This window comes from Lampetra fluviatilis, chromosome 5, assembly GCF_964198595.1.
Source record: "Lampetra fluviatilis chromosome 5, kcLamFluv1.1, whole genome shotgun sequence".
Taxonomy (NCBI): Eukaryota; Metazoa; Chordata; class Hyperoartia; order Petromyzontiformes; family Petromyzontidae; genus Lampetra; species Lampetra fluviatilis.
Genome location: NC_136279.1, coordinates 6,802,457 through 6,874,545, shown reverse-complemented (window position 1 = coordinate 6,874,545; position 72,089 = coordinate 6,802,457). Strand labels below are relative to the sequence as shown.

Sequence of the window (72,089 nt, the reverse complement as noted above, 5' to 3'; positions counted from 1 at the left end):
GCTTATTTTATATTTGGCCCTCTTGGATGTTACCGTCGTATTTTAATCGAATGTATTGTTTTATCGTGTTCACCTTTTGACGTTCGCTGGTCTGACACTCGTGAGACTAGACCATATAAAGAAGGCTGTCTCTGGTGTATGCCAATCAGTTGCACACACAATGGATACACTATTATTATAATTGTCAGAGCATGTTTGTTTGCATGTTCACCACAAGTACCGCGTGTCGTTATTTCAGGCTTTATTCCTCACAAAAGGGGTTCATTCCATATTCTTAGGTTTTTTCGGTAAAGTGACGTAGGTAAAAAAAATAAAATTAATTAAAGTAAAATAAAAAATAAAATAAAAATCACGACGTTTCAGAGGCAACACAAGCTTCCGTCTTCAGGTGGAACAGTTCATTCCAGCCCAATCCATTCGGGTCGGTGACCCAGGAAATATTAATGCACCCATCACACCATATTCCATGTACACATCTGGCTATGGCCGTGACTACTCGTCACAAAATCACTCTATTGTACCGGCGACACTGAAAATATGCATTGAAATCAAACCGTCTCCGTGTGAATTCGACTGCATGGAATTGCTCATATCTCCATTGGGCGCTATGCATTGGTTTCCTCCAGGCTCATTGCCACACCACAGCCTTTTCTCACAATGAAAAGAAATTGGCCAAACATCAAAATGCATGACCCTCCTGCAAAAGAGCAATGAGAAGCAGCATCGGGTTCCTGGATAACTCATCAACATCATTATCGCCCATGGTCGATCCACTGCTGGATGAAAGCCTCTCGAAGTCGTTGCCATCTTTCGTGGCTCTACGGTGTAAATCCACCTGGCGCCAGCGTACGAGCTAATTTCATCACTCCATCTCCTCGGACGCGTTCCATTCCTGCGGTGTACCCATTTATACAGCTGGCTGGACAGAGGTTGCGGCGGTGGGGGGGGGGGCGGGGGGGGGGCGGGGATTACAAATAAAAACTCGCCCGTTATTTAACTGCTGTGCCTGGAGATGGAATCAACTGGGGGCAACTGCATTTCACCACAGCAGCATCCTTAAAGTGAGTCGAGCACAATGACGCGTCTATCGCCCAACTGCGGTCTCTCTTGGGGTGCGTCTTCAACTCTCCGGCCGTAAAGGGAGTGCTCAGGAAGCTTTTCATCCAACAGCTTCAAGGCTCTTCTTCTTCTCTGGGGCGACTCCTCCGCACGCGAGCGCAAGTCCGACGCCGGAGCCGCGTTCACGCGCAGGCCACGCCGGCCAGGAGGAGGGTGGCAGGAGCAGCGCCGTGATGGATGTTCCGGCTTCCTGTCTCCCGCGTGATCGATGCGTCTGTGATGCTATCGGAAAGAGCCGGGTCCCTTTGGTGGCTCGGCTGCGGCGACTGCATTTTGCCGACACTTTTCTAATTCCGGGCCGCATTTCAAAAGCGGGTATTGCCGTACTGGTGGCCGTATTTTGCAAAATATATTTAATTCATCGCTCGTGCCCGTCGATTCCAAGTGTTCCCCATGCTCGAATGAGCAGGAAACGGTGGTCATCTTTCTTGCCGGGTTAGCAACCACCAGCAGTTATTCCACATTTATAGCGTGATGCCCATTCAATATAGTGCTTTTCTTTTTTTACTCCTGGATATTTTCCCAGTTGAATTGAATTGTTATACACAGCATTAAAACGCATTCACTCACTCAGAAATGCCTCGGTGGGTCAGAAGAGCCCTGTTTCAGATGTCTGGTTAATTTCTCAAAGAGTATGATTTGTGTGTAGGAGGAGGAAAAGCAGTATGATCAATTAACAATTTAACCCGTGTAAACTCTTCGCTGAGGGTTGATTCTTGCCCCATCGTTTGGATGCGGCTGGTGTTGGACCAGTGGCGGAACGTGGCTGGCGTGGGCCATGGTACAAGGAATGAAATGGGCCCCTCCACTGGTCAAATTTACACCCCTCCCCCACCCCTTAGTGGTCTGGTGCTTGGGCCCCTCTGGCTAGTGGGCCCAGGCGCAGTTGCACCGCCTGCACACGTGATTGCTACGTCACTGCATGGTAACTGACTTTTGCTACAAAACTGCACCTCAGATAATTATCACTTGCATCAATGTATATTTTTAAAACTAGCACATTGTAATATTCGGCGAGTACAAATATAACCTGAAACGCGCGCTCAAATCAAAGGAAGCAGTTAATGGAATATTGTATGGAAAATGTGGGAGCTTTTTTTTTTACTTCTGTGACTTTTTTCCTGTTCCCCAGCGATGAGCGAAGCGGGCGTGCGAACACGCAGGCAGATAGCATCACAGCTCGGTCATCCCTAATGTGGCCGAGCATCAAGGGAATCCGATCGCAGCCCCTTCCTAATACCCTTCCTCCTGCTGCTGCTGCTGCGCCGTGTAATTGTTTTTGCATAGCTCAGCAAAAAAAAACCCCACCAATGCATTTTAAGCAACTGTCAAACGCAAAAAATAGAGAAAAATCTCTAAAAATGGAAACAGTTTAGTGGCTTGCCATGCCAGGGTTGGATGAGATTGGCCGACCGGTCACAGCAAAGACCCCTTGTGAAGTTCCGTTGGCCAAAACATCACCTCCCGTTCCGCCCCAATTGTCCAGCATCGTTTGTTGTTGCTGCCACTGTTGCCTGGTGAACCCAGACCAGTGGGCCGCTGGCCACCGCATCATTCAAGCCGAGGGTTTTTTTGTCTCCCCCCCCCCCTCCCCAACCGCCCGGCGCTCCTGCCTGCCTGCCTGCCTTTCAACAAGAGATTTTCCATTTAAAAAGAAACGTCTGATCTCCCGTCAGGCGTGCAAATCTGCTGCTCCGCGGTCGTTGACCAGCGGAGGATTTTGGGGAAGGCTTGGGGAGGAGGAAGGAGGGGGTGAGTGGCACCTCTGGCAATGGCATGGAGACCACAGCTGGGTATTGCACGCAGGTGGCCACTCCTTTTCTGTGGACAGTGGTGGTGCTTGATCTAAGTGCACCAACAAAACACGTATGGCGCCAAGGACCTCAAGGGGCCCATATTTATAATATATATAATCTGGGGTGCATTAAATATCAGCTTAAATTCTGTGTCCTACAAACCATAGCAAACTAATTGATGTAAAACCGTCAATTCATCTATCTTGCTCTTTTCTCCGCCCTGGCTGAGATACGTGTCATGCACAAGGCGTGTTCGGCAGAGTGAAGCAATATTGTCAAAATCAATGTGCTGTCTCACCAGATTGGGGATAGTAAATATGTAGCGATGTTTACAAATATAATCACACAGGTATGATTGTATCACTGTCACAAATAATTTGTCCCCGTTGGCTGTTGTTTAATAAGACGAAAGATTGCCAAAAAACGGTGGTTCAATGGCAAACTGAGCAGCTCTCAAACAGAAGGTAGCGGTCATTACATCCGCAAATTTGCGCCTGTTATAAATTGAACTAATATTATTATAGATATAATGAAAAACACTTGGGAGGAAGTCAGGGGTTTTCGTATGGATGCACTCACCCCCACCATAGGAATGTGGAATTTCTGGCACTGGCTTGGGGATGTAAATAGTTAAAGAGCAATGCCTCAATGCTCATTTCTGTAAAAAGTAACTGACTTTTTTATGCGGAGAGACATATGTGGAGGCATATTGCGCTGTTATTTAGTTTTTGTTCATTTTCTCCAAAATTACACTACTGATTATGTTGCACTAAATAAGTAAAGTACTGATATCAGCAACGAATCCTCACATCACACTGGTGGAAGGGAAGACGAAGGGCAACTTCTGATACAAGGACACGACTTCGGACATAAGCACAGCTGGTCATGCTCCAAATTATCACGGTTGGCTACGTACAGTGTGAAAGAAGATCAACGTATACACATAACAGTATATACAAGGGGTGTGCATATATATCCAGATTTCGCCGTAGCTTCAAAAGTCGGAGTGTAAGTAGGTGGTCACGTGACTCAGGAGTCAAGCACTGGGCTGCCACAGCCGAGATCCGTTGCGTGATTCTGGGTGGCAGTGTTCGATGAAGCTGGGTTTTCAAGTGGAACGTGTGGATGTGACCTTACAGCGGTCACCACTAACTGCACACGAATGAATCCGTCACAAGAAATGTGGTGTTTTATTTAAATTTGGATAAATTCCACCTCCAAGATTTGTTTTTATAAATATATTGACTTTCCATGCAATGAACATATCTCTGTAGAGAAGATGTGTGGAAAACTGTGCCCCTGTAGTTTGCAAACAAAGCAGGTCGATTGAACGGGATATCAAAAGTAGTTCTGAGATCGTTGCATCCGCTGGCTGTTATCATTGGCTGATGCAATACTCTGCGAGTTTTCCCAAATCTATTATCTCGCGACACGACGCCCGATAGCAGCGCGATAATTAAAATTGGGGGGAAAGGGTAAACGTTTTATGTTTGTTTAAAAGTCAAAATTCGTGGTTGGACAGTATTCATCTCTACTGGTGTCTCTGAACCAATGGTGAAAGTTTCACATTCCTATCTAGTGCGAAGGTCAGTTTACCCACAGAGCAACCCCATTGTTGTCTTCCCACAAAACGAGACTTATTTATGAATCCCGCAAAGTCAGGCTGACCCAAGAACGGGATTAGAATTTGACCACGTAGGTTTTTGCAGTTGGGCTGTTTGTGTCTTTACAAGTTGTCCTGCGTATTTAATTCACGCAAAAAAACTCAGCACGTGTTAGCGAAACGTCGGCCATCATGCCAAACAACACGTAGTACGACCCACAAAACACATCGGGGGGATTATCATTTATTGACACCGCCACATTTCCACGTTGGCCAGATACGCGAACGCACGAGGGAATTTCTTCACCTGCTCGCAATAGCACCTCCGTGCAACCCCGACAGCGCCTGGTAAATTTCTCCAAATCAGAATGAACACGTACGCACGTACAAACAAAAAGGCTACGGCAATAGGCCGTTTCACCTCCCAAAAATGTAAAATATGTGGAAGAGACCTTTAAAGGCTTTTAGTGCTTTGTCTCGGGTGTTGACCTAATGGGAACAGTGCGATGATGTTTTGGTGAGAATTGCAATCGACTTAACTTTCATCACAGCTGTAGGACGATGTTTGCTCGCCGCTCAATCACCGTGTTTGCGCAAAGGGCAGCCTGGCTCCAGGTCCCGTGAGTATTTGCCGTGTCGCCACGACTGGCTTTATCACGACAGCGCCGGGCTCGCCGTCGGTATGGGGAATTTCACCGACATGGCAGAGAAGGACTTAGGAATTTGCCGAAATTTCTGCCCCCCTCCACGCCCACCCCACCACCCCCAACGCCACCACGCAAGGTTCAGGTGAAGGTTTATTATTGCTAGGTGTCATGCTCGTGCGCACGTCATAAATAGAACAAACCACCACCCCACCGCCCCCCCCCCTGAAATTAACGACGGCAATTATTGGCGACGCCGCGTCTATCCAAGGCACGCGCGTGTGCAATACCGTGTGACCTTTAAAGCGAAACCTATTCTGGCGGCAGGGGGGCGGGAGGAAGAGGGGGGGAATAACAAAGAGTATTTTTGGCACTTAGCGATTTTTGTAAACATTTACATTTCGTTGTGATTAATTACACTGTAATGTAACGTGCCGTGCCAAAGTTAGTTCTTTTGCAGATTTCTATCGGCCGGGGCTCTTACAACACGGCTTCCTTTGAACTTCAAACTCATTCCACTTCAGATTTTATTTTGGCAAAAAAAAGCCAGCGACTGCAGAAGCTTAAAATGTAAAAAAACTAAAATAACAGCATTGGCCTCATTATTATTCCACTTTTTAAAAAATGCATTGCTACATTCACCGCATTGTTAAAATACAAAATAGTTTTTTTGCTGCCGCTTCGCCCCTTCGCATATTCAAGAATTATTGCGGTTAGGTGTTTTGCGAATTTATTCAAAAACAATATTTTTTTGACATCGTGGTAAATGTAGCGGACTGTCGTGGCTCGTAAGGTCACGTGAATCAATGACAAATGATTCAAATCGAACAGAAATCAAACGTTCGTTCTTACGCTAGCAGCCCTATGCGTGGATCGCGAGAGATAACAAAGTTAACATTCATCATCGATGATTCGATGCGTCATTCCACCCCCTCTACTGCTCATAAATTTGAGGAATGTTGGCATTGGAGAGGGAACCGCATCAATATTGGTTGGCGTGACATGCGTCTAATTTACCCACGCTTGTAACTTGAACCCAGGTTTGCGTTGCCGCCGCAGAGTTACGCTGCCGAGTTTAGTGAACCGGGCCCTGCTCACCTTTATCCCACAGACTAAATGCGTGCGATGTCAACCGCTCGGCAACGGAGCAGGAGGCTTGCAGAGTGGGCGCGCGCGCGCGCGCGAGACAAGGCAGGGATGGAGAAGAGATCAGCTTCAAGCTCGAATTTGTTCTCCACGGTAAATGCACAATGTCACACTGCCTGACCAACGGTACAGAAACACGCAAAACTTTAAAAAAAGGCAACAGCGCGCGGCTGTAAAGGCCATATCCGCCTGCCTGTGTTAAATATTAAATAATTTCACCTTCCACTCTTACATCTCTACACGAAAAAGTAAAATATATTTCAATCTGCCACCGGACTGGCCTTCCAAGACGTATGCTAACCAGCAGCATTTCTCGGCTCCGCGAACCGCTGCATTTCCATGGTCGTGAAGACACCAGACCCAAAGCATGGTTTTGGCACGGCACCACTCGACTCGTTTCTCACCCCAACGCTTCTGATCCGTGGGATCGATCTTTCCTCTCCATCCACTTAGCCCCCGCCACCTCCTCTTGCCTTCCCTCTCTCCGTAGTGGAAGGAAAACTGATGTGTTGTTTCTGTTTACTAATCGTGGTCATTTAACACAAGGAGTGTCCAAATGTGTTACATTGAGAGCAAAAATGACATTAACCTCTATTTTTTGTATTTTACCAGTTAAGCCCCACTGAGCTATGTAGCGCTTTTTCAGAAGCGACCTGGCCACAAATTATAGCTCAATTAAGTGGCTTATCATGTGGAAATATACAGCAGCAAATTACTCTAACATGTTGTGAATTGACAGCCACAGGCATACAATAACCATCAAAAAAGGTAGTGATAGGGTATATTCAAAAACGCTGTGAGAGATATCGGATACGCATACTCTTTGGTTCTTTCGGTAAAGTCACGTAGGTGAGAATAAAATAAAAATAAAAAATAGAAAATAACTAAATCACGACGTTTCGGATAAACACAAGCTTCCGTCATTCTGATGATTTTTTATTTTATTTTCACCTACGTGACTTTTCCGAAAGAACCAAAGAGTATGGATCCTTGCACTCACGAAAACTTCAAATCTAGAATTAAGATATAGGATAGGTAAGCTGTGTTCAGGGAAAGAGTCACCTAAGAAGTAAACAGAGCAGTGCATTCAGACCGTTGATTCGAGCGTCGTTTTTGCTACCTTGCCCAAGCTTGGAAATGTGTGTACTTATACAATTTTAACTGATATACTTAATCGATTTTACGTATTTATTTTTAGTGATTTGCTTTCCTTTCCTATACTTGGCATTCCGATCGTGTTTTGTGTTGTTTGTTGTCTTGAATTTCTGACCAGGCCCCGACTGGAGACCTGTGAAAATGAGCTTCACAGCGCTCATGACTCTTTATTAGGAAAGTCCTGCATTCGGATGTTTGGCCAGATTCTGTTACTTATTGTTTTGGATGCGGAGAGGAAAACAGACAACCCATATCAAAGACATGCACACACGGTTGGTAACACACAACGCTCTGCACAGACAGATTCCAGAATTCATCCAGGTACCAAACAGGCTTATCATCTCTGCATAACTTCCAAAATATGGTGCATTTCAGTGCGATTTGTTCATCAGGCATTTGGCCGTGCTTGGCTAGGAGTGTTGATGTGGACATGATCAGCTCTCTCTTAAATAGCTGTGATGAAACTCAAGCCAGGGAGGTGCATATCACACCGTGCCATATTTTTTTGCCATCGTGCCAAAACATCACAGCCGGGGGCAGTGTTGCCCAAATGCAAAATAAAAAAGAAAGCTCTTGCTCTGCGCACATGGCATTCCTGCTCATCATTGGAGTAGGGGATCAGGTTCAGCTACTCTGTCCCGGACTGGTGGCCGGAGTGGATCATGCCTGGATACCAGCAGCTTTGCTGCCAGGGTTTGTGGATCATGCAAAGATCGCCGAGTGCACAGAGAGAGAGAGAGACTCGCAAAAGCCGCTGGGCTGGCAATTGACCAAGCTATGGCGGTACCGATGATGTAAAAAAGTCAATCACTATGGGCTGTGGATAACAAACACTCTGTGTATCCACATAATCAAATATGTTTGAGTCCATCGGAATATTGGATTTTCAAAAGAAAATATGTTATTACCCATAATGCTCCACAACCAAAACGCATTATAAGTTCGGAGGCAATGTTGCGTTTTGCGCTCAACAGGATCCCGTGGTTTCAACAAAGTGCTCTTGCCAATAAAATCTGGTAACCCAGAAGCATGTATTTAACAAGCATTACCTGTGCTGATGAAACATAGAAGGTCGAAAACCGGCCAAGAGTTCGCTAGCTTTAAATAATTTCTGCTGGATAATGATCTGAACAGCTAACAGGCTGATGGAAGATAAATATTTTACAATTGATTAGTAAAATGGTCCGATTTGAATCCAGGAAAAGAGTTAAAATACAAGAAACCATGAAAATAGAGTAACGATCGAAGATCAAGAGTGCTTGCCTCGAGTAAACGCTCCCCATCGTTGCACATTACTGGTAATTTCAGAAAACGCATGATGTAATCATTGCTTGCCGTTCAGTCTTGTGCAAGCGAATTCCAATATCAATTTCACAAGGGTCTTTTTACAGATCACAAAATGTCGTGGCCCGCCCCAATTTGTGACCACAACGCCGTGGACACAAATGGGATGTTTAGAATGTATTCTTCATAAAGGGAGCCTGGGCCAAAACACACGAGACAATTACTGAACCCCATCTTTTTGGTGTGTAGCCATGCGTAGAGGGGACTTGGTGCCTTCCTTTCTCTCTTTCTCTCTCGATGCATTCGTGTAGAGTTCCAGATGCGATTCGCGAAAAGCCAAAATCTGAGAGAGCAATTTAGCGAATAACGAGGGACTATTCGACTGAAATTAAATTACCAAAAGGCAGGTAACTGTAATTATTAAGTTTTTTTATTCGTGTTCAGTGTGTAATCAGATTGCTGGCTGATTACTTTATTTTTCAAATTTCTATTCTCAAACGACTCTGCAAAAATAATTGGAGAAAATGCGTTTGGTTGTACACATTGGCTCTGCGGTCCCTCGCATTAAGATCACAGCAGAGCCAAGAACCATTGCTGGTGCTATCATTCTGGAGGTTATCAAACAATCACGTAGATGTAAATTGTCAAACAACAGTAAAAAAAACATGCATGCCCATGGCTGCTGTTACACTCCACAACACGGTGTTTGTCCGCAGATGTATTGAATTAGATGCGTTGAGTCTCGAGCGAGGAATTTACATGCAGCGCTGCCAAATGCGGCGTCACAAAATAACCTGACCGATTTGGTTTATGTTCTAATAGCAACACAACTTTTGCAACAAATTTGCGTACACGTCGAATCATCTTTGCGAGCGCGCTCTCCCTTCGCCCCGTTGCAGACGGACGGGCAGAGAAATACAGCTGATGCTCGAACGCGTTCAACCGTAGATGGAAAGCGTCAAAGAGCAATTACAAAAGTAATTAAGCAATCAAATTGCGGTACCATGAAAATACCAAACATGATATTACGTTACTTCTAAAGCACCGAGTAATCAGTAATCAGAGAATGATTACTTTTCAAAAGTTGCCCGTCCAGAACTGGGTGGGTGAGTGGGCGGGGGGGGGCGAGGCGTGCGTGTGGCTCTCTGGCATTAAAGCGACCCCCCCCCCACCTTCCCCTCGCACGCCTGGGCGCGACTGCAATTTGACGGTAATCCCATCTCTGACATTCTCGGCACCCGGAATAGTGCACAAGTTGATAAGTCCATGTTGCTGCAGATGTCAGGGCCGTGTGCAGCCTCAAGATTTATACTGGAGCGTCCATCACATTCAATGTGCGCGCCCCGCTCGCGATGTCGTTGTACGAGCTCCCCGTGCGTCAGACTCAACGGCGATCACTGTTGTTGGATGTTAAGAGTTCAACGCGAGAACACCTCCACGAGGTCGATCTTGAATTCCGGCGCTCAAATTCGAAGAGGGCATCGTGTTATTGCGATCGTGTTGTGGCCCAACTGGGCAGCGCTGCGGTTAAGAGTACTCAGGCACTCAATCGGAAGGGCGCGAGTTTGAATCCTCATCTGCAGTGGGGTTGACTTAGCCAATTATCTTTCTGGGGTTGGTAAAATGGGTACCAAAAGCTTAACAAAGTCAGCAGGGGTTTTTCTATGGATGGACTGCTGCCCCCCCCCCCCACCACTATCCAACTACCTGTGCCACAGCAATGTGGAATTTCCACCAGTTGGCTCAAAGCCACCACTGGAAATGAGCACCGACCCAATGCTCACTTGAGCTTTCTTAGACACGAGGAAATCCTAAATCACATTGGTAAATTATACTGCGAGCATGAATAATGCTGCAGTACACATTCCTAGAATAGTAAAATAGATTAAAACTATTAAACGGTTAGCCTGTATTTGATCTCCGGAAATGTTTTAATCATTAGACTTATTTAGTGTTTCTGTTTTTAACAAAGTCTCCTTTTAAAAATGTTGACATTCGCAAAAAAAAACATTTAAAGCAAAGTGTGTAAAATATGCCCGCTCGACAGATTGTTATCAACTTCCATGATAATAAACGGGCAGTAATTGCTGAAACGCTTGTTATTTCAGAAACAAATGAAACCCGTAGACATTTTCAGACAAGTTTTAGGGCTCCAATTTGTGAAAAGAATGCAATACAATGTTGAGTTTATATATGGCCTCCAAATGTCACCACATCAAGCCGCTGCAATTTCATTTTATTGTCACCTTACCACTTACAAGTAAAAAGGTCTCCCCGATCAGATGAACTCTCATCCTCATTCGCAGCCCAAAGTAACTGGTGGGAATTCCACATTCTTGGGGATTTTTCCAACGAACATTTTTTCTATTGTTTTTTTTTTATTCTGGCAAGAGCCCGGTACAGAGCACGAGCGATAAAAGGGAAGGGGACACAAAAAATATTTGGGCAAAAGCCCGAAACACAGTTTACCCACCCCTGCTGGCCATCTGTGAAAAAGAGCTTCATAGCTCATCGGATTCCTCCAGTATAAAATAAAGATTCCGATTCAGCACTCTCGAGTTGTGGGAGAGGGACTGCGAGCAGGAGTACGGACTTTTTAAAATATATATAAGGGATAAGGGGAAGGCAAGGCTAAGGAAAATGAACAGATATAAGGGGAAAAGTGTGGTGGGTAAAAATGTACAAAAACAAAATCTACCAAATAAAAGAACCGACGCGCGCCAAGGGAATTTATCATCGATATGAATACCGTACAGCAGCGATTACCTCTCATGTGTATCCATGGGGCGGTACCTCGAACGGCCATCTCCCCCACACCCCGACCTCCCACCATAGACACCTTCACGCCAAATTCATGAAGAATGGGGACCATCTGGCCTCGAACTCTCGCTCTCTGCCCTTGAGCTCATGGTTTAAATGCTCTGTTCCTGCAATGGCTAGGAGGGTTGTTTATACCACTGCTTCGAGGAGGGAGGTTCAATATCTTTCCAAATTTGCCAGGATGGTCTACCAAGCAGTAATATTTAAGGTTTGCAGTTAAACGCGTGCCGGAGTTTTTGATAAAAAGTTTGGTTTTAAACCCTACGGGGTTGGTTTCATTTGAGGGGGCTCTTATTCTCGTGCCACAGAACTTGTAAAAAAAAGAAGTCCGTGATATCCGAGAAAAATTTCAATTAATCCGTGCATGACCAAGAAACGCACAAAGCATCTCCCCGCTGCGTTGAGCGTCAACATTAACTGTGAAGTGGGGGGGGGGCTTTTCCTAGTACACTCTCTTCTCCTATAACGCAGTATGTGCTTTCCCAAAGAACACCGCGTTATGGAAGAACAATCGCGTTATAATAACTATTGATTCAATTGCAATTAAGGGGTTAAGGGGTAGCAGGTTTCGAAATCACCAACATGACTGACATTCGTCATGATAGTTTGTTATATTGTCGATGTTTGTGTTATTTAATAATTACTGCATTTTAGTTTGATGATATATTTAACTAATGAGTTAAAAATGAGTGACAAATGCATGTTACAGTGTTAGTCGCGAAGCGATACAAATTGTAGCCATGGTAGAGGGTGAATAGAGAGGAGGGTGAAGAGAGAAAACGATGAAGGGTGTGAAGTGACTCGCTGAACAGCTTTTAAATGACACAAATCTTTTGCAATTAAATCATTTTTAACCATACCAACGACAATCACCCAGGAATGTCATTAACGCTCGTGACGTCACTCCACATCGACCAGCCCCCCTCATTAATATTCATGAGCAGGTGACGTCCCCAAGATGGACACCCCTCTACCTCTCCTCATTAATAATCATGAGCGGGTGACGTCACTCCACATCGACCAGCCCCCCTCATTAATAATCATGAGCAGGTGACGTCCTCCAATGGACACCCCCGCCATTATTATTACCTACTATGAGCCGAGAATGCCTGTGTGCATCGCTCGTTACGTCACTCTACGTCCACCAGCCCTCCTCATTAATAATCATAATCAGGTGACGTCTTCCAAATGGACCCCCCCCCCCTCCATTCATAATAATTAGCGGCTGACGTCACTCCACACGGGGGGCCGAGGTGCCTCCTCCCCCCTCCTCGGCGTCAACTTACAACCCTCACTACAAAGGCAGAACCCTCACGTCACGCGATCTCCGCTATTGAGACATCAAAGTAAAAAGGACATCATGATAAATAAGGGATTATCACCTTAAAACAAAATAGGTCTGTGTCACCGCGGCCTTACAAACTGCATACGAATGGATGCAATGAATATCACGTCACGGCCTCCTTTCCGCTTGCAAGTTTCAGATTTACTGCAATACACCCGTCCTTGGACGGGCAAAAGGCTAGTAAGAAATATTTATGAAATAAATAAAAACGTAAATATATTTAAAACACATTTTTACACTTACCACAATGAGATAAGCTGGCTGCTTGAAACGAACAGGGTCAAGCACAGTCGGTGATAACACGTGAGATGCGTACGCTGGCTGAACAAATATTGAGGCGTGTGGGTATCATCCAGCAGCATCCCGCCTTCTGCGATGCTATGCCAAGGCAGCTGCACAAGCGCTTATTGCTACTCGTGCGACATAGTTCTGTTCGCTCAAATCGCGTTATATCCAATTCGAGCTACGAAACGACACGCGTTATAGCAGAACCGACTGTATTGCATTAATGACAGGAAGCTCGTGGATGGCTTCACTATTCTGGTAAATCGCCTGAAGATGCTGGATGTAATTTGCAGCGAAACGTCGTACTCAAAGTGTAAATGTTGTGGATCCACTCTTCAACACACCGGTGCGCTAAAGTAGTGAACTATTTGTCTTTTGTCAACATGACACATTTTTTACTGATTGGCCGTGTCGGGTGGTAGAGAGTTGCGACACATTTATAAATAACGCGATCTAACCCAAAAACCGTTATTATTAATAAGAAAGAAACAGTTGTGGAATGGGTGTACTGGGTTAGAGTCTAATGCAGGGGTTGGAGAGGTCCGTTCCAGCACTGCTCACCTCGGCCATGACGTCACCGGAAATCTTCCAATGAAAATGTTTTAAAACCTAAAACTAACATGTCTAGTGATGGCTGCTAACAATGAATAAAGACAAGCACGTCCCTGCTGCCCACGGTGTAAGAACGCTGGGCAAAGCCCAGATGGAAGAGCGGAGGGCCTGCCTGGCAAAGTGGCAGGCCAAGCGCGGCAGCACCTTAAAGCGGCCCGCTACAACACCACCATGCCCAAGTGGCCACACGTCAAATGGAAGGCCATGGAGGAGGCGGAGGAGGAAGAGACCAAGGTGGCGGAGGCCATGAGGGCTGGCCTCCTGCACCAGTACGCGCTGGAGGAGAAGGAGGCAACGCGCTCGCGTGGTCACCCTGGAGTGCGGCTTCTCCGGCGCCAGCACCCACACCACGCTCTGGTTGAGCTGCGTGGCCCTTGCAGAGACCTGGGGTTCGGCCAGCGACATCGTGGCAGAATTCGAGGCGGCCGTGGAGGCGATGGCACAGCTTGGCACGGTGGAGCGCCACATGAGGACGGTGAAGGATATGCTGGACCGTCTCAACATGGACGGAGACTCCTTCAGCCGGGACCTCCTCTTCAAACTCCTGGAAGCTGAGAGCGAGAGGGAGAGAGAGAGAGGGGACAGAACGTCATTAACGAAGGGCTCCGTTCGAGAGTCAAGAAGCTGTGCGGCATCAGCAGCTCCCGCGTCACGACCGCCCGTCTCGCTAGAGATGCACTGCTCTACCTCTCTACGATGGCTCTGGGTGACGCTCTGTAACCCTCCAATGCAGTCCCCCGTGAGCCAGATGTACTGGCAAACCACGACCCGGCGACCACGTGCAGTGCATTGGGAGAGGGGGAGAGATCGAATCCCCGACGAGCAGAGCTGCTGCAGAGAAGCAACGTTTGCTTTGTCAAGTTCGAAAAGACCGAGCTTGACAAGGTGGAGGAGGCCACGCTGTTGCGAACGGGGCCCGTTCACTGGCTCATCCGCACATTCCTTGCATGCAAATCAGAAAACAAATTAGCTGAAATGTTGTTCATAGAAACAAAAGGCAATTCTTCTTGCTTTAACAGAATTTAAATGGGTACACAAAACATCAACGTGCCTAATGTAGCCTGAAATTGCTCTGTTTTAGACACTGCAATCAGATGCTAGATTTGTGCTCCTTGCATAGGAACTCTGAAAGGGCAGTTTCACAAATTAGGGAATCTCATGGTCAAAATTTCAAAAACATCCTAATAATACACACGGGATGTAATTGTGAAAGTAATTATCTATAGTTTTAGAAAATATTGTTTATTTATGGAATAAGTCAATGGTTTGTCGTGTTGACAAAAATCAATGCACCATCGCCACCATTCCATCGTGGACAAAAAAGACGTTTGTCCGAATACGTCCGACACCGCGAATATTTCATGATCATTAATTTCTTGTCAGCAATGGTGGCCAAACCATTTCTATCCGAAGCACAATCCCAATTGGTCGTTATTCTATGCTCGCAGTAAAGATTAGCTATGAGATTAAATTTTTACGAGTACCCACATCTCCAGTATGTCCAATATGTACGTCTCAAAGTGTTGCACTGCCCATAGGCAGCCCTATAATTTGAGCGGCTTCCTCTACTCGTTGCTTAACATGTTGGTAAATAACGGATAGGAAGTTCTAAAATTGCGTCAATGGAATATTGAATCGGTGGTTGTCCTGTGGATTAATTGGTCCCCACCAAAAAGGGATGTGGAATTTCCACCACGGACTCAGGCCTGCCAATGGAGAAGAGCACAATCCAAATCTTAATTTGAGTATGGAGGCCTGCGTGTTACTGGATTAAAAGTGATCTACTTCAATGAATGTACGTATTGTGTTACTATACCTATTTGTTTGTTGATTTCTTTTGCCAGATAGAAATTTGAGTTTTAACAGAAGAGCAAAAAAAAACAATAATGAAAATAATAACTGAGAAAAAAACCTCGGAGGCGCAATTAGGCCATAATGAATACGAATTACCGCAATCATATGCTTTTGCACAATATTTCACCTCACTGGCACACGCTGATTGCGGTGCGGAAATGCGGAATTGTGGGTGAGAGACGTACTAGTGATGCAAAACAAACTAATTGGTCAATTCAACAGATTTTTCCCAAAGCCTGTCACTTCCTGAGCACCGAGAGGCACTCGGAGGGCCTCAAATAGCTCCCAGATGGAAACTAAAGAAACATCCCTTCGGTACGGGGGTTTGTTTTAAGCCTCTTTCGCTGCTTTGAACTGACTCGGTCGAACAACACGCGAAGAAAGCAAAACGCCCGGGCGTATTGAGTACGCGCGCTAGGTATACATCGTTCATCTCTTTAATGGTCGGAAAGAAACAAAGTGTTTTATAATTAGGCAAATTAACTCCAAGGTATTTATCAGATACGTGTACAGTTTTGTTTGGGTGCGTGTTTGCGAGAGATAGCTGAAACTCTTTGCTAATAACCACACAACTGAGAGTCTTTTTTTATGACCATTACATTTAAATTGAAGGTTAAAAAATATTAGATCTTTGCATTGGGTACTTTGGTTTATGTTTGTGTGCAATACTGATGTACACATTCATAAATAAGAATAAAAATTGAATAATATTCTACAGCTATTTTGTTAAACATACCCCTGGATAAAGGCGTCCTCAATTCAACGTCTGCCATGTACCCTGTTTGACCATACTTAACCGGGCTTGGTCAGCACTGATTGCAGAGTGGGGAAGCCCAGGACTGGTTAATATCTCATTCTACAATGCTGGTAGCCATGGCTGGGAATCTAACTCTGGTGACCAGGTTCACTGCGTAGTGCTCGAACTGCTGCATCACCGCACCACCCCAAAAGAATATTAGAAAAATATCAATGATTTCTTAAAGCTAAAAAGCACATGCAGTGTACAGTTTAATAGGTTACGACAAAAGTAATGCACTTTTATTTTTTTTTTATCTCAAAACTATGTTTTCTTAGGTTTGAAACACATTAGTGCGGTCCTCATGGATGGGAAGCACGGCTTCAAATTTAATGTCACCATTATTTCCATTTTCCTTTTCGGGTGCCTTCCACAACAGCGCACACACACACATCTGCGAAATGCATCGATCGCGCTGTACATCGCGCGCTGTTCAACAGAAATCATTTATTAATCATCGCGCCTTCCAACAACGCCCCAATTGTGGCCCGGTCTCCGGTTCACTGCGTAAACCCCCAGCAGTTCATTTTAAAGCCGCTCTTTGAGGCTAAAAGTCCATTTTGAGCGGCGCCACAATGCACAGCGCGGACCGTTTGGCGAGGCGTCCCGACTGACAAAGGGGGACCCTATTTGGCCCACTGCTATTTGCCCAGCGACAGGGCGGCTGGGCCTAACGGGAATGTAGCCGCGCCGTATTAATAAGGGAGGGCCAGCTCCTGTGTGGCGCCAGTGTGTAATTAACAGCCCTCTAACACCAAACATCATGTGGGCGAGAGAATGGGCTCCAGAAAAGGAGCTGCATGCCAATGGGCCACTCACTCGCCCGTGCGCCGGCGAGAATGGACAAACACTAATTACTCAGAAACAAACAGCGGCGCAGAGGACGCCGCTTCGCGGGCGACACGTGTGCGAAATACAAAGTTGCTTGCGCGGAGGGCGGTAATGCGCCCTCGGCTCGCGTGTGCCCCCCCCCACCTCCTCCTCCAACCACCTCCGCATCAGGGGCTGCAGCCACGCTTCAGAAGTTGGGGGGGGGGGGGGGGGTGTCCTAAAAACGAATGGTTCCCGGCAGTAAAGGGATGCATTTTAGTCGGAGCTGTCTGGGGCTGAGCGCCTGGAAATATTTCCCCGCTGTCAGGGGTTGTGTGGGTTGGAGGGCCCAGGAAAATACTTAATGAGAAAATCAAGCCCGTCGGCAGAGGCGTAGCTAGGGGGGGGGCAAGGGGGTACATATGTCCCCGGGCGCCAAGGTAAAGGGGCGCCAAAATGAGGCTTACAACGTTACATTATAACTTATTGCGGCGGGCGCGGCAGCCTGAAACTACTGCACAAATCTACATCTCAACCTAAACCTTCAATGGGACAAGATCGTTTCAGCGATCTTGCTCTTCTTAGCGTTGAAAGAGAAACATTGGAAAAAAACTGATTTTGATTACGTGATTGACCAGTTTGCGACAGTGAAATCAAGAAAAATGTATTTTTTGTAGACTATGTCAACCAGTCTACGACAGTGACTGAGTGAGCCATGTAATATAATTTCTATAAATTTGCTTCTTTAAATACAATGTTTCATTAAAATTAAAATTGTTATTCCTTATTCGATGTAATAGGAAAATGTGATTAAACGGGGGGGGGGGCGCCAATTTTATAGTTCGTCCCCGGGCGCAACATATCCTCGCTACGCCTCTGCCTGTCGGGGGTTAATGGTTAGGCTACGAATAGGATTCGTGAAGTAAATGTTTGCAAGCCGCTGCTACAGCCGTCGCTTCGTCGCTCAGGAGTGGCGAAATGAGATGCTGATTTGCCGCGGGGGCCTGACTAGCAGCGGTGGATCCGGGTTTAATTAGTAATAACAATTACGATTCAATGGTAAACGCACTCATAGCAGTTCTTAGACATCCAAGGCAACTCTGTTGTGACTTCTGTTGATAACCAGACCACTTACCATGTAACCGTGTGACCATGAGTCGTATACAATGCAATTAAGCATTGGTATGTTGTACTGCACGTTTAGGCTCAGTGTTTGTATTTATCATTTGGTTCCTTGTTGTGAAAAGGTTTTTTTTTGTTCTGTCAAACTGTCTCCCTGCTCATATTGAGATCTAAGGATGAAATGCGTCTTAAAAATGTAAATTATTAAATTAGCATTCAGTGGTTCATGTCTCCAACAGCAGCGGTGTTAATTCCACATGCCTATAGCAGGAATCAGAATCTCCATAAAACAAATGTCGACCACCCATAAAGTGATACGTATTTTACTCAAATGTGGATGATGAGCCGAGTCAATATCTGATGAGGATTAAAATTGACAGCTTTATGATTGTCGAGAGTCGAGTGTTCTAAACACAGTGATACCCAGACGGATGTGATAAGGATGGTGAGCAGTTCGGTCGATAAAAGTTCAGGGTGGGAAAGCTACAAAGGCACTGTGTCAGAATGCTAAAAGCAAAAAGTGGCCAAAGAAATCCACTGCAAATTGCGCAGAAAATATTCATCCCGTATGCGATGTTGACAAGTCACTCAGCGCCCATTCCATTTTTAGAAACTATTTTGGAAGGGCAAATTTTTTACAGTGAGGCTCATTATTTCATCATCGTTCACATTTATATTGAAGGCGATTCATATCACTTTAACGCCTTCGGTCAAAGCGCCTCCGTCATGAACCAACGAACATTGTACGACATTCTTCTCGATTGGCTACCCTGAGTCAATGGTGAAAATTCCTCATTAAAAAGGGCAGGAGCCAGTCCTTTCATAAAGGCAACAACTTACTGACCCGGCATAGGCAAATTAACTTATGGACATGTGGGTGGCTCATATTTAAGCAAATATAATTACAACTCCATTCTGTGTCTCCAAATGGAAATAAAATTACGTTTTAGTCCATGAGCCTATTGACTTCCCCGACCAATATTATCCAGCAGCATGTTTAAGCAATATAAGATGTAAATGAGTTTGTGGTTGGTTGCCATAGGTCAGCTAGCTCTGGCTACTGCATTGGTGCTGGTCGGCTGGTGGGATAAAAAGAACACGGGGAAGTAGGTTTCCACTGGACAAACACGGCCACACACATACTTGGAGGAACATGGAGAGATGCCTTGCTTGGGAAAAATCGAAGAGACAAGGTGAAAAACACAGGTATTAGAGGAACAAACAAATGCCCTAGACATCACACTGGCTCTCTTATGAAGACAAACAGTTCTGCTGGTGCTGGTCACGTTTCCAAAAGCCAGGCACAAGACTATGATGGAATGACTGCCACAGAATGTACACACATAACAAAGACAAAGATTCCCTCCTTCCCCCCCCATATTGCCACAGACTATTGGTGGGGACATGTGCCGTTAGAGAACACCTACTTTGGCCGAAACTGCTCATGAGGAGGTAGTTTGGCCAGGACCATCCTCGGAAACCTTTGTCTCTCCAGAAAAACAAAGTTTGTACAAACCATGTTAAGTAACAACTCAAAATCCGACTTGGATGGCCGCGGGGTCATAAAACTGAGCCACCACTGCCGAGATCTTTGGTTTGACTCTGTCCACGATTTTTGTTTACATTTTACCAGGTAAGGCCGACTGAGCTATGTAGCTCTTTTACTGGTAGGAACCTCCTGATTACACCAGCCCACACGGGATTATTGTGCCCGTCCGTCTGTCCGTTGTGCATCCAAAAATGGGAGGGGTGGGGCTGGGTGGGGAGGGTGGGGAGGGGCTGGGTAAGGAGGGTGGGGCTGGGTGGGGGGTGGGAGGGGTGGGGCTTGGTGGGGAGGGGCTGGTCACCCCCTGGTACCCTTAAACGTTTAACCTACTCACGCCGGCTTGTGCCCGCCCTCACAGTCGGCCATATTTGCGGAATACACCACGCCGCCGTTGACCCTGGCCATTGACCGAGCAACCCAACGTTCCTACCAGCTCCCTCCGCAGGAATGTGCTTCAGAAGCGACCTGGCTATCACAAATGATAGCCAAACGAAGTTGGCTCATCATCACGTGGACTTTAATAACAGACAAATGCTCTAAACGCGTGACGTTGATTCTTAATGTGGAGGGGGAAAAAACCGGAGGGCCCAGAGAAAAATCCACGCGACCACGGGGAGAGACACTGAAACTCCAAATATATAGCAGGCGTCAGGGTCGGTATCGAACCCACGACCTCCTGTGTACCAGGCGAGGTAGTTAACATCTCGCCACCATGGCGCACTTAAACATAGCTCTCAATTGTAGCGAGTTGATGGTCTCAAGCCGGTCACTTATTATTGCACAAAAATCAAATATAAATTGTGATTTGTCACTTGAATTGGCTACATTTCAACTTGGATATTTAAAAAAAAATCTGTGTGATTGACGTGTGACAATGCACTTTCATACGACATTAAAGGGCGTTTCCCCTAGTGTCGATATTGATATCCATTTGAAGAATCTGCACCTCCAATCATCTTCGACAGGTATTATCTGACACAAAGTAGTGCACTATTAGCTGCAAGCGTTTACAATGAAAGTGTCTTCATCTCATGACGTGATTCTGATAGTTCAATTGGAATATAAATGGAAGTAAATTTAAGGGTATCAAGTTCACAAATGAACATGTATAATAAGTCATACTTTTTAGAAAAAAATATGTTAATTACTGCAAATTTCTAGATGATTTGCAAATATTAAAACGCTGCAATAAAAAAATATATGAATATCAAAACATTAAAAATGTTTAAATCTATATACTGTGCTCTCGGTTATGTACGATGTGGCATGCTGCGTGTAATGCCCTAGGGGAATTTTCCATCTATTCGGCAAGCATGAGGTTTGAACAAATTGCAAGGTTTGCGTTATTATGATCGCCCCTTAGCCAATTGCAAGGTAGTGTTTGTATGTATCCCGTGGTGCTTGCAATCAATTCTACGTTATCCACACTCAGCCGTGCATTGCCCCCCCTTTCGCAGCCCACTCTGCTCACAGCTCCATAATCAGCCATCTTACCACCACTATGGCCTCATTTCCAGGGCCAGGAACGGATAGCAGGTGAGCCTGGGCACTCCCCCCCCCCCCCCCCCCCTTTGGATAAGGATCTATGATCATAATGTAGAGAATATATGAGGGTGGAGAGGTGGAGCAGTCATTAATGTACTGCACGATTACTCTAGCATCCCGAGTTTGATTCCCAATCATGGCCAACAGAATTGGCGTGTGGTGTCCGAACCAGTCCTGGACACACGCCCTTTACAAAATAATTCCCATGACTGAAAGGTGTGCGGAGTGGATTGATAAATATCTGTAAATTGTGGTGATATATAATCTGGTGTGGTGGTGGTGGTGGTGGTGATTCTGTAGTGGTGTGCTTGACTAAGAATTGGAAGGCTGCAAGTTAAAATCCCAGTCGGGGTCTACTCAGCCTATCATTCAGAGGTGGGACAAAGTCATTGTTATGCAAGTCCAAGTCGAGTCGCAAGTCATCAAATTCATGACTCGAGTCTGACTCGAGTCCAAGTCACATGACTCGAGTCCACATCTCATAGGTGGGACAAAGTCATTGTTATGCAAGTCCAAGTCGAGTCGCAAGTCATCAAATTCATGACTCGAGTCTGACTCGAGTCCAAGTCACATGACTCGAGTCCACACCTCTGCTATCATTCTTCCAAGGTCAATAAAACGGTTACCAATTATTGGGAAACGAGCAACTCTTCACCCGTGGCACACCACAGGAAAGGAGGAGTCGAGTCAATGATATAACGCATTGAAAGGGGAATGAGAAAGTGACGGGAATAGACAAATAATGGGAAATAAAAGGGCATAGTAAAACCAGGAGAAAAGGGCCGGCGACGATGAAGATTGGGGAGGAAGAGGCTACATAAGGGCATCGACTCTGCACGCAGCAGCGTCTGTTTTCACAGGGGGAGGGATTCGGAGTGGGCGTGGCCACACACGAGTCACGTGTCTTACACAGAAGCTTGAGCTGACTTCGATGTACAAAATGGACAGTACCTCTGCTATTGAGGTCTTGGCCCACACCCCAACGATGTGAAATTTCCACTATGTGCACAGGGCTGCCAACAGTTGTTATGAGCATAACGACACTTGGATCTTACGTCATTGTGGTAGATGTTTATTTTTGTACTACTCTTATTATATATTTTTTTAAACTGTAGTGCAGTTGATGACTAATTATGGAAAATGATCATAAACATGGATCTCGCCCCTATCGCTCTGCCCACATTTCTCTGGAAGGAGGGAAGTTTGTCGAGGACTGACTGGCCGATCACCTCCCTCCACTGCTCGGTGATTAATCGTGTAACAATATTCAAGATTGTGAGCACATGTAACGCGTTTATTTGTCCGCAGGCTATGCAAAAGACCATCTCTAAACTAAAGCAGCCATGAATATATCTGAAACAGAAAGTGTTATTGTAAGTTTACCAAAAAAACTCGTTCGTTAAAAAAAGAGAAAATATTCTAAATGTGCACTGGTGAATAAAAGGTAACGGACCACGCGATTTGATGATCTGCACCGTAATTACGGGACGTAAGTTATCATGCAAAAATACGCCACCACCACCACCACCATCATCATCATAACCGCTAACATTAAAACGCGCACAAAGCACGTCGCCAACACTCACACGAGTTCGAGCGTGATGAACATTGCCGCACAACAGTCGGGGATTGTTTCACGATGTTGCGAAACATAAATAGAATAATAAACCAGTCAGTATGCTCATAATTGCGTGTTGGTCGCCAAGGCCCTGGGTAACCGTCTGCGATTCAATATCACGCTCCCCAAATTTGGGTTTTTGCTGAAACATCAAATGGCAACAAAAAAACCCACATACATACAAAACAGCATCCACTTTGTGCACGGCGTGAGCGGGTCGCCGATGCAACCAAGGCAACTGCGGTGGAGCGCTACGGGGAGGAGGAAGAGGGCCAGCCAGCGTGGACTTGCGACATTTAGGTGGATACAATCCGTGCCAAAGTCACACGCCACGGGGAAATAAGGGGTTGGACGTGGTGAGAGTTAAGATAAAAAAAACAGTAAACATGGAACGTTGTTGGATCAACGTCAAATAATACTGCGTGTGTGTCATGCGTAAGGGGATCATTCATGGTGAGCCTGCATGTAATTCTTAAAATATATATATAAATTGAGTAAACGCCAACCGCGTGATATGCAGCCTTCTTTAGAACTGTATGCAGAAGCTACCTTGGTGCATCCACTTTCACGCATCTTATTTGCACTAAAAAACAACTTTACTTGTGTGCGAAAGTCACGTATGGACAACCGATCCGTACATTGCAGCTGCTTTGCTATCTATAATTCGGTTTCAGAAGAACATCAACAACGAATATTTTTGTCGGTATCAAAGTATGACAAAATAAGAATATGTTTTACCCTTTCTGGCGATAAAACAGGTGTTCATATGGTCAAACAATGGTTCCTTGCAAAAGGTTTTTTATTTCGTATTTACACATCTTAACACAACTGGTTTATTGCCAGAAAGGGTAAAACTAATTATAATTTTTATTCATACTTTGATACTGGAAAAAAGGTCCATTTTGTAGAAGCTCATCCCGAAGCTATGAATGCCCTGATCGTGCATTGCCTTTGTACTGTTCGACTTTTCACGTCGTTCTCTGGTCTGACACATGGTGAGACTCGGCCCGACAGAAGGCTGCCGTCTGTGGTGCAGATCATTCAGTTTCCAAGACAATGCATGTAACATTATTATCAGAGCATGTTTGTTTGCATGTTCACCACAAGTACGTGTGGTTAATGCGGACATGATTCCTTGCAAAAGGTTTCTATTTGGTGTTTGGACATCTGAACACCTCCTGTTTTATTGCCAGAAATATTAAACACCTATTATTATTTATTGACTTAAAGTTTTCGTGACCGCAGGAATTCATATTCTTTGGGTCTTTCGGTAATGTCACGTAGATGGTTCAAAGAAAATAACTAAAAAAACTACGACGTTTCGATCGCAACACAAGCGATCGTCATCAGGAGGAATGAGGAGGATAGCTGCTGCACGCAGACTGTTTTATTGACTTGCGACATTTCGGTGGATACGATCCGTGCCAAAGTCGGGTGGAAAACAGTCTGCATTGAGCAGCTATCCTCCTCTTTCCTCCTGATGACGATCGCTTGTGCTGTGATCGAAACGTCGTAGTTTTTTGTTATTTTCTTTGAACCACCTACGTGACTTTACCGAAAGACCCAAAGAAAACTTTTTTTGTCATACTGCTGCCCTCCTACTGCGCAGCGCACGCCATCTTGGAACCACCCACAATGCACTGGGCGCAGCTGGAGCGTGGCTGCCCCAAAACATTGGGATAGTTTGGCAAATTTGATCGTTTCGGTTTTTTTCTTTAGCAACTTTTCACGTTATATAACCCAATACATGAACTACTTAGATCACATCTGCATGTTTCAAATGGCATACACGTATAGGGTAAAGCATACGGGGGGTTGTTTGCACGTATTAACAAATGTAAAAGACATTTTTGCAAGCTTTTCCACAATGTTCAATCATCCAAAGAAGGTTTTTTCCACTTTGACGTCCAACTATAACAATTGCGTCAGGTGAAAAATCACAGCGAGATGTCTGGCGGTAGAGAAGAGTAGCTAAAATCGGGCCAAATCGCCCTCCTAAATGCGCCGCACTCGTCGCTTGTCGGAAAGCTAAGCAGACTTCAGCGTGGTTATTACTTGGATGGGTGTGCGGCTATGGAGGGGGCCAAGTAGATGGCAATGCTGAGCATCAACCCCCTTGACGCGTGGCGAGGTTTCCCCTGGTTCTCCAGTTTCGTCACCCGTAAATGGCAAACATTGCATTTTCAGATTGGCCAAGCATCCTGATGCAGGGCCCTGTTGAAAAGGACACTTGAGACTCGGGCGAGGCTTTTCTGGATGAATAATTCGCATTATTGTTAACAGTACTGAGGACTGTTCATGTGCCTTATTATACAGATGTGCAACAAGCAGGATACTTAAATCCGGGAACTTAGTAACTCGAGATTTATTTAAGAGTAGGCTATCAATTCTAATCGTTGTCGTTGAGTCGTCTCGTTCCTCCACTCGAAGCTGCTTCAATGTGTAGGCTTGGTGCTCGTGGTGAGCGAGCAGGTAAGCTCATTCATGGGTTGGTGGGCGAATTAAGGTTTTGATCGGTGAACAGGGTGGATGGGTGACCGGTCGAGTTGGTGAAACCGAATAATTGGTGACCCAGTCACTATGATTGAGCCTGGAAGAGAGATTGATTGAGAAGACAGTATATCAGGTTTTGATTTGAAGCTTTCGTGACTGCAGGAATCCAGACTCTTTGGTTCTTTCGGTAAAGTCACGTAGGTAGAAATAAAATAAATCACGACGTTTTGGGCGCAACACACACAAGATTTCCCACCTGATGACGGACGCTTGTGTTGCGCCCGAAACGTCGTGATTTATTTTATTTTAGACCTACGTGACTTTACCGAAAGAACCAAAGAGTATCGTATATCAGGTGTTGCATGCTTGGGATGCGCAATAGCCAGGAGCACTGGGAGCACAGGAAAGGATTTGTTGAGTATCCGTGCGGAGCTGGGAGTGTTACCCCAGGGCCGGAAAAGGGTTATTGTAGGCCCCAGGCACTTCTGTATCGTCGGCCTTCAGGTGATAACCCTAAGTTGAAACTGCTGCCACGTGTTACTGCTACCGCCACTGTCACTCGCTTGTTTCACACGATACTTCGTCCAGACGCTGGACAGACGTCGTTCCTGATACGTTCATTTTACATCATGGGACCTCCTTTGCCAGTACCAAAATATAAGAATACGTTTCAGTTTTGTTGCCAGAAAAAAAGGGGAAAAACCTATTCTTATGATACGTTAATTATTTAGTATGCGCCCGAATTCAAACGGGAGTCCACTGTGCGCCAGAGATGAGCAGATTTAACTTGAAACTATTGAAAATGTACACCTAAAAATAAGCGAAAATGTCAACTATTTTTTTTTCTATGATTTAAAAAGGATGCCGTTCAAGTTTAATCGATGACAAATTCAATGTTCTGACAAGACGACCGCATGGCGAGCGCCCTACTGCTTTACTTTCGTTTAAGCTTCAAGATGTGTTACTTGAGGTGTAATATGCCCCACTTATAACGAGTCAACGACTGGTTACCACTGCAAAACACATTGAAAACGAGCAGCCATATAAATCTATGTATTGAAGATGACACCTTGGAGTAATTTAAAAATAAAATACAAACACAAAAAACACGGTCACACTTTTTTTCCGTAGGCTCTACTGGATGCCTATGTCCGGGTTTTCTCCGAGTACGCCAGAGTTGAGCACATCCCCAACGCTCGTGGAACTGAACAAGTATTTAAAAGTAGGACCCTCCAAAAAACGAGCCTTTAAACATCGCGAATCGTTACTGGATAAACAAAGGACATTTTGACGAGCGAATAAGCGCGAGTGGTTTTGGTGAGAGCAAATTAGTGCGTAATGGTTGAACGTTTAATAAGTGGCTGAGTTGTGTGAAAATAATCAGTGACAAGGGGGTGAATAATGCGAGTGGTTAAGTGAATGAGCGAGGAGTCCCGCGAGTGGATGATTTCACTACGAAATGAACGACGGTCTGAATAATCTCGCGGATGAATGAATGAACGAGCGAACGAGCGAGCGAGCGAGTCAAAACGTGTTGCGTGGGTGAGTCGACGCGACCGAATGGGTGATTGGCGCGTGGGTGGCTACTGAGCGTAAATAGGTGAGCGAACGAGCGAGCGAGCGAGTGAATGCATTAAGTGATTAATAGAATGCCTGAACGAGTAAGATCGAGCGAATTGGGTGGGTGGGGGGGCACGTTAGTGAGTGACTTTAGAGTTACAGCACAGGTGGTTATCAAGCAAACTTAAAGCGTGCCGACGACGACGGCGCTGCATGGGTGGCGATCGGTGTCGGCGGCGCTTATGAAGATGACGACCACGATGCCTCCACGTGAAGAAGACAGGGGGGGGGGGGGGACGGGGGAGAAAGGACAGGGGGGGGGGGACGGGGGAGAAAGGACAGGGGGGGGGGCACCGCTGTGAATGGAGACCCCGGGTTTTTTTTGTTTACGGTCGTCACGGGGGTCTCGTCGCCAGGCCCGCGGTATGCGCACGTCTGTGCCACGGCACGGACGATGATGCTTCTGCTTCTGCCGCCACCGCCACTGCTGCTGAGGCTTCGTCCGTTGATGTTCACTCCGCAAAAAAAAATAAAAACACTTCCCCGTCTCGCATTCATCCATCAACAACAAACACAAACGCTGCTGTTGCTGCTGCTGTTGCTGCTGCGGCTGTTTAACACCGCACACCGGCCGCGTCTCGTCTCGTTCGGTCTCCACCAATTCTGTTCTTTAACCCCACCACGGGGGAGAAAAACTTCTGCTACTGCTGTTAAATGACTCTTCCCCCCCTCCGAGCCCCCTCTTCAATAGTTCGTTTGTCAACTTGCTGCTGCTGCTGTTGTGGTTGTGCGACAGCATCATTGTGCAATTTTTTTTTTAAAGAGGAACCCTCCCTTCTGCTGCTTGGGAAAGGAGGACGGTGGAGGAGAGGGAGATACGTGTTGGGGTGGAGGAGGGGAAGCCATGGGTGTTGTGTCAGGGGTTGGGTCACTTCAGTGGACTGCAGTCGTGTTGTAAGTTATGGCAGCTCTGGGCAGGGGAGAGAGAGAGGCGCGCGTGTGTGTGTGTTGACGTGTGTGTGTTGTTATGTAGGTGCTCGCTAACAGCACTTGCCCCGACAGTCTGTTAAGGCTATACGGGGGATCTTTGTCTTTGTGTGTTGTTATGTAGGTGGGGAGCGGTGGCGCAGTGGCCCGTCCATTCCAGCTTGCGACCAATAACTGAAAGCGGTACTGGACCTCCCGTAGGTCGACTTAGCCATAAATTGGTACTGTACCCGACTCGGTGTCTAAATATCAGCATAAGAGAGAGACAAAGGCGGCCGCGCGTGGTGCTCAAAACACCACCCCCTCGTGTGCCTTTCGTCAGCCTTAATAGGTGTTCGCAAACATCACTGGCGCCGCCGACTGTAAGGCTAATTATGGGATCGTGTTTGTGTGTATCCATGTACGCGTACACTCACCACATATCCACCAGCAGTCACCCACAAACAAACAGCCCTTGGCCTGCACCGCAAAGACAAGCAGACTGTTGGAGCAAGTGCTGTTAGCGAGCATCATTGAAGGCCGGCACGGCACACGAGGGGGTAAGGGTGTCGAGCACCACGCCCGGCCGCCTTTGTCTCCCCCAATGGCAATGTTTACACACCGCACCAGATACTTATTTGAAGCAGAGTCGACCTGGCGGAAGGGGCCCAGGACTGGTTCAGATAATCGTCGCTGGTGTTGGCCGTGAGCTGCGATCGAACTCGTAGCGTAGTGCGCTAACCGCTACACTACCGCTCCCCAGCATTACACACAAAGGAAAAGATCCCCCGTATAGCCTTTAACCGGCTGTTGGGGCAAGTGTACGGCACGCGAGGGGGGGTCGGGCAGCACCACGCACACACACACAGCCACTCCCCACCCGAACACACACGGATCTGCGACCACCATTCATCCAACCACTCACCCACAAACACCCATTCCATAGCCTACCCACAAGAACACACACGCATGCATGCACAATTCACCCACCCACAAAACAACCACCACACGCACGAGCACATACACGGACACACACCACAAAGACAAAGATCCCCCGTGTAGCCTGCAGACTGTTGGGGCAAGGTGCTGTTCGCGAGCACCCGATGAAGGCCGGCACGGCACACGAGGTGGTGGGTGGCCAGCGCCACGCTCGGCCGCCTTTGTCTCCCTAGTGGCGGCATTTATAACATCGCACCAGGTACTCATTTGAGGCCGAGTCGACTTAGAGGAGACCCAGGACCGCTTGAGACAATCGTCACTGGAGTTGGTGGCCGTGAGTGGGAATCGAACTCGGGTCGCCGGGTTCGTAGCGCAGCGCGCTAACCGCTACACTCCCGCTCCCCACACTCTCACGAACACAGGCACACACACACACCCACACACACCCACACACACCCACACACACCCACACAAGCACACACACACCCACACAAGCACACACACACCCTCACGAACACACACAAAAATCCCCCGTGTAGCCTTAACAGACTGTAGGTGGAAGTGTTGTTAGCGAGCACCTATGAAGGCCGGAACGGTACACGAGGGGGTGGGTGGCAAGCACCACGCCCGACCGCCTTTGCCTCCTTAGTGGCGATGTTTACACACCGCACCAGGTACTCATTTGAGGCCGAGTCGTCCTAGGGGAGGCCCAATCCCGGTTCAAATAATCGTCACTGGTGTTGTCCGTGAGTGGGAATCGAACTCGGGTCGCCGGGTTCGTAGCGCAGCGCGCTCACCGCTACACATCCGCTCACGAACACACACACACACACCCTCACGAGCACACACACGCACACACACACACACCCTCACGAGCACACACACGAACACACACACAGTCCGGTCCGCAGACTGCCCCAACCCTCCGCCCCCTGGAGGAGGCTCCGAGGCTTGGAGCCAGCCCTGTCAATCAGCCGCACGGGACGGCGGTGAAAGTGATTGTCAGGAGGGAGAACATGTTTTACTTTGCACATGCCCTCTATTTGAAGAAGCTGCTCCATAAGAGGGGGCGGCGATCCGCGGAGCGCGGTTTAAGGAGGAGGAGCGCCCTTTCGACACGGTGACAGCAGCAGCAGCATCTCCTCCCTCTATCTCCGTCATCTCTCGGTCTCTCTCCTCTACGCGAGTCTCTGGTGTGTGTGTGTGGTGTATGTGTGTGTGTGTCTCCAAATCCAAGCACGTTGCTGCTGGTCTCGTAACAAGGCTGGCTGCCCGCGCATAACTCGGAGCCGAGCTATTACAGCCTGACCGGTTTCCTTCCACGTTGCTTGCATTCTATCTCCTATACCTCTCCTCCGTCTCTATTGGTTTGCGTGCGCGTGTCTCGAGCTCCGTGTCCCCTATATCCAAGCACGTTGTGTTGCCTCTCTCGTAATAACAAGACTGCATGTCTATAACTCGGAGTCGAGCTACGCTGCCTGCACACGACCCCTCTCCACATCCAACATCGTTCGCATTCTCCGCCGCGAGAAACGGGATGGTGGTGATGATGATGGTGACGATCCGTCTCCGAGGACAGAGCTGAGCGACTCGGAGCGGTGTATACGACTCAAAACCACGTGGCGTTGTGGCGAAGCGGAGCGAGAGCCGTTGACGGTGAGTGGCGAAACTGCGTCTGCTGCGGCGTTTGTGAGCGAACGACCATCGCGGGCTTAACAACGCGTTCTGGTCGGCGATGCAGTGATGGATTAATAATTATTGAATATATCTGTGAGCAGCGTTGGAGTGCTAGCCCCGAGCACTGCCTGGTGGGTTGTATCTGCATTTTGCTCCTTTCATTGCGTGCAATTGGCCAAAGTATTCCAGTGTGACAGGATCTTACTGGGAAACAAAAACACGACTTTTGGAGACTCTGTTGAGGCTTCCCTCGGTAAATAATTAGCATGGGTATATAATTGGCGTCGTTATGACCGCCCAGTAGAAGGGTCACTGTTGACATTCCACAGAGTGGTACCAATTTTATCGACCCCGTAAGGATGATAGGTTGACGTTTCGCGAGGTTTAAAGTCGAGCGCTCGCTTCACAGCGCCGCAAATATCCGGGTCATTTACGGCTCAGCATCGTCCTGTATCAAATAAATGCACACAATTATGCGTTACCGATTTAAATTCGAACAATGTTTTAAAAAAAAGTTAGAAATCTGAAATTTGGCCAAAGTGTAACAGAGTCTGCGCGTATTGCTAGAAACGTCAAAAAACCCCAGTATTTTTAAATTTCAGACCCCAAAACTTTAATTTGAGGTCGATAGCTTTCACTAATTAGGGCAGGGCGCGTCAAATATGCAATTAAAATTGTGCCATACATTTAAAAACACAGGGATAAATCAGTGGAACCAAGTAGTTCGCTTCCCATTAAGTGTGACGTTCGAGTCGATAGCGGGTGAAGAAGCCTCCAGAAAGGTTTACGGTTTAAAGTATCCTTCTAAAACACATGGTTTTATCCGCGTCCATCGCACCCACCTCTTACACTGTGTATATATACACTTGATGCAGCTAATCTGGCTGTGACGGTCCCACCTGATGACGGAGACTTGTGTTGCCTCCGAAACGTCGTGATTTTTGTTTTATTTTATTTTATTTTCATTAATTTTGATGTTTTACCTACGTGACTTTACCGAAAAAACCTAAGAATATGATTCCTTGCAGTCACGAAAGCTTCAAATCTAGAAATAGCGCATGCTATAAAAACGGAAGTATCGTGGACACGGATTCGTTATGCCAACAGGTGCCATGAAGGTGTGAGCGAGCGGCCGGAGAGACACGGAACAAAAAACACGTGTCCGTTGTAGATTGCCTTTATTGAGAGCTAAAACCTATTGCTTTTATTAGCACTTTGGAGAAGCGTAGGCGCGCTACAAATCCCACGAATCTGCTTTATGAGTTTCCGGGGCCACGTCTAAGAGTGGCAAGGGACAATCTTAACCAGGCCTGGGTCTTCTTCTCCACCACCCCACCGTCTGGTCTTCGTGCGACCTAAGTTAGAGCTCCGTCCGACGGCTGGCTAACATCTCTGAATTCATCCTAACACACACCACCCGCACTAAACCGGTGTGGTGAAGTATTGTCAAACAACTTCCATAAAATCAGGTCTTCATCCAGCAAATGGAGTGTCAAGGAACGCTACCAATTATTTTGTCGGTTTTACTCATCGCTGAAGCGAGTTTAAAACACGAGGCATTCATTCCATTGATCAATTATGCAGAGTAATTTGTTTTTATCACACAACGCAAACGTCGTAAACCTCGGTTGGTTTCGGGTAGTACGACGACGTGTTGTTTCCGATTGATGTCCGACGTTTCGCTCCACGTGAGCGCTACGCAGCACGCCCGTGAACACCGACGCCAGGGGTGGAATTGGCACACAATTGCAAAACGCCACTCGGCACAAATTGTAGAGGAATTGCACGTTAGCATTAGAAATGGGAAGACAGACTTATGGAGTACTACCGATGTAAACGCGCACATCGCGTCTCTACTACTGCGCAGGATGCAATCATAGTATGCGTGCACAGCCCCCTCTGTCAATCCACTGCTGGATCAAGACCGGGGTTGTTTTACCATACTCAAGCACCGCTAGTCAGTGCAAGATGATGACGTTGGGGAGCATATACGCGGGAAGATAGTACAGTACAACATTATTTTGCTGAACCGCCCTCTGCTGACAACGTATCCCCGCAGCAACCTATAACACCTGTTTTTGTTTCATACAGTATGCTTGGTGACCCATCAAAGCACTCTTTGCAGGCTTAAACCGCTTAGCTTTCTAAAATCTGACGGGAGTTACTTCCCGGAATGCGCCCACTCTGGACACGAAACATGTCGAAGAATGTCGTGGCACGAAAAATCGATTTCTACCTTTGACATGACGCGGGCTTGAGCGAAAGCATCTGATGTTATGTTAGGTTTTGCTTTAATTACCGTATGCTCCTGATTATGGCGCACTCATTCCCCCCCCCCCTTGTATTGCAGAGCGTAAGTTTGAGTGCGTCTTATAATCTGGTGGCCCTGTGTGTGTGTGAACAGATTTATATATTGACACCGAGCACAAGTGTGTGGGTTGCTTCTTACTTTTAGAGAGTCTTAACATAAAACGGTTAACGCACACAAAAACACACCGACAGGATTGTCTCAGATTCAAAGATTACGATAACAAAAATAGTCTACACGGCAATCAATATTTGGCCGCGCAATTGAACCGTGAATATTGGTTTAGGCACGCAATCTGAGCCACTTTCGCCCGCCTTTATCTCATCAGCAATCAAGCCCGCTAAAAAAAACCACATTGTGTCATTCACTTACACAGCAATTTGTCAATTCACTGCTACATTAACGCACCCCACCCCCGCCCCGCGAGTCACGAGGAGAGTTTGACCATACTTCACCACGCCGGTCAGTGCGGAGTTGGTTAAGGGGGTGTTGTTTTAGGACCGGTTCAAATATGTTAGCCAGCCCAAGGGCGATACTCAAAGTTTCGGTCGCCAGCACGCGCGCGAACCATTGCACCACCGCTTCACCTCGTCACCACTGCTGCTTTTATCATCATGTCATGATCAATCCACTGCTGGATGATAGCCGTCGCCATCGATTGCATATCCTACGATATAATATGATTATATTCCTCCTGGCACCTGCACACATATCTGTTATCGTTAAGAGCACTTCCTCTTAAAACAACGGGGATAATGTCTGCGTGCGTGTATTTGCGTGCGCGCTTTCAGCACGATGCGGTTCTGCAATCAGTGAAGTTGGACCCCCCCCGCCCCGCCCCTCTCCAACCCCTGCAAACCGCTACATTCCGGCATTCAAGACACCCCCCCCCCCATCTATTCCGAGCGGACGAGGGAGGATCCATATCCTCACGCGCCGGGCCCCACTCCTCTATTTATGGTGCCCGCGGCTCTATGAACTGTGGTCGTGTGGAGTGGGCCTCATTGAACATGGAGTTGCCGCGACACTTGCTGACCTTTTGCACCCTGCTCGCCGTGCTCATGGGCTCGCAGAAGCACCGGGGCCACTGTCGCAACTACCTGCACTTCCGCCCCTCGCCCAGCGACAACCTACCCGTCAAGGACCTCATCGAGAACCCCGACCCAGAGCTCGACCCGAAGGAGCAGGACCTGGACGAAAAGCTGCTGCGGAGGAAACTGGGCGCCAGCTTCGACCCCGAGTTTATGGCCGTGTCGCTGCCCAAGGGCGACGCTCTTGGCCAGCAGACGAGAGGAGGACGCCTCCTCCTCAAGCCGTCGGGATCGATGCCCAACGAGATTAAGCGGCTGGACCTCGGCGTTCTGCCGCATGGCCAGAAGATCAAGATCGGCAAGAGGGCCCGCCGCAAGATCCTGCAGTGGCTGTGGTCCTACACGTTCTGCCCCGTGCTGTACACATGGAAAGACTTAGGCGAGCGCTTCTGGCCGAGGTTCGTGAAGGAAGGAAGCTGCTATAATGGGAGGTCGTGTTCCTTTCCGGAGGGAATGGCCTGCAAGCCCTTCAAGTCCGCGAGCAAGACGCTGCTGCGGTGGCACTGCCAGGGATGGGGCAGGCAGAAGTACTGCGCGTGGATACACATTCAGTACCCCGTCATCTCCGAGTGCCGCTGCGCCTGCTGAGAGCAGCCCTGTCGTAATAATAATAATGACAACAACTACACCAGGGGCTGCTTCATTTAAGCCGGAGCTGATCTGGGGCCGAGCTCTGGAAATATTTCCCCCGGGGGCAAGGGAGTTGGCGGGGAGGGGGGGGGCAGAAAATATTCCATGAGAAACGAATGCCTGAATATTACAGAACTAATTATAAATGTTACATCACGGACGTTCGTCGTCAAAATACCACCTACCCTGGAAAGCCTCGCCGAGTCTCGAGACTCCTTTTCAGGAGGGTCTTGCCCAGGTGGAGTAGCCGTCGACTGGGTGTACAAGTGTGTACAGGTGGTGCGCAACTGCATCGGGTCCCTACGGGCCGGAGGGGCCGGATGACGTAGAGTGGGGAAATTGGACAGGGGCAAGGGGGCTCCATCTCATTCCTTGCACCAGGGCCCTTGCCAGCCACGCTACGCCACTGCTGCTGCTACGTGAGGATGTTTAGCCAAATTCCGTATTGGTTGGCATCAGCAGTAGAGCCATGATCTATCCACTGCTGGACGAAGGCTTCCTCAGGTCGTTCCTATCCCAGTCCCACGATGTAACACAAATATCCATTCAGAACATGGTAGCACACAGACCGATTTCATAACTCCCATCTCCGAGGTAGACATAATGGGTGTGTTCCTCCTATTTAGCTGCACATGAGAGGAAACCGCAATACCCCTGGTGGGTAGGTTAATACCCTACCACGCATAGCGAGGGTGGGGGGGGGGTAATACAAAAAAAACACGCAAATTCCACACACATGGATTCAAGAATCCGTTACTAAGCTGCTATCTCCTGCATCCCCGTTCCCCAGCCCTAGACCGACTCCACGGCGACTCCCAAAGCACACAAGCTCACGCAAATCACCGTCTGCGAGGTTTTGTATGCGTAAGAGGCGCTGCGTATATAATTCATGATGAGTCAGCGGTGGTGGTGGCGGTCGTGATTCACGCCTGCCCTCTCGCCGCGGTGTAGCAAGTCGGTGGGCTGCAGCCACGCTGTGTGCGTGCAGTTAGGGAGGGTTACCCCCCCCCCCCCTCTGCTCCCATGTAAATTGCAGGACCCTCCTTGAAAGCGAGACTCTACGGAATGCTCTTTGAGTTGAAAAATTAACCCTTAAAAACAAAGTTTTTCACTATAAATCCTTTAAATGCGTGTTCAATGGGCCACAACCCAGCCCACATTGGTCTTTGAAACGGGCGGCTAGAGTCATCTCGTCCTCTGGCTTTAGATGGCTGCCACCTATGGGTCAGATGATTGCCTGCCACCATCAAGCAATTGGTAATTAAATATAAAAAAAATCCTAAAAAGTGTAAAATTTTGGAATTTTCTTTCACGAAAATAAATTGTCACGCACAACGAGTCTGTGTGCAAAATGTCAGCTCGATTGGATCACGGGAAGTGGGTTTAAAAACGACCGAATGATTTGCACGGTCGTAAGCGCGCAAGCAAGCAAGCGAACTTAATATAAAGGATTTAAAAAAGGACGTTCATTTTACCATCGCTACGAACCGCATATAAATATCACACGCACCAGGCACTGCGTCTATACAAATAACACGGACGACGACGGCGATGCTGACGATGCGTTATTAGATAGATGCCCGGGCGTTAACAAAGTATATATTTTTTATGTGTATCACTTTTTATGTCGTAGAAGTATTTGTACATAAAAAAAACAGAGAGATACGTGCATTCGTCGTTTACTATGTGTTCAGAAACCTCACCCTGAAAAGATTGTGTAAACCAGGTGGCACAAGACGCGCACGCGTGTCGTGCCATTGCATTACATGCGCCACGAAAAGAATCAACTCGTGTAGTCTCGATTTTGGCTTGGCCAGGGAGTGGTGGCGGAACGGTTAGCGTTACGGTTGCTCTCAAACACCCGCGATAATCAGAGTTCGATTCCCGTTTCACGGATAACATTAAGGTGGTGTAGTAACGTTCTGACCCGCCCCGACTGGATATCGGTGACAAGAGTCTTATATAGTTCATCGTATTCCTCCAGTATAAAAATATTCCAATTCGGTTTCTCTGGCGAGCGATGATCCAAACCGGTCCTGGATGCCTCCAAATCACCTTTCAACCAATTAACCCTGCAATGACCAGCGTGGTGAAGTATGGTCAAATAGCCGCCATGGCTGATACGCGGGGTGGGAGGAGGGGAGGAGGACTTTATCCAGCAGTGGATTGAAGAAGAAAACGTCTTTAAATTATTATTTTTTTATAACGATACGGATTAAAATGTTTTTATTGTAAAGTTAACACTTTTGTCTGGAATGTAACGGTACTGGGCTCGAGGTGGCTCGGACCTTTTGTGCATAGCGGTAACGGCCGTGAAAAGGTGCAGAAAAAAATACATTGTACAGAGCAAAAAAAATCATGACGCAAATGCATATTTATTCAATATAAAACGTGTAACTATCGGTTTAGACTGATTTAAAAGTACACACACACACACATAATAAACACAACGTGTTATTTGTAAACAAGAGTATTCAGATTATTTTATGGATGGCAATATTTATGTTGCAAATGTATTATAAAAAAGCGTGTATACCATGTTCTTCTATTTGTATTTGTTATATATAAAAAAAAAACTCCTCCCAGGCCGCTCCTTTGGTTGTCTGTGGTTGACTTGCGGAGTGAACAACCCGCGGGCGCGGCTGCTGCTGCGGTCGTAAACGCACCGCCCGTATGTTCTCAAGTCAAATACGTTCCGGAAAGTAAGACGCATCTAGGACTTGGTGTCTCGTGTTAATAAAGTAAAAAATATATTTGTTTTCATGTTGGCACACAGACAACCGGATTATAAGACGCACACACCAAGCCCCCCCCCCACCCCCGAGCCCCCGAGCCCCCCCCCCCCCACACCCTCTAGCCCCCCCCATCCCCCCGCCCAAACGTTTGCTGTGCGTCTTATAATCCGGATAATATATTGTAGTGATCATGGAGGGGGGAGTTGGCCGGCTTGGGACCCAAGGGTTTCCCCAAACTCGATACCTTACACGCTGCACTAGCCTGATGATTGACACACACACACACACCTGTTAGGTGTGTGACCTCCTAAGTGCAAAATGAAACTGGGACATACAAATGGGAACAAGGATCTCACACGAAGAGAAGAGAGGAAGAACATCATGCAAAAGTTGCATTGGTCTTGAGTGGCTGCATCATTATAATCTTTAGTTTTGACGCCACGTCACAAAAACCAGGACCTTTTCACGTCCCGGGATGACGTAACATGCCCAGGACGGCAGCGATCTCGACAAGAGGACGATCCCGGGGGAAACCAGGACGGGTGGCAACCTTGCGCCTACGTATCATTTTATAAATCAGCGCGGGCGACTGGATATAGAACTACGAAGGGTCGCGCGGAACACACGCGATGTTGAAAATCTAAATCCACACTCGCTACGTCAAGCGGGACGCGTCTTATCAATCATCCGGCGCGTGCAGTGCATAACGACCTCTAAAATGTGTAAAATGAACGGAAGTGAATTATACTCTTTGGCTCTTTCGGTAAAGTCACGTAGGTAGAAAACTGATAAATCACGACGTTTCGATCGCAACACAAGCAACCATCATCACTTCCAATCAAATCAAGATTGGAAGTGAAATTGGAATAGACATAGCAATCGCTGCCCACGACTGCAAAAAGAAAATAAAGTTGGCAGGACCCTCTTGAAAGAAAAAAAAAAGTCAGTCATGAGGCTTTCGTCATGAAGGTAAACAAGCGTAATTATTATGATTTTGTCAACTCAGGAATGTGTCGTGAGGAATTCAGATTTGCAACAATCACGAGCAGGAATGAAACGTAGCCTTCCAGTAATGTACAACATGTGCATTCATTTCGCACCATACGTAGTCAACCGCGCTAATGCGGAGGTGCGGGGAAGGACTAACTAAACCCAAAAATAATTTCTAAATAAATTAGCTTTCGATCTAGATCATTTAAAAGTGCAAAGCTCCATTGGCTTCCTAATATCGGAAGAGCGTCCCCAGATGGCCGCAGAAGCGCATCTGAACACGCGCGATGCAGTGAACGACTTTGTTCGTTAGCCAAGAGCCGCTGCTACGAGGATGACCGGAGTTCGCGTGGTGGTTTATGCTCCCGGACGACGAGATCAGCAAGGTGTGTCGTTCATTTTTGGCAAGCGCTGTGTGTGTGCATTGAGTGCCCCCCAAAGAACGTGTCCGTTCGGACACCGGAAGCCAATAGCGCCGCCTGCAGCTCGGCTGGAGTGAGGGTTTACAGGCGGCTTGCGTTAGGGTCCATGTTTGATCGGTGGATGGCTCAAAAGGAGTATAATGGCAGGCACTGTGGGGTGTCCGAATACTCCCCACATTTTTAGATATGGCTAAGGAGATAACCCCGTAACATTTTATGGCGCTGCTCCACAGTCAAAGACAAAAAAAACACGCTCATATACACCAGGCAGCACACCGTCAAACACAAAACGACTATAAACCATTTTTTTTATTTAACCAGGTAAGGCCCACGGAGCTATTTAGCTATTTTTAGAAGCTTGGCCACAAATTATAGCTCAACGAAATAGCTTAGCATGTGGAAATGTATAGCAGCCAAGTACTCTAAAACGGAAGTTTCTAAACGGAGCAATAGAAACAGGAGGACCCGGAAAAAAATCCACGCGACCACAGGGAGAACACGCCAACTCCAAATATACAGGCGTCAGGGTCGGGATTGAGCCCACGACCGCCTGTATACCAGGCGAGGTAGGTTAACATTTCACCACCGCTGCACACACGCACAACACAACACACAGGCAGCACACACGCACGGTCAATAGACAGTAATACACGGATATCTATTCAGTGTCAGCAAACCAAACATTTAGCACAACAAAGCCGAAGATTCCCCCGTATAGCCTACCCAGGCTGTTAGGGCAAGTGCTGTTAGCCGGCAAGGCGGACGAGGAAGGAGTGTAACCAGCACAGTACTCATTTGAGACCAAGTCGACCTAGAGGATGCACAGGACCAGGTCAGATATTCGTCTCCGATGTTGGCAATGAGCGAGAATAAAACTCGGGTCGCCGGGTTCGTAGCGCAATGCGCCACCGCTATCCACACTCACCACACACACTCACACAGCGTCATCCTCTGGTTCGTGGGCACAAGATACCTTACCTGGGGCTGAATAAAAGGGACACCGTAGTGAGACGACGTTGGTCTGCGCGATCCCTTGTGAACACTGCACGCCACCTCACTCCGAATGCGCCCGATCTCACCGCCTCTCAGACGCGAAGCAGGTTTGAGGCTGGACAACGCGTGGACGTGCACAACAACTCTGGCGTGCACGATGTGGCGAGCCAGCAGAAGGCGATGCAACAATAGTCATTGTTGGACAGCGACCCCTTGATATTCGCAGGTTACCAGCCGCCCCCCGTGAAACGGCGCAAATATGCATGCTTAATGCTTAAGAGAAAAAGTGTAGATCGGGGGGCATTAACATAACGTATATATATATAGACTGTACGCAAATATTTATTAAACGCATATTGTATAATAGTATCAATGTACACGCGTGAATAGTACATAAGTGCAAAATTCAGAGTTCCAAAAAAAGGCGGGGGACTTAGAGAGTTATCTCAAAAAAGTTAGGACTTTCGCGCCGACCGACAAAGGGAAGGCATACTATCACGACGTGGGATTGAACCGTGAAATCTCACGTGTACCACAAGCAGCCGTTGCGCAGGCCACGTGGATTGTTGCAACGGAGGCGTAGGCGAGATCTTCGTTTAGCCGTGGTGAGATCTTGGCTGACGATTAAAAGACGACTGGTAGGCCCATCTGATGACTTCCCACACAGAGGTCTCTTTGCAAAAGACTCTCTCAGGGCAAGTTGGTGCTCAACCGACGGTTGTTACTTCTAGTGCTATTTTTTTTTGTTAAACTGGCGATTCGTATTCTTGCCTGAAACCACGTGTTTCAGTTTCAGTTGAATTGATTAGGATTCACCCTGTGAGCCATTCGGCTCTTGCTTTGGGTTCAACCGCAACAAACAATAAAATTACAAGATACACCTAAAGTTATTTGTACACAAATCTGAACATCACATACTTAAACAATCAAATCCTACAGAAAAAGCACAACCCGTCCATGCTATGTACAGAAAGTGCAAAAAATAACATTTCTATGTTTGATCCCAATAACAATCATAATACAATACAGATAAAAATTGGAAGTATAAATCTATAATAAATCAAAAAATTCGGGCCAAACCAAGCCCCTCTAAAACTTACTAAAACAATGCTATATAAACAAGCGCGCTGTACCACCGTTGTCATTTTCCTTGATGAAAGTACATCAGAACTGCGTTTCTTATTGCAAGCGAGATGGTTAAAGATGAACAATTTGTATAGCCCGTTGCCAATCCACTGCTGGATGAAAATCTCGCCAATCTTCTGTCGGTCATGGAGGGGGAGTTCTGACGATGCTTCACCGCGTTGGTCGGTGCGAACTGGTGCACACATCATACACATCAACAAACAGCGTTGCATTAAACATGAGAACAATATATCATTTATCATTTAACACATTACAAATATTCTTAATTCATTCAGCATTCACGCAGGACAGGCACATGCCTCACAATAATTATTTCCATGAGGGTACTGCTACGTTTGCCTTTTTGAAGAAAACAAGAATCAAGAAAACATGCAGACACGTTGGGAAATAGTCGTCACCAGGGCTTGATTTTAGCCGACAGTCCAGAACACTGCTCCGTGAATTATTTTGGCACGCCACATCCATCTCGCCTTGTTGTCCTTTTTAAATATATAAGTGTGTTCATGTGCCGATGACGATAGTAGTATTTGGTAATAAAAACACGTGTTAAGATGCTCAAAACACTAATTAGATACATACTACAAGGCATCAAGTCTGCAGTAACCACCCAAACTTGTGGCAAAAGCATGCAAAATAACCGTGCTCCCATAGAGTAAATACTGCGCGGTCTTTGAATAAGATTGGCCGACACCTTCCTTGTGGCCTTGTCTCGGCAGTGTTAGACCAGAGAACGCAAAAAAGCGAACATTAACAAAGGCAATGAAAGTATAAAAGTATTACTAGTTAAAAACATGTTTGTCACGGTCGCGAACATACCTTTGACAAAGGAGCAACCTTCCTGGGGCTCTCGCTGCGCCCACATCTTCTTATTCCATTTGGTTTCAGCTCGTAATAAAAATCACAAACTTACGGTCGCGGCTATGAATACAATCATGGTTCAGTTCGTAATAAAAAAAAAATCACAAACTTACGGTCGCGGCTTATGATTACAATCATGTCGGCAGAGCATCGAGTGAAAAAAAGACTCTCGTTTTGCATAACAGACCTTCATAAAATAGAGAATGAAATAGGCAATGCAATCGTAAATACTAAACCATTATAATCTTTAAACCAAACTTCATCCCTGGCGACCCTCGACGCTACGCCTTTTCGCGTTTACCAATTTGCTCCCATTCACGTTCAACTCAATTCGTTCCACGCTGCACTCGCTCCACGATTGCTAAACGTGTCCCGCGGGACGCGCGAAGCAATTAACGCCGTCTGCGTCACATGGAACACGTGCACACATACACACATGGAACAGGTGCACACGCACATACGCACACAAAAACGCACACCGATATTTCAATCATCATTCGAATCGGCTCCATTGACGCAGACGGCGTTAACCGCTAAGCGCGGTACGTGCGAGTTAATTTGTATTTAAATGCAGCGTGGTGTGTCGCGAGGAGTGTAGTTTAGGAATCCCTGGTTCAAAGGGTATGCGTTCATCGAGCCGATTAAATTACCGGGACTCAACTTACGAACATTCAGAGATACGAACAAATCTGTCCGTATGTCCAGTTGGCTGTTCGGACCGCGAGTCGTAAGTTCAACCGCCGCGTGATAGATGGTGGTGGTGGTGGCATCTACATTTTTAGAACATGAAGAACCAGTGGCATCTACGTCTACAGGAGATTATACAACCTGTAAAGCCATCCCCCGTGTTTGGTGTGCATTCCGTACAACATGCTTGGAATCGACAGTAGTAAAGTTGGACTTACGAAGAGGCTCTAGAACCTAACACGTTCGTAAGTATACGAGTCCTGTATTATTTGTGCGTGCATGTGTACCGCTTGATGACGACAGTGTTAATTGCTTGGCACGCCAGGTGTTTAACACTCATCGGACGTGTTCAGCGTGGAACGAGGTAATTGGTGTTTGAATGGGAGTAGACAAAAACATTCCTTCGTTTAATTTGTGTTTTTGAATTGTTTACCTTAATTCTAGATTTGTTTACCTTACTTTTCCTATACTTTGCACTCATTGTATTTATTTTTTATTGTTTTAAAGTTCTGACCTGCCCCCAACTGGACATCTGTGAAAAAGTTTCATAGCTCATCGGATTCCTCCTCGAATACAAAATAAAGATTCCGATTCCAAAAGAGCGTATAGCGCGTTGGTGTCGCGAGTACTCGATTTTTGTGAAGTCCTCGTTTAAAAGGGTTAACACGGGTTCCTCCCTTAATTTGTATAATTTAACATCGGAGCGAACTTGTGGACGGTATACACACGTTGCTCCAATGGCTCAAAGCCTCGTGGTTTGCGCGTCCACAGAGAGCAACGAGGGTTTCTCAAATTGCAGTCATCGCGACTTAACAATTTTCTTTCTCCAATTTACCTCCCTTACGTTCACAAATAAAGTGTCTCGCTGCATGCTGCACACGCCTGATGATTGCGAAACGCGTTCCACGTGACGCAGAAAGCGCTGATTTAAATTAAAACCGACTTGACATCTTGTGCGCATATGGGTACACGTGTGTTCTTGCGTAGGGGAGCGGTGGCGCAGCGGATAGCGCGCTGTGCTATGAACCCGGCGAACCCGATTCCCATTTCTGCTCACGGCCAACACCAGTGGCAATTATCTGAACCAGTCATGGGCCTCCCCTAGGTCGACTCGGCCTCCAAATGAGTATCTGGCGCGATGTGTAAGCATCGCCGCTAAGGATACAAAGGCGGCCGGGCGTGATGGTGCTGGGCCCACCACCCCCTCGAGTGCCGTACCGGCCTTCATGGGTGCTCACAAACAGCACTTGCCCAAATAGTTTGAGTGCTATACGGACGATCTTTGACTTTGTGTGTGCGTGCACGTGTGGGTTCCATATGACGTAGAGCGCTGATTAATAAGCTCTATCCACGTCACCCAGGGCTGTTGTTTAGCAATAATGAGGCGCGTGCAGCTTCTGACGACTTAATTTGTATTTGAACAAAGAAGACGACTGGGAAACTTGGCAAGGCGGAGCGTGGTGACGGTCACGAGGACTGGATTCTGAGAACCCTTGCTCTAGATATTACAGCTGTTTAATTTTATGAGTTTATCCACGCATTTAAAATGCAGGTTTCGCTTTAGATGCGTTCCAGAAGAAGGTTCGCGCAAAGCGAAACCGCACGAGACAACTGCCTGCAGAGTAGCGCACACAGTACACACCCAAATGTTGTCCCACATCTGACCGCATTTGAGTGAATTAAAACCGCATGTGGTGAATTTTGGGGTAAAAAATCTACCTGCATATACGTGAAATCACACAAACCGAATCCGCATGCAACGAGGGAAACCTGTACTTTCAAGAAGGTCCTATGACATTAAGATAATTGGCCAGTGCCATTCATGAGTGGTTTGCATCAACCTCCGCCTGCGTTGTAGGGTTGCCACCTGTCCTGGTTTTGCCAGGATTGTCGTAGCTGGCTGTCCTTGAAAATGTATATGTCTTACCTGGATATTAAATGTCCTGGGTTTTGTCTGTCGCTTAATAGACACACCACTCGATACAATGCATTTGCATGAATTTCTCTCCCCACTTCTGGTACTGGTGAGGTATCGTGTTCAGCATCGTGCGTCCCGGTTTTTTGTTCCTTGGAAGTGGCAACCCGAGCGCACGCCGCAACGCCCCCACCCCCTTGCCATCACCCCATGATTTCAATTCTGAAAACGTAGACACAATTTATTCATTGAACAATTATCAGGATTGGCAAACTTTGCGTTCGCAGTGTTGACTTTAATGCCTCCCCCCCCCAAAAAAAAACGTTCATAAGGGAAATGAAATGGACTATGTCGTTTAATCAAGAGAGCCAGCAACTGAGACAAGAGAAGCCTGCATCAAATTAAAATCGTTGCGGTACAATACGAAAATACAATTGGAGAGAGAGAGAAGAAAAATACAACCAAAATAAAATTAATACAACAAACAATTTCAAGTGAAAATATGGTGGGGCATCCTCCCCCCACCCCTCCCTGTGAATTCCCAGTTAACTGCCCATTTTTTTCTACTATGCTTATTCTCCGTACGGGGAATGAAAAAGAGGCTTGAGACTCGGTGATGATGCCTCCCTGGCTAAATCTAAATGTTATTGCATTAGTATTAACGACACTCCGGTGAACGGAATCAACTATAGCGATTTTGAAAATAAGTCATGAATAATGAGGTTCCCGTGGGGCTTCAGTAATGAAATGCACCAATCGGCACGCACGACCGTACCAACGGCACGGCGGAAAGCATGAGTCACCGCGTCATACATTTGCCCTCGATCCTCGGTAAATATGTAAAAGTGCAGCCCTGCAATGACCTGTCAGCACCACTGCTGGCAGAAGATTCTCCTCTCGTCGAGAGGGTTTCTGTGGCCTATTTTCTTTCACATTGATCAGACGTTTTGGACGATGTGGGAGTACCCACACTTTGCCCCACCGCACTTTAATAAACTTGTCACCGTTGTTTCATCCACCGCGCCGGGAGATGGAGTCTAACCGGCGAACCCTCTGGATCGCAGGTCCATTGTGCAAACTAAAATACCACATCACAACCTTTCGTTCTTCAGCTTTAACAAAAATGCAAACATATACTTATCCTCTATACAATTGGACAAATCGGTTATCGGTTTTATCATCTTTCCCATGCGATTACCGCTATTGCGAGAAATATATGTATTGTGACATCCCTGACAATCAGTTTATACCACGTTGAATAACCATTCCTTTACCACTAGGGGCGGCTTTGCCCTGGGCTGAGGTGGTTCTCTTGCCCTGCATTTGTGGGCATTATTGCTCATTTAAAAAGCGACCTGGACAGAAATGATAGCTCGAGGAAGTGACTTGTCACGTGGAAATGTATAGCAGCCACATACTCTAAATGCACGTTGATTCTAATTGTGGAGGAACAATCTGGAGCATCGGGAGAACAAACCACGCGACCACGTGTAGAGAGACATGCAAACTCCAACTCCAAATATACAGCAGCAGGCGTCAGGGTCGGGATTGAACCCACGCGCTCCTGCATACCAGGCGAGGTAGTTAACATCTCGACACCGCGGCGTCCTATCCTGTGTCGTAGAGCCAATGTCTGGGGAGGGAGTTGGTTTCCAAAGAACACAATACATTAAAAAAAACCAGCACGTGTCATTCAAAATAACCTTGGCCTGTGATAACTTTTATAATGAGAATCCATTGTAAACGGAATAATTAAACTTAACGAATAACCTGTATGGGATTGTGTCACTCACCTGTTGCTGGGTGCAGTGATAAGAGTTTATTTTTATTATTGTACCGTAATGCACTTGTGAGCAGGCTGCATAGTTATTCCCAACTTCCCATATCTCTCCCACAACCCATCGACCACACATATCCTTCTGAGAGTGATGCTTTCATTTATTTTATTTGACCCATCAACATCGATTTAATGCGACCAAACTCCGGACGGGCTTTTCGACTTTCCCCTTGTCTCATCGGCAGGGTCAGGCTTGCATCGGCAGGGTCAGGCTTGCATCGGCAGGGTCAGGCTTGCATCGCCAGGGTCAGGCTTACATCGGCAGGGTCAGGCTTGCATCGGCAGGGTCAGGCTTGCATCGGCAGGGTCAGGCTTGCATCGGCAGGGTCAGGCTTGCATCGGCAGGGTCAGGCTTGCATCGGCAGGGTCAGGCTTGCATCGGCAGGGTCAGGCTTGCATCGGCAGGGTCAGGCTTGCATCGGCAGGGTCAGGCTTGCATCGGCAGGGTCAGGCTTGCATCGGCTCGATTGTAACGAGCCAGCAACGCCACTTGCTTGCCGGTGGGACACGAACGAGGACTTTGAAAAAGGAACCTTCAGACAAAGACGCTGCTGACGGCCAAATAGGATCGGGGCTCTGAAAGACAAAAAATACATCTCTCGATAATTAAGTAGCGGATGAGTTTCATTTCTCTTGAAAGTGTTCACGTATGGCTCGATCAATCACGGGGCTTCACAGGTTCTACTTTGCGTGGGCGAATCCGCGGCCTAACCAAAAGCTGCCGCTAGGTGTCCCTGTGCGCCAGGTTAATAGAATTTAAGATTTACTGCACAATGTATAGACATTAAAAAAACTACTTTTGAAGCTGTGGTTCCCCTCAAAATCTCTCGAGAGTGCTTCATTTTTAGCCGGAACAATCCGACGCAAACGCTGTGCCGGAAATTATTTTGGGACGCCAACATGAATCCTGCCCGTGATTTGCAAACCTGTTCATAGGATCATAGGAAAATATATGGTCCAGCAGTAGAAGAAAACTGTACAGTATTATGGATAAGCGTACCTACTGCTATAATGGTAGTGTCTTACGTCAACAATCAATACTCCAAACCGGCCTAGCAGCGTTCAGGAAAAAATACGATGAAAAAAATCCAGCTCCGGTCCCTCAATCCTATCTAAAACCTAGAGTGAGGTGCGCCTGAAAATGTAATCTAGCAGGGATATCTTCCCTGAATTGTTGGACCTTTTATGCAAGGCATCGCCGTGGAATGGCTACACCGCTAAGTAGCACCCAACCAATAGCATGCGGTAAAGCAGCACCTATGAAGACCTAAATGCAGCAGTGGATCGCTCGTAGCTGATGATGATGATGCAGTACAGTATACCACCTCCTGTGCCTCCTCAATCTACTTGACTACCTTAACATGGGGCCCCTGACTACTGAACATAGGCCCCCTTGACTACCCTAACACAGGCCATGTTGACTAGCGAACATGGGCCCGCTTGACGGCCTAACTTGGGCCCCCTTTACGATTGAACATGGGCCTCCTTGACAACCAAACATGGCCCCCCTTGACTACCTAACATGGGCCTCCTTGGCTACGTAACCTGGAGCCCCTTGTCTACCTAACATGGGCCCCCCTGGCTACGTAACCTGTAGCCCCTTGTTTACCGAACATGGCCCCCCTTGACTACCTAACATGGGCCCCTTTGGCTACGTAACCTGTAGCCCCTTGGCTACCTAACATGGGTCCCCTTGGCTACCTAACACGGGCCCCCTTGGCTCTCTGCCACCGAAACTTCTAAACCCTTCCCCATACGCCCGGATGTGCCTTGAGCATCACAACAGACGGCGCGCGTGGGAACGATTGGAAAGTTATGGGGGTCACTATCCATGGGGGAGCCCATGTCCAGAAGGCGGGGGGGGGCGCATTAAGGTTATTAATTGAGGGGGCACAGCGTGCGACTTGGCCGCTCTCTGTTCAAAATTTAAATTTATGGGCGGGGTGCGGGGAGCTTCCACCCCTGCCCCATGCGAGTAGAGAGACAACCGGTGGCAATTTAGGAATTGGTTGGTAGAGGTGGAAGTGGGGGGAAATTTGTCGTTATTCACCATATTCTCCAGATATTGACGCACCATTCCCGCATGAAATTTGTAAGGTAAACGTTGGGTTGGGTGAGCGTCAGGTGTCGGGGCAGTGTGAGAGCATACGTACAGCTACTAACGCCGCGCGGGTATAAGTTTGTGATTCGCTTCCACCACCCATCCAGATAATGTAAGACATGTATTTAAGGGGCCGTCCATAAATGACGTCACGCGATTTTGGACGATGTTTGACCCCCGCCCCTCGTCACACGGCACACGGCGTCACAAAAAGTCAGACCCCCCCCTCAAATATGACGTCACAAAGCTCTGCCCCCCCCCCCCCAAAAATTAAACATGCTTCAAATCGCTTTAAACTGTTGTCATTGTAGCGCGTATTTAATGTGGCGCTGCACTCTGATGTTGTAGGAAAAGACATGTATTAAAAAGTATATTTAATTAAGTAGAACGTGTTGTTTATATTTATTTAAAGTTGCGCATTTTGATGTGACGTCACATTTCTCAACCCCCCCCTCGTCACACATCGTCACAAATGTCTGACCCCCCCCTCCTAGGTGCGTGACGTCATTTATGGACGGGCCCTAAAATCCTTAATGCTTCCTTCAACTTCAAGACTATACACGTGAACTGCCGCCATTCGGAGACACAATTTCATTCAAGAATCCGTGTTGTTTTACAATGGGGTGAATGTAGTGGCCGCTCGTGACCGCAGCTGTCACATAAACCAATTGCATAGAGCAAATGCGAACAAAATCATCCCCATCGGCCCTTGCACAGTTCCACGCGTGTATTGTGCCCTTGCGAGAATGTATACTTGATTATAATCAACGCATTGCTACACAGATTTTTCACAAAACCTTCTGCACCGAGTACTGGACGTGACTGCACAATGCTCAACTTCAACGCCTCCGCTCTCTGTGAATCACTACTGCGTGGGAAGCCACCAGCGGCAAAGTGGCCCTCTCTCGCCACAACGGTGTGGGATGTCCACCACTGGGTCAGGACCACCAAACGGACACGCGCAGAGCCACCCCCCGTGTTTATCTAAAGAGTCGCTTCGGCCGGCTATTGCAGAGAAGTGAGCCAGCAGCAACAACATCATCATCAGCAGCAGCAGCCGGTAATGCTATATTATAACACTGGTCAACACACTTTTTCTGGCATAAGGTATTCCAACGGTTTTAAGGTAATTTTGGGGTGCTGATTCCAAATCTGTCTATCACATCAGGTTTTTGAGATATCAAATATTGCATTTTCAATAAAAACTGCAGAAGAAAAATATTAAATAAATGTGGATATCTACATAAAATTATATTATAAACACACTATCCTAAAAATACAGCACCATATTTTAACACTAAAGCAGTCACTGACTCGCAACAACTTGCAATCATAAGTGACAGAGTTAATTTCGGGTAAAATCAATGAAAATGGGGTTTGCCGATAGCATAAAAATGAGATGTGATAGAGCAAATCTGAGATCAGATTTGGAATCAGCACCCTGAAATTAGTCTAAAACAGCTGCAAAAGTCCAGGCCAGATTTGTTTTTGTTTACCAGTGTAATTGATACAGAGCCATCGGATCAATTGAGCTTCTGAAGAAGCTCCCTGCGCGCGGTGCAAACCAAAAACGTCGGACATCATGCCAAACAACACTCGGCACATCCTGAAAACACAAAGCGGAGCTACGTGCAGCACGGCCGATGCTGTAGCATTGCTTCGAGCTGCTGACTTTGACTTTGTGGAGTTGGTTGTGTGTCGGGCGGTTTGGTGAGAAAGGGAGAGAGAAAAAAAAGAACCGCTCGTGTATTCAGTGAGGACTGCGGGGAAACAACAAACATACAGACACTGAAAGTCCCAGAGTCTTGCTTCTCCAGCACGTAGTTTGCATTGTTAGTTAAAGCCAGAATATACTGCCGTCAGCCTGCTCACGGGGTCAAAGGTCTTCCCAGTGCATATTCACACCCCCCACCACCACCACCTACCCCCCCCTTTGTGTTTGCCAAGTCTGACGTAATCCTCTGCGTTAGCATTCTGGCGCGCTCACCATCAGCGGCAGGCGCGGAGGAGTGTCCCGGGATTAGCTCGCAGAGAAGCATGCCAACACCGGGGGTCTCGAAACGGGGCACGGCGACAATTCGAGAGGGTGGAGGAGGAGGGGCACCAACAGGGCAGTAGTGTTGTGAATGGCTCCGTAGATGATGAATTTAGATTTGAAATAGGAGTCATAAGCGGCTGTGTTTGGCAGTGGTGTACTGGCACAAATGCGTGTTTTTTTATATAAACATTCATTATTAATACCGCCTTAAAATAGATAAATACAGGATTTTCATAATACATCAGTGGGCTTTGCCTGGTAGGATGGGGATGGTTTAGTTGTATTTGTGTTTGGGTGATTTGTTTACCTTTCCTGTACTTTGTACAACTATTGTGTTGTTGTTGTTGTACTGATTGTTGTGATAACGTTCTGACCCGCCGCAACTGGACGCCTGTGAAAAAGAGCTTTATAGCTCATCGGATTCCTCTAATAAAAATACATATTCTGATTCTGAGGTATCATCTATACATAAACTTTGGCTACAGATTGAGCGGCATCAATAACGATATATATATGCACACACACACTCATACAAGTTGGTTGTGTGACGTTTTTTGTTTGTTTGTTATCACGGACTAGTGTACAAACGTCCACGCTTCGTCCACGGCGGTGGCGACAAACATCGCGCGGACATTCGAGAAAGTTCCTCGGGTGTCATCAACATCTCGCCTCCGATCATCTCGAAACTTGTCCCTTTTGTTGCTGCTTGAAGATCGCTCACACGATTCGAGTCTTTTGTTTTGACCAACACTTCAACTTTACACATTACCCTCAGCAATGGTTTTGAGCAGGCACTTGTAACTGCTGTCTTAATTCTATATATATATGTATTTCTTTTCAATGACCTGATGCCTTTTTTTGTGATAGACACCCTTTAGTTAAGTAGCAGGTAATTGTTAAAGGTTTGTTTATTCTTCAATGTCTACTCACGTTAATTTAAAAACACAGCTGTCAATTAAAACGGTTTATTTGTCAACTTTTTAAATAAAAAAACAGCTGTCAATTAAAAAATATACCTGTTCACCCAGAACGCCAGGGTAAAGTGTGATGTTGAACTACAGAGCCCTAACTCTCCGCCCTGAATAAAGGACACTGTGCGAAACATCAGCCTCCACGTTTTCCTTTTGCGTTGTCCGACACCGCAACGATGAACGCGGCGAACGTTCTTAGCTTGTACTTGGTGACCTCCACTTCTCTTCCTGCGTGACCAAATCACCCGGAATGTGGCCCAAAGCTTATCAGTCTCTCTCATCTCTGGTCCAGAGCTTGTTCTACCGTACAACTCCATCTTTTATGATCTCCATAACTCGCATTGCACTCCCACGTCTCTTCCTCGGCCTGCACCTCCTTCTCTCAATTCACTCCATCCCTATTCTTTGGCTGCATATCTCTCACCTCGCTACAGTTCTATCTCGTGGTCTACGTGCTTTCTGTCATATCGCTGGGGAGTTCATGAATTAGGAGTTGTGGTCTGGGATGTGACCTAATGGACTCATTTCTTTGTTGTGGTAACCTTTATGTTGTTTGTGCTTTTTGTTTTGGTGCCATTTTTTTGCTTGCTAATAGGATTTGGTCCTTATATGTAATTAATGTACAGTGCCGTGGGATGCTATGAGCATGAATGATGCCATATAAAATGTAAGTATTATTATAAATATAAATTATGGCTGGGGTGGGAGGTTAGGGGGTGAACCACCTCAAAAAAAAAGTTCTGCTTAGGGCCCCCCAATTATGCCCCCGCACCCCACCACCAAAGGGCCAGCACCACCACCAACTGAACAGTCGACGAGCAAGCACGACGCAAGACAAAGACGAGCAGGACAAGAGGGCGTCTGCCAGGAGACGACGTGGCAAGAGTCGTGGAACAGCGGCGTCGCAGGAGGGAACGCATCAATCCCGTCCCGTTCCCAGGCCGCGTCTCCGACGCTACTGCTGGGAAGCGCACAATAGACATATGCGAAGTGCATGCTTTTCCCCTGTTGAGTGCTGATTGATGGCTGCTGCCGCCGCCAACTTAGTATTCAGGCAGCCTTAACCGAGGACCCCCTGCCTCGGGAGGCAGAAGCAAAGAGCAATGATTCAAACCACACTCGCGCTGATGAACGCTAGCGATGTTGATGTTTTATCGTTGTTATTTTGTATGTATGTACTGCGTGTTGAACTTCTTTCTCGCCGTACGTAGCCAATCGTGCTAATCGGGGGTGCGGGGGAAAGACAAGAAACTAAACACAAAAAGCAATTCGAGAGAGATTAGTTTCCAATCCAGATGTAAGCGTACTTAGTTCAAGTGGCTTCCTGATATCGGAAGCGAGAGCGTTCGCATCTAAAAGCGCGCAATGCAGTGACCGTCTTTGTTCGATGGCCAGCCAAAAGCCGCTGCGAGGTTGACCGGAGTTTGCGTGATGAGTTATGCTCCTTGACGAGATCAGCAAGGTGTTGTGGTTTATCTTCTTGGTTCTTTCGGTAAAGTAACGTAGAATGGAAATAATACAAATAAAACATAACAAAATAATTCTCACGACGGTTTGGCCACAACGCAAGCAGCCGTCCTCAGGTGGAGAACAGGTCTGTCGAGAAGACAGAGTCTGAATGACCTGTTCTCCACCTGAGGACGGCTGCTTGCGTTGTGGCCGAAACGTTGTGCGAATTATTTTATTATGTTTTATTTTCATTATTTTATTATTTCCATTCTACGTGACTTTACCGAAAGAACCAAGAAGATGAATCCCTGCAGTCACGAAAGCTTTAAATCGAAAGTGTTGTGGTTTGTTTATAAGCTCAACATCAACGAGTGAAATGAGAATGGCGTTGTTTTATAATCCATATACTAAAGGGCCCTTTTGACAATCCACTGCTAGAGGAGGTTTTCTCCATGCGTGCAAGTCACGGGGTTATTTCAACTCACTTCACCACCCTGGTCAGTGCGGGTTGAGGGTGGAAAGTATAGGACTTGGGATCATAGTATTTGAATTCATTTATTTTGTCAGTGTCCATGTTTTTCGAGCCACGTGTCACATCAGGTGCTATACCCTGATTACCCCCCGTCTTTCTTTAGTCACATTGGTAAGTTGCTTTTCATTGTTAAACGTTAGTTTTCCAAAAGCACTTTCATCCTCCACTCGTCCGCCTCTTTATGTCATACTTTTTTTGAGGTAAAAACAACAGGTTCCACACTGCCCACCAGGAATTATTTGTCTATCTGTCGTGCATATTTGTCTGTCGTGCACGAATGCGCTGTCCAACCAAGTTCCTACCTGCCCACTCCGAAGGAACGTGTAGACCTAGGTCCGCCTTCAATTACTACCCTAGGTAAACACGCAGTTCTCTGGTGAGTTTATCAGTCGTGTCCCTCGCTGAAGTGCAAAGTGTCCGCTGTAACATCACCGACAGCAAGATTTATCAGAACGCAACATGTATATGTATGTTGAACTTCTTTCGCATCATACGTAGCCAACCGTGCTAATCGGAGGTGCGGGGGGAAGGACAGCGAACAACACAAACAGCAAAACGTGACAATTGCTATGAATGTATTTTAAAAGAATGATACATTTTCCACAACACATTTTGCTGTAACACGAGATACAAAAAAAAGACTATGTTAGATAAACATCAGGGTTATAGTACATATTTGAGCCATTAAAAATATGTAAATATACAGGGAGATCCAATTTATAGATATCCTTTGAAAATAATAATGAACAGCAGTCATGATCGATCACCTGCTGGATAAAGGCCTTCCCAAGACGTCGACTAGCACTACTGTGAAGGGTGACAGGGAAAAATGACAGATACAACTACATCGTTATTCAGAGCCTCTACACCGTTCTCCCACCAATCACAATCGACTCATTACATCATTAAGCACTCTGCCGATGCACCTTCTCTGATGTAGCCAGTCTTATTTGCTTACAAACACGTTCAGACCGAAGTAAGAGGGTGGGTATTCAGTGAACTATAATGGATCACCCTTGTATTTTATAAATGTATAGTGTGAACATTGCTTTATGCGTGATAAATATGCAGTGAATAATGCAGCGTTTCCCAAACTCCAGTCCTCATGTTTACCAATTTACTCCTCCCGTTCATATACACGTGAACTCGTTCCACGCTGTACAAGCCATATGATTGTTAAACACGTTCCACGTAACGCTATCTGAGTTAAGAGGCGATTCAAATCAAGATTGAAATCTCAGTGTGTGTACACGTGTTTTCGTGTCCGTGTGTGCACGTGTTCCACGTGACCCAGCCAGCGTTAATTGCATAGCGCGGCACGTGGGACGTGTTAAACAATCATCGGACGCGTGCAGGGTGAAACGAGTACATTTGTATTTGAATGGGATGAGCAAGTTGGTGAATCGGTAAACGTGGTGGCTCGCAAGGACTGGAGTTTGAAAAACCCTGAAAAAAAATACCATGTATATTTGTGTACATTGCATTATGCGCTGAATAATGACAAAACATGAACTGGCCTCGCCCCGTGTGAACGCCTCTCACCCAGCGTGAGCTCGAGTTGAGCGATCACCAAGGCGAAGCGTTCGCGCGCGGTTATATACCGCGCGCGGGGGACTTCTTCTTCTCACATCTTCCGTCGGTCTTGGCACAGTGAGCCCTGCGAGAGAGAAAAAAAACGACGTCAACACAAAAGCTCCCGACCAGCAAACCCATCGCGCTGACAATGGGCTTTTGTTGTTGTTGTTGTTGTGTTTAATTAACTGAATTAAAACTAATTAAACTAAATCGGTAAAATGTTTTTTTTTTATTTTACCAGGTAAGGCCCGGTGAGTTATGTAACGCTCAACGAAGTGGCTTATCGCGTGTAAATGTACAGAAGCCACATTACTCTAAACGCGTGACGGAGTTGCAACCAATTTTATGTGAAAGACAACAGTGGTTGTCATTTGGAAAGATGCGTCCCTGCCATAGCAATGTGGAAATGCCACCATTGGCTCAGGGCTGTAAACAGGAGATGAGTACCACCCAACTGTGAACTGAAGAGGAAAGCCAAGTCTATTGTCCTGTATCCTCGACAATAGACTTGGGATGGAAGGGAGACGTGGAGGCTGTTTATAGCAGAAAGGAAATCGGGCAGTAGAGTTTATTATTAAAGTCGTAATCATAATTTGGAACACATTACCTTCAAATACATGGAGCATTCTCTTTTTAAAACCCAAACACAGCGGGTTTTCTTTTGCGGCGAAATGAAAAGCAACATAGCTTACGAGGGAAGTGTGGAATGTGTTTGGGTGCCCGCCAAATGTAACATTATCTTGTTTAATTGTGCATAGCTTAACACAGACAAGTCATTAATACGAGATAAACGTTTGTGTACATTTTTTTTTACATTTCAAGAGCAGAGTTGTAAAAAAAAAGTGTGCGTTAAACGGTTTACAAAAAAACGAATTGTCAAAACAACATTTGACTTATGCTTTCTTACTGACAACATATTACTGCGAATATCTCTGGGCAGAAACAAAAACGCAACAATACGTGTAACTCATGTTGAAATGTTTTACTGACAACTGGAAAAAAAATTGACTTGGCCAAATCCACTTGAAATAGTAGCAACGCTTTCAGCTTTTCGCTGCCAAAATTTTGCAGAAAACGTTCTCTCCGCCAGCGCTTTAGCAGTGCCTTCTGCTGCCTGTCATGCCTCTTGAAAAACGTGGCACTGTGTGCAGAGCTCCGGTTTGCATCAGCGATATCTGCATTTCACAATGTGCATATTGCCCTGCTGTGCCGCGTGGCTCAGAAAATAATGAACGCTGCCAAAGAAAACGAAACGAATGCTGAAAAGTGCGCAAAAGACGCGTGGAGATCTACACGCTTAAAAATGTACATTGAGAGACCCAGAGAGGAACACATGGGCTTGGGTAGGATACACCGCAAGAAGGGGTGACGGGGCTGTGGTAGAGACTGATGATCGAGAGGAGCCAGAGCAGAGAACGAGCCCGTCAGTTTCGTCCACACGGCGGAGACGGAGCGGTGAAATCTGTGTGTGTGCAGGTGCTAGCGAGCCATGGATCGTTGTATCAACGACACCTCGTGGGATGGTGACGGCTTGGAGAGGCCTTTATCCAGCAGTGGTTAGATGATGACGGATGATGATCACGTGATGCAACTGATTACCACGTTTCTTTCCAGAACACGTATGTATGCTTTATATGTTGCCGTGAATGGCGACGCCTACACGTGATGGAAAGTATCACGCAATTCATTGCAAGTCTAAAGAGCGAAATAAGGTTAGGCCCCACTGAAACGAACGGTCTTTTTCAAGACTCAAAACTAAAAAAAAGTAGCAAATAGTTAACGTTGAACATCAAACACCTCAACACAATAATGACACGTTCTGTAATGTACGTTTAAGAAAGTTAAATTGGTGTTTAATGACTTAGATTACAGTACTGTATTTAACTGTTAGGTATCGTTAAAAAAACACTTTACATGCAATCCGATTGACTATCAAAAAATAAAACCCACTGTCCAGGAAGGAATAATGTTGTTGAAACACAAAGAGAATGCACAATGCTCATCCTTGCATGGGCAACATCGTGATTTAGAGAACGAGATCGAATTTACCAGAGGGGGCGAGTGCGAAAATCCATCAATTTCTCACTTCCAACATCGATGCTCATGCATTGACCCCCACACATGAAAAACAATATCAGTTTTATTTGTATATTGTGCATGTAGGTGGCTTCATGTAATCCTTGCATCCACTAGAGGCCGCTATATTCAACACAATGTAAAAAAAAGAGAAAACCCCATCTGATTCTGGAATTGGAACTCAACCCTGAATCCCCGAATCGTTACACCCCTCCACTATTCACTTTTCACGTATTATAATAAAAAGGTTCATTGCCCGAAACATCGCCTCTCAATATATACCTTTCATTTTAAGGCCACGCAGTTGTTATCGTTGTTGTTATTGACTCACGTGTTCAGTTTTTGTTTTGGTTTTGTTTAAATGGTGCTCGTGCAGCATTGCAAACGCGGCATCAGCAGCCAGCATCACTCAAATAAAAATAATTCATCTCCTCTTGGGGGGGAATAACGGCAAAGGGAATTCGAGGCAACGTCCCAAAAACTTGACACATCGAGACGTTGGGACTCGTGCATTTTTTTTTTGCCTTTCGTTTGTTATATCCCCCGCCCCCGCACCTCCGATTAGCACGGTTGCCTACGTACGGTGCGACAGAAGTTCAGCATACGTGACAACAACAACAACAGCCATTCGCCACTAAGTGGCCGTGACGTCACCACGGCGCTTGTGCCAGGCTATGTGCACTTTAAGGCCACGTGAAGTGTCCAACGCCCGCCGGCAGGAGGTCACGGGACAGACCCAGAGGTGCCATGGGACGACTGACCAAGATGACTGGCCGATGTACCATCTGTGCCTCCTACTGTGCCAACTTCCTGTGTTTTATCCCCACCGGCGCTCCGCTCGTTGTTGTGAGCATACAAACTGGCATACGTACATACAGACAGACACACAACTGACCCCCCCCCTCTCCCTTCTCCTTGGCACGGGAGTGGCGCGTGCCGGGCGTCCGTCTACACCGGGTGCACGTAGTTGCGGTTGCAGTGCGGCAGGCAGTGCGGGTTGAGCCAGTGCTCCATGTTACGCTCCTCCACACGCGCCTCCAGCACCTGCAGGTGCATCAGGTACTCCTGCGCGCCACACACAGACAAATGTCATCCTCACCTCCCCCCTCCCCCGCTGTCCTATAGCCCAGGGGTCGGCAAACTTACGGCTCTTTAAAGGGCTGCCTCGTGACGTTATTTATGAAGGACCACCGTGTCTCGTATTCGCATGCATTTGGGGCCTTTCAAATATTTCGGGGTCTTTTTTTTGTACCGGATTTGAAAACAAAAATCGTTCTTCTTGTTATTGTGGTTGCCGACCCACTTGGTATCGACTCTTGCAATCCGTCGAGGCCGTTAACGAGAAGCCGCTAAGGCCCACGCACGGTGCCCTCATCAAGGGGGTCGCGGTGTGGGGAAGGATCATCCATCACGCCCAGCCATCGTTGTCTTCCCAGTGCCGATGTCATCGCACACTCAGCACCACGGGAGGCCCGGAGTGATATTAGAGACCGGCCCATAAGCGGTTCTGATAACACTTGCCAACTGATCTCTTAGGCATGCCGCTGCTGGGTGAATTCACCCACCCAGCCCCACCACCCCTGCCGTGTCGGTCGTGGGGGTTGTTCACCCATATTTCACCACGCTGGTCAGTGTGGGTGGTGAATTGGTTGGGGAGGGATGGAGGGAGAACGGGGCAGGGGCAGTTTTTTGTTTATTTGTTTGGAATAGTACACGTTCATAAATCAAACCGGTGGATCGCTATAAATTAATCGGTTTGAACTCTTGCGACCCAAAATGTTTAAAACTGCCACTTAGACTGACGACTGCGCAGCCGGTGCCTCCGGGGTTGGCGTTTGCGTCACAGAGGCGGCTGCCGCTTAACAGACAGAATGGATGCTTGGTCTGGGTTCAGACGGCAAAGCGTGGCCGCGGAGTTGTAATTCAAAGGGCTTTTTTTAAACCACCGAGAGCAGTGGACAAAGGATGGTCCAGTGTGCGGTACGGCTGGGGGGCGGGGGGGGCCTTTAAAGCGCGGTCTAATAAACCAGCAAAGGCATGAATCACGCTGCTTGTGAAACCCGGCCTCACTTCACCCCGCACTGCCCCCCCACCGCCAGCCTCCTCCACCACTGCCACAATCAGCAGCAACCAGGGGCTCGAGTAACAGAGCCCGCAAGGCAGCGATTGAGAGTACGCCATTACATACTGGTTGGCTACGTACGGTCCGAAAGAAGTTCAACATACATACGTGTTACCAGTCGATTACTTTTACGTTTCATCATATTGGTATTTTATACTTATACATCCCAATGATGGTTAAAAGCGGGATATGATGAGTGTTGGCAGCAGTGTTGTTATATCTTAGGTGAAAGGAATGTGAATACAGGAATAATATTGATCCAGTGTAGAGTTCTTCCTTGAAAATGAGACCATCTTAAGGGGTCTTATCTGGTTTATAAGGGGTATGTGTGACTGGTCTACCCACATGTGTACACGTATATTACTTTAGTCAATTGACTTAAGGGCCACCCCACGCCTGTAAGAGTCACGGGGGTTTATTTGACCAGAGGTCGCTTCAAAAGCTCCGTGAAATCCGCGTCTGTGTGCCGTTGTCTGACACGCAGGCTTGCGCTGCTCTCTGTGTGTGTGTGTGAGATCCGATGTGGTATTTTTATTGTCTCGTGACATGACGCCGATAGCAAGCAAGCAAGCAAATACAAAACAAACCGGATAAAATACAACCAACATTTTTGTTGTTGTTGTTGTTGTAAAGAAACAAAAATACGTGAAATTCAGGGCAGTACCCGCATCGGCTCATCGGCGTGCCCAGCCTTGGGGTTGGGGTAGCCGTGGTCCGGGGGGCTGCGCTTGCTGCGCAGAATCTGGTTGGCCTGCTCCTGCGTCAGGATCGGAGTCGACTCTGCAACGAACGGGACAAAGCAACTTGTGCGCGCTTGTCCGACGGTGTTGTTCGCTCCCGGCTCTCAGGGCCAGACGCGTCGCTCCAGGTGCTTGGGAGCGTCTTCTACAAGGCTCCGAGGGAAAACGTCGGACATCACGCGCCGAGCGACACGCGGTGCAACCTGCAAACGCCATCGGGGGTGTGTATAGCTGCGAAACCCCTACGCAGTAAGGAAATCAACGGCACTGCAAATCAAACCAAATCTCCATTCGTAATTGCCTGGGGAATGCCAGGCGTGGGCTGCAAGGTGGTAAAATAGCAATTGATTGAAAATCTATCTGTGTGGCAACTTGAGTGACGTCCCCTCGTATGTGTGTGTTTTTTTTCTGTGAGCACTGCACTGCGGTATCCAAATGTCCCAATGCAAGAGGAGCCATGTCTAGAACTTTTTGAGACTCTTTTGAGGTTCGGTGTGAATTTTCTAGGTAAGTGAAGACCATCACAATTTATACACTACAGTGGCAGTCCTGCAGTGCCTGCTTAAGAAAGGTCCTTTGCAGCATCATCATTATCACAACTATCACACCACTACAAACATTAAAAAAAAGTTTTTTTGAAAAATAATCAATAACAATTTAGCAAAAATACTGTACACGCAACACGGCCCTCTTGAAAATATAACTTTTAAAAAAGTGTAGCAGAACTTTTGACAATTAAAGTTTTTACTGCATATATTCATTCAGTATTACATAAACAAAGTCCTGTTTCACTATCGTAAAATAAAAGTAACTATAAAATAACGTATCCAACATTGAATACGAAGCAATATTAACAGAACATTGTGTACACGTGTTGCTGTCCTGAAATGACCGGGCATCATAGTGCTCATGGAGGGCTCTTGTTTTTTAAAGTCAAGCAACCCAGGAGCATGTCTAACAGACCACACTCTGCTGTAGAGACCCAGATAAGTATAAACCAGATTGGATGTTTTCCTGCTGAGACAAATTCTGTTGGAACGCCTTGGTCCAGAAGGCCCACTGGCTGGTGAACCTAATTTGTTATTATTTCTAGTTTATGGTGAAACAGGAGCTTATCTTCCCTCTTAGTGTTTCACTGGGTGACCCTGAGATATTTAGAGGTCGTTGTGGCCTTATAAAGTCCGTGCCAACTTTTACACGTCCATGTTACATGGAAGCTCGGCCCAGAATGTGTGGAATGTTGGAATCATTTAGGAAATATTTTTTGGAATTTTCATGAATATTTATATGGAAGGAATGTATGCATGTGTGTTGATGTTTTTTCGCCCCGTACGTAGCCAACCGTGCTAATCGGAGGTGCGGAGGAAGGACAACAAACTAAGCACAGAAAGCAGTGCTAAAGAAATACGTTTTCAATCTAGATTTAAAAGTGCATAGCTCAAGTGACTTCCGAATAAAGGAAGGAAGCCAGCAAGCCATGTGTAAGTTTCCAAAAAACCCTCATCAACTTTATAATTCAAAGCCAAACCCACACTTAATAGGCATTAACTTACTGCTTACAGCCTTGAGCCAGTGGTGGGAATTCTAAATTCCCATGATGGGGATTCGTTGTAGATGACTGCTGATACTCTCTTATTGTCAAAGAGATCATATGCCACGCCGGATATACAAACCATACATATACGTTCGCATGCGGAAACACTGCAGTAAGCGAAGCACGTGTAAAAGCAATTTCCATGTGCATTTTAAATAATGAAATGCGGGACTGTATTAACTCATGTTGCTAAGAGTCATGCTACGTTGCAGTGGTTACCCAGGTAAACATAAGTTTATTTTTTAAATACACCAAAGTGGTTCAGTGATGATCACATCTTTTTTCTATTATGGCTGTGGTCCATGATTTTAGCAAGATGTTGTAGCTTATGGATTTTCAATTATGATGATTTATTTCTAATATCATCATCATCGACCATGATCAATCCACTGCTGGATGAAGGCCTCTCCAAGCCGCCGCTACCCAATACAATCCCGCGATGAAAAAATCCACCAAAGACCCTGCCACACGAGCTGATGTTATCGCTCCATCTCCTAGGTCAAGTCCTCTCGGACGCATTCCATCCCGGGACCTTTCTTTTTAAAGTGAGCTTGAAACGTCGTGTATGTAACCTGCCTATGCACTCTAATCCGTGTATTCCTCTTGCTGTACCAATGCAATTTCAAGCATGCCTCTCTCCATGCTTCTTTGTGCATTTTCAGTCTTTGTTCAATTAATAACAATGGATTTATATTTTACATGCCACCAAAATGTTACGTCCAGTTCCAAAAAGGTAAGAATACATTTGGCAAAGTTCCTTCATATACGATGTCGCTCACACGTGGAACGAAATTGCATCTATCTACGTTTATGATCTGTTCCATCACTTTAAAATAAAATTTTGCTAGCACCCGTCATTTGGAAATGATGAATGCACATATTTCGCAAGCAAAAAAATTGTTATTTCATATTAATTAGTTATCTTTGGAAATTGTTTCATCTTGTGTTTTCTATTTTACCTTTTTTCATTGCATTTGAAATATTTTATTTACATTTCCGTCTCTTTTGCTGCACGGACTTAATCTGAAGTCTGACGAGAAAATAAGATCCATGGTCAAAGTTGATTGTTATTTGCTCATAAATAAAAGTCTCAATAATAATAATAATTATTATATTTTCGTAATAAAATGATCAATTACTTAATGATTGTGTTTTCAAAGGTGCTCAGTATTAATGTCACACGATTGCAGTATACAGCACTTTCGTATTAAAATTATATTATAAAGTGGTGGTTTTACGTGAAAATTTCAATATTTTTGAGTAGTGTCTTGAGTATAATTTTGTATCGCATATTACATTAGAATGTTTGTGATCATCTAATTAAAAAACTTATATTATCTGTAACGTTACACAGATAAGTAATATTTGCTCATTTGTATTGAAAGCTTAAGTCACGAATCAGTATAAACATACGCACGTTAACATCAGGATAAAATAAAACCATTATGGATAAAACACAAACAAACAATTAATTAATTTCTTATGCGACAATTGACAAAAAAATAAAAACGTACACCTAAATTGACTTCTGAATCATTATATCCAGACATAAACAACATCGCAAATGTTAAACCATCATCTCTTGCCACAAACCCAACGCTGAAACCTCAAACGATGTGTTAAGAACACTGCCGTGAAAGGAACAAGCATACAACAGGTGATGTTTCGGGCAATGATTCTTCTTCGTGAACTATGCTGAAGGGCCATTGTCCGAAACGTCATCTATTAAATCAGTGGTTCTTGTTAACCTGGCGTTCACGCACCGCCTGGGGGTGCGAGATGCCCTTTCTGGGGGGAGCCGAGACATTCCAGATTTTTCTGGAAGGTAAATAATCGAAAACACAAATTAAGCACTAGCACGTAAGTACACCTAATTTGTATAATCAAAACCTATGTATTTAATAACGTTATACATTTTTGTATGCTTGAGAACCAAAGCGGTACAGGCTGCAGTAAAAGCTAAGGACCGCTCGCTGTATTAAATAGTTTCCTTTTAAGGCCACACCCAGTGTTATTGACGAATGTGTTGATTGTCGTCGTCGTTATTTACGCTTATGCACCACTGCCAATGCAGCATCGCCAAATGTGTTTGCTCAACACTGAACGCTTACCTGCCATTAAAAACAGCAAAGTGGCGCTCAAGGCAAGCGCCACGATCGTACGCATGCTGGCTGGCGAGTTGCTCCCGTTCATTGTAGCAGCACGGTGGATATACGTTTCACGTGGCACAAATCTTCCACGCGCTCTGCAACCTTTCCCTCTCCTGGCTGCCTTTAAGGTATTACGCAGATGCGAGCCACTGGCAGAGTGATCGAGTTCTGTCGGGTGCCTGCCAAAAGGCCCCCGTCATTAAACATTCAAGTCAAGTTTCACACACAACACCCTTGTCGGTGGCGTGTTTATGTCACGAACGTGGTGGATCAGTCGCAATGTCAAGGGCGACGCCTTTTTTAGCCATTCATATTTTAAATGCTGACTTAAGAGACGTATTACCATGTTGCCAATTCAGGTATTTTAATACAAATGTATACAGTATGCATTAAGATTGCATCTGCCTGTCTTCCAAATGGAAAGAGATTGCGTTTAATCCCCAGTGTAAAAGAAAAAAATTATTTAGAAATGTTTTTTTTTACATTCTGTAAGTAAATATTGGCATTCATAGTTATAACACAAGAGTTCTTCAATAATTAATTTCACTGTAAATTATATTGCCACCTATGTGAGTGCAATTTTGTGCTGATTGGATTATAACCCTTGTATTTGTGCACATATCTTTAGCAGATTTTGTTGTCAGATGGAAGATCAAATATGACAGCACCCTTGCACAAGTGCAACTTAGAATAGCAGTGAGTTGTATTCGTTTTTTGTCTTCTTGAGGGTGGAAAGACAAGCGGAATTTATCAAAGAATATAAATGTAATATGACACTGTTTGAATCGTGGCGATGTTAACACACGGGTGGAGCTGCGGCATTGAAGCATCTAGAAATTCGGCCAACGAGGCATAGGAAATGCAAATTCTGTTCAGATGACAGCATTCCATCGCCACACTTTTGGGCATTCAACTTGTCATGGATTATTGCATGAACTCTTCCCAGACTCATCCCTACGACTAAACACCTACTCGGCTGAAATGCAATATCAGCCTCTCCACACACGTGACGTTGACTGTAGTTGAAGCATCGACTAAGCCGATCACTTCTGTCACCATTGCAGCAATTTCACCAATTTAAAAACATTGCCATCCTTCACACATTTTGATTGTACAAATGCATTCTTTCATAGATTTCAATCACCATAACACCTGCAAAGATACACGCAAATAAGAGCTTGCTACTCTGCTTATGTGCAGTTGTGCAAGGGTGCTATGATGCCGATTTTCATCATGTGATGTCTACCACTTCGTGGAAAAAATATTTTAAAATACAGTATTGGCCATGAGTACCAGATCAAAACCCCACTCGCTCTGCAATTTTACTGATGTCACATTGACATAGGTTCGATGCTTATTAAAAGTATATTTTCTTATTGAACAACCCTTGATTTATTTTAATCTAGTGTACTGCATATGTTTTGTATTCAATTTAGATTACACAACACAAAATCATTAAAAGGCAGTAACACATTTTTCCTTAATTTTATTTCAAATTTTAAGTTGTAAAATGATGACAATGTACGTAGCGATTGCTATATATAAGATATTGTAAATGTGTGCAAGTGGTATTATTACATCATAGGATTGCGAGAGACGTCGACAGCTTCCGGAGACCTTTGTTGAGCAGTGGATTGATCCTGGCTGCGGCTGCTGCTGATTATACTCTATTGATAAATAAAATCTTAAAAATAAATTCACGGATTTTATTTCCATTTATTTATTTTAACCGAGTAAAAGCTGGAGCAAACAATTCACTAAATTTAACCACAAAATTTCAATTCCGTGCGACAAATAAACGACAAAATTATCACTTCAATTCATGCTATATATTTTTTTTATGAGCGCTTGATTTAGAAAGATTAAAAGTCATTCTCCTGCACAAGGTACGAGATTTCACATTCCAGAATATTCTCCAGCTTTGCCGTTCAACTTGGGATCCACGTGGACCCTCTCGTTACTCATTCCAGCTCCCCGTGACAACACTGGAAGAGGTGCCATGTGGTGAGCATTCAAAGGGTCGTCCAACTCACACATTCACACAGACCCTGAACAACATGTGCCCTAGAATAGTTCACACCAACAGTGTCGACACACAACACGTTGCGATCTTTCCACATCTGACATTGGCGTATCATTCGAGTAAGCTGATATTGCAAATATAATAGCACAATGCATTGAATGGTTATGTTACAGTACTGTGTGTGTATCACGTGAATTTACCAAACACCAAAGTGCACATTTGAAGGTTTTGAAGGTAGTGCAAGCTCTCTAAGAAACTATTCGGTAAGGGTGCAGCCCTGCAATTACTTGGCCACATAACTGACAACAGAAGCGCCTCAACTCGAGGGAGTCCTATATCGCCCCTTATAAAGACAACTTTAGACAGCCCCTCTAGAGGGGTATTTTGGCCTACTCATCCACACTGGCCAGACGTGGGAAAAGCCACACCACACCCCACTACCTGCCAATAGACTGTGAGCAACATTTCACCTGGAATAATCCACTCGGACGGTGACGCACAGCACTCTGAGATGTGCCATGTCTAACATTCGCGTACCGTACAAGTCAGCGCATACTGAAAATAGCAAGCAAAAGGAATGTGTCACTTACATAATGCATTCAACAGTTACATACGGTACTGTATCATGCCCATAATCAAATTTGTAACTTATAATAAAACTCATCATACCAATAAAAAAAAACATTGCAGGTTAGAAAACCACATGTTTCAATCTACACAAGCGAAACGTGTACCAAAAGCAGCGGTGCATTTTGCGAAAAAACATCTACAGCTCCTGAGGAACTACATTGAGTGCTCCCTGCAGCGAAGTCTGCCTATGGGACCCATTCGTTTGGCGCATGCCACCAATGATAACAGAGGTAAATTACGAGAATAACCAGCAAAGCTTAATGAACCAGTGCTGGCCAAAATAATGCATAATACACACAGGCTGAGTGCTTTATGTACACATTATATCGAATAAAAACACATTAAGTACACCATGTGCACATTTTACACTGTTGAATTGCAAACGTCTCTGAACAACATGTTCCACGTCAAACACTGGCGCATCAGACGAGCAGGCTGATATTACCTACTATAATCACCCAGAAATGTCTGTCTGTCCGCGCGGGACGTCACTTCTTGTGACGTCACTCCACATGCCGCACCCCTCCACAATAACCATGAGGGGGTGACGTCACTCCACATGCCGCACCCCTTCCCAATAACCATTAGCGGGTGACGTCACTCCACATGGGGCAACCTCCCCCCTCATTAATAATCATGAGCTGAACAATTTTTCTATTGAATATTTCAGATTTACTCATTGGACGGGCAAAAAAGCTAGTTGCAAATAACAGCGCCGGCACAAGTATAACGCGTCTCACCGGCCAGGGTGGTGCCGCAGTGTCCACCAGGCCACGGGCCTACTTCGAGACCCAACGTCTTGACGCCAAAGTGGATCGCTGCCACCAAAAAAAAGCAGATAGGAAAAGGAAGCCAGACATGGACTCCTCGACCACCTCAGGAGCCACCGCCAAAACTGATGGACGTCATCCTCGAACCGCGAGGAACTGCCAACGACGATGACGAAACATGTCTACTATTTTTATATTATATATCATTTTCTTATGTCCATAAACTTCTGGATGAAGGCATTTCCATTCTGTGTAAGTCATGTGTTGTTTAACCATACTTCGCCATGCTGGTCAGGGCCGGTTGGTGAAAGGGTGGAAACACTATCAGTGCTGATATCACCCACCACTGACGTTTGCCCTGGCTGGTAATATAACTAATTTACGGGTTTATAGTGCAGGGCACTAACCACTGTGCCATGTTAAGAGTGGCACAAACCTCCCTCTCAAGCTCCACGCATTCCATGACTGTCACACTGTGATGAATGATATTTTAATTCTCCCTGCTGGAATTTAGGAATTGCATAACCATGATAGGTTTGTTTTACGCAGTCATTGGTGACCTGGCTGAGACCATCATCTAACTGAATTTGAGAGCGGTAACTTAACCCACGGTCAGCTGCTCAGATTCAAACCCAAGCTCCCAGCAGTGTCAGCTCAGCGCTCTGACCACCGGACCTCATGTCCACCGCCTTTTGGTGGGTCAAAATGAAAAAAAAACGGTTCTTCAATTTACATAGTTTTAGGCAAAGACTCAACTATAATTCGTGCAATGATTCAGATTATTAAGGCATCGCCATGTCGTGTCAGTCATGTGGGTTTATTGTTTGCACCGGTCAGGAACATCATTCGAATTTACATCACCACTGGCTCGGTCAAAATCATCTGACCGTACACAGCCCAAGGGTGGCACAGTCGGGTTTTTTACAATCGGGTTTAATTGTCTTTTAATATTAAACCCGATCATCTGAGATTGGGAGAATCCGGTTTAATTGTTTCTAATTGCAGAACCGCACTTCTCAACGATGGGCTTCATCCATTCCAAGCGAAGGAACTCACTGGCGCCCACGATTGTGGAGAAGCTCGTGTTCATCAAGACCAACCTGCCCGCATTTTACGACTACCCCGTGCCCGACGGCCCCGAGTACGATAGCAGCACCGACGAAGAAGCAGCCTAAGCCTTGGATCAGAGTTTCGTATTCATTAAACCAGGTTTTAATTCCCCGAAATCGGGTTTAATTGGATTAAAGAAAAAACCCGATGCCTGCCGCTGGAAAAAATCGGGTTTTTCCACCCATGACACAGCGGACCGTGCTAGTAACTGCTATTCAACAGGCAGCGAAACGATGGCTCAAAAGGTTAATATTGTATCCCCGTCCGACAGAAACGGTGCTCGAACGTCCTCTGTGCACTCCGAGAAAAATAACTGTGAATGTTTTAAAATAATCTTTTGCACCGCTGAGTGATTGAGTGTCCAGAGAAGACCTTATCAGATGAGGAAGTTCCTGTGGCTGTGACTATGAGTCTATTTGTTTGGAATGACCACCCAGACTATGGTGCCGTGTATTTCTTTTGTTCCCGAGAACCCGTCATTTTAAAAGTCGAAGTATTAACAAAGCCGCCACCCGTGCGCCAGAGTGTTTTCTTTCTGCGGCTTGCAGCCACTCGGCCGATGGCGGTAAACATCTTTGTCTCGGTTGGCTTCCTTCCTGAGAAGAACTTCATCTACGAGGGTGGGCAGGGGGAGGGGGGGGTCAGGCAGGCACGGGTTCCGTTCAAATAACGTTCGGATGTCGTTCGGTCCGTTATGGGGTGGCGAGGCGTGTGTGCAGCAACGCTCTGATAGCTGGTGAGGATGATCGCCTTCATCAGCACTCGATGTTTATTCTGCGCCTCCCACGCAGTACATCTGACGGCGCCAGCGCAAGGGGTGTTTGAGATCATTCCTCAGTGAGGAAGTGACTGCAAACCGAATATATACAATGTTTAAAAACGAGTGCAATATGAGCAACGTTCAAAACAAAGGAATCGAGTTGAAAAGCTATAATAGTCTGGGTCTTCTCTCTGAGTTGTCTACTTAATTTGAGTTACTCGTACACTTTCTGAAAGTAGTTACTTTAAGTTAATAGGGGTTTCCCCTTTTTTCTGGCAACAAAACAGGTGTTAAGATGTTAAAGCACCAAACTGAAACCTTTTTGCAAGGAATCATGTCTGCAATAACCACAATACTTGTGGTCAGAATGCAAACAAAAAAAATACTCCGAGGCTCAAAAGAAAGCTGTCTCTGGTGTAGACCAATCAGTTTCAAGGACAATGCATATATTATCAGAGTATGTTTTTTGTTTTCATTCTGACCACAAGCATTGTGGTTAATGCAGACATGATTCCTCGTAAAAAGGTTTCAGTTTGGTGTTTCAAACATCTTAACACCTCTTTTGTTGCCAGAAAAAAGGGGAAAAACCTATTAACATATTTTGGTACTGGCAAAGAAGATCCCATGATGTAGTTACTTTAATTTAATCTTAAACTGATTAATTGCAGGTGCGTCGCAATGTTGTGATGCGTGCCTGTGCTACGCGATCTGGCATCATCATCCCACTACTACAGCTGATTCATTGAAACGTGAATCCATCATTCCGCGTATAGCTCAATAAGCAGACAACAATACAAGAACGATAAATACATCCAAATGTGCAAAAATTTCCACTTTCCAAAATGCCAAGTATGTTCCTTGAGAGCCCGTAACCTGACCTGGAAACCGGCAAAATCCTTGCATCGACAACTTCTTGGTGGCCACCGCCTCACTGCCATCTGCGGGTTTCGATGCAGTGGGTATCGAGCGAATCGTAGAGAGTGCGCAATAGTGGGTGTTTGGACAAGGTTGAGGGCAGAGAGTGGGGATTGCATGCCATTCATCGTCCACCCATGTCGCACGTAGATGACAACTGTCGACATGGCAATGGGAGCGAGTGTTAAATGACGTCCGATGTTTTTTTATTCCAGAAAATTCTCCTCCGAGTCTCTTGGAGTAGGGCTTGCGGGAGGTCTTGAGTTGGCATTCTCTATCAGCGGCGGTAGGGAGGGAAGCTGTCTCCCCTCATCAGGGCGAGCCACTGCGAACAAGTGGAGTCAGAGTCTCCACTTGTTCGCCATCATTGTCAACACACGCCTGGAATCTTCTCCAGGTGGTTTCCTAAAGCCCGGAGGCACATTTCTCGTGGCATTGTTGCAAATTCTCAGAAGTGTTTTAAAAAAAATGTTGAAGCACCCTGTGTATGCTTCTCGTTTCTCCGATTGGGGTGTGAAAGAATATATCTACTTGTGCTTGAGCGACTGGGGCAGGGCTATACAGTACGTTCTTTGCCCTTCATGTGGGGCCGTCCCTAAATGACGTCACGCACCTGGGGGGGGGGGGGGTTCAGACATTTGTGTCGATGTGTGACGAGGGGGGGGGGTTTGAGAAATGTGACGTCACATAAAAATGCGCAACTTTAAATAAATATAGACAACACGTTCTACTTAATTAAATAATAATAATAATACATGTTTTCTGCTACAACATCAGAGTGCAGCGGCACATTAAATACGCACTACAATGACAATAGTTTAAAGCGATTTGAAGCATGTTTTATTTTTGGGGGGGGGTGGGGCAGAGCTTTGTGACGTCATATTTTAGGGGGCGTCTGACTTTTTGTGACGCCGTGTGACGAAGGGGGAAGTCAAAAATCGTCCAAAATCGCGTGACGTCATTTATGGACGGCCCCTGTGAACTTTTTTTTGCTCAATTAAGTTCTTTGCAGGAGGTGCTCGGACTTCTCCCCGTGGGAAATCGGACTGTGTGTGTGGGTTTTTTTTCGAGGGGAGAAGATTGGATAATCCCACTCTTGCCTTCTTCCCTGCCGCCCCTGTTCGCCATTGGAAGATGTAGTTTTTCGTCGTTTTTTTGTTGCTGTTGGATGGAACGACGGCGTCTTTCTCGCTCTCTTAATGCCGTCGCCAAGTTGTCCGGCACAACCGATTTTTATTATTATTACACGCTTTGATTTAACCCACTTCGTCTGTTGTATCCTCAAAAAAGAAATCTTGGAACTCAATTTTTACACACTTCCCAATGAGCTATCGACTGCAAATTTCGTGTAGGTATGTCATACTGGTGACAACACGATATTCTATCATAAAAAAACAAATCCAAAACATATTTTAAAACTTTTTACACGCTTTTATTTAACTTACTGTATGTGTCGTCGTATCCAAAAATCTTGTAACTCAATTTCAACCGTATTCCCAATGTCGTATCGACTGCAAACTTGGTATAGCTATGTCATACTGATGACAATACTATATTCTATCGTGAAAAAAAAAAATTCAACTATGTTTTACGGCTCTAATTGTCGACGCTCAACTCACGTTGCCTGTAAATCACCACGTGGTCCCTGACGTCACGGCAAGCCTCGGGGAGCCACGCCCAGGGGCGAGGGATGTGGAAGGAGGGGGGAGGGGCGAAGGGGGCAGGGGGAGAGGCAGCTCGGACAGTACATTTCATTAAAGCGTGTTTTTTTAAAAAGTATTTTTTAATATTGTATTTCTCAAGAGGCGAGGAAAGTTCCACGGGGGAGTTGGTTCGGTGCCTTCGATGCCTCGTGATGTTAAGACAAACGGATGAAAATGAAATCGAGTGATGAGGCCGGATGGGTGAGAGGAGGCCACGAGTCACGTGGCTCACTCGAGAAGTGCCGCTTACCAGAAGCCAGAGGTCGCAATCGGGTACCCGATACCCTACCCGATACCCGGCTACCCGTACCCGGCCGGGTACGGGTAGCCGTTTGCGACCCTGGTGCGGCCGGGTACGGGTACGGGTAGGCCGTGAGTCACTGGTGAGTAACCGTTTGTCACTCATTTCGGGTAGGGTACGGGTACGGGTAGGGAACCCTGGTGCGGCTGGGTACGGGTACGGGTAAGGAATCAAAACCTGTT

At 46.2% G+C, this 72,089-nt stretch overlaps 2 protein-coding genes across 2 annotated transcripts; one reads left to right on the top strand and one right to left on the bottom strand.

The window, feature by feature from the left end:
• The first annotated feature begins 29,765 nt into the window (after nucleotides 1-29,765).
• LOC144932481 (noggin-2-like) lies at nucleotides 29,766-37,316 on the top strand. The gene is made up of 2 exons (XM_078856595.1): nucleotides 29,766-30,714; nucleotides 33,835-37,316. Exon 2 carries the CDS (start codon nucleotides 34,018-34,020, stop codon nucleotides 34,720-34,722), a length of 705 nt encoding a protein of 234 aa, XP_078712721.1. The 5' UTR covers nucleotides 29,766-30,714; nucleotides 33,835-34,017; the 3' UTR covers nucleotides 34,723-37,316.
• A 16,619-nt stretch (nucleotides 37,317-53,935) lies between these two features.
• On the bottom strand, nucleotides 53,936-63,787 carry C5H17orf67 (chromosome 5 C17orf67 homolog). The gene is made up of 4 exons (XM_078856594.1): nucleotides 63,657-63,787; nucleotides 59,876-59,991; nucleotides 57,985-58,154; nucleotides 53,936-55,095 (listed from the first exon to the last, which is right to left on the bottom strand). Exons 1-3 carry the CDS (start codon nucleotides 63,736-63,738, stop codon nucleotides 58,038-58,040), a joined length of 315 nt encoding a protein of 104 aa, XP_078712720.1. The 5' UTR covers nucleotides 63,739-63,787; the 3' UTR covers nucleotides 53,936-55,095; nucleotides 57,985-58,037.
• Nucleotides 63,788-72,089: the final 8,302 nt, after the last annotated feature.

Excerpts from the sequence above, each read along its gene's own strand:
- LOC144932481 (XM_078856595.1), top strand. The coding sequence starts at position 34,018 with ATGAACTGTGGTCGTGTGGAGTGGGCCTCATTGAACATGGAGTTGCCG.
- C5H17orf67 (XM_078856594.1), bottom strand. The coding sequence starts at position 63,738 with ATGAACGGGAGCAACTCGCCAGCCAGCATGCGTACGATCGTGGCGCTT. Across the intron at positions 59,992-63,656 it reads TTTGCTGTTTTTAATGGCAG|AGTCGACTCCGATCCTGACG; the intron begins GTAAGCGTTCAG and ends CGTTCGTTGCAG. Across the intron at positions 58,155-59,875 it reads ACGCCGATGAGCCGATGCGG|GAGTACCTGATGCACCTGCA; the intron begins GTACTGCCCTGA and ends TGTGGCGCGCAG.